This window comes from Amphiprion ocellaris, chromosome 6 (assembly GCF_022539595.1).
Source record: "Amphiprion ocellaris isolate individual 3 ecotype Okinawa chromosome 6, ASM2253959v1, whole genome shotgun sequence".
Lineage (NCBI taxonomy): Eukaryota > Metazoa > Chordata > Actinopteri > Pomacentridae > Amphiprion > Amphiprion ocellaris.
The window spans coordinates 6,979,076-7,041,240 of NC_072771.1; the positions used below are offsets into that span (position 1 = coordinate 6,979,076).

General features: G+C 39.2%; 2 protein-coding genes and 1 long non-coding RNA gene across 4 annotated transcripts; 2 read left to right on the forward strand and 1 right to left on the reverse strand.

Moving 5' to 3' along the window:
- Positions 1-20,708: 20,708 nt before the first annotated feature.
- On the forward strand, positions 20,709-33,042 carry lman2lb (lectin, mannose-binding 2-like b). 2 transcript variants are annotated; one of them, XM_035946478.2, is made up of 9 exons: positions 20,709-20,955; positions 22,707-22,825; positions 23,112-23,229; positions 24,006-24,088; positions 24,382-24,402; positions 26,248-26,409; positions 26,551-26,665; positions 26,873-26,989; positions 28,179-33,042. In XM_035946478.2, exons 1-9 carry the CDS (start codon positions 20,751-20,753, stop codon positions 28,319-28,321), a joined length of 1,083 nt encoding a protein of 360 aa, XP_035802371.2. In that variant the 5' UTR covers positions 20,709-20,750; the 3' UTR covers positions 28,322-33,042. The 2 variants fall into 2 exon arrangements, with proteins under 2 accessions (XP_035802371.2, XP_023122113.2); XM_023266345.3 differs by lacking the exon at positions 24,382-24,402 and having other exon boundaries at positions 20,710-20,955.
- Positions 33,043-34,809: 1,767 nt separating this feature from the next.
- On the forward strand, positions 34,810-44,451 carry LOC111566001 (leukocyte surface antigen CD53-like). The gene is made up of 8 exons (XM_023266346.3): positions 34,810-34,942; positions 35,518-35,609; positions 38,113-38,301; positions 38,391-38,465; positions 41,538-41,648; positions 42,202-42,309; positions 42,964-43,047; positions 43,747-44,451. Exons 2-8 carry the CDS (start codon positions 35,547-35,549, stop codon positions 43,813-43,815), a joined length of 699 nt encoding a protein of 232 aa, XP_023122114.1. The 5' UTR covers positions 34,810-34,942; positions 35,518-35,546; the 3' UTR covers positions 43,816-44,451.
- Positions 44,452-56,691: 12,240 nt separating this feature from the next.
- On the reverse strand, positions 56,692-59,759 carry LOC129349091 (uncharacterized). Its single transcript, XR_008601946.1, has 2 exons — positions 59,718-59,759; positions 56,692-57,097 (listed from the first exon to the last, which is right to left on the reverse strand). It is a non-coding gene; the product is annotated as an uncharacterized LOC129349091 (long non-coding RNA).
- Between the last annotated feature and the right edge of the window lie 2,406 nt (positions 59,760-62,165).

Below are 62,165 nucleotides of genomic sequence, written 5' to 3' on the forward strand. Positions count from 1 at the left end.
TTATTATTTCCAAAATTACACAATTTATATTTATCAGGAACAGAAAATGTAAAAACAGAGAGAACTATGGAATTTTCTACTTTCTAACAGTCTTTGAACTAATCAGGTGTGATGTATGGCTCCTTAAAATTAACCAAATTTAAGCTCAGAGCATGACATTTCATCAAAATCACTTTGTTCCATCTAAAACGTAGTGAGTGAAATCAAGCAGATTTTATCAAAATAAATAAATAAAGAAAGAAAGAAAGAAAGAAAGAATTCTGCCCTCATTGGCACAATTGAGATGCAGTGTTTGACTCATTTGATCAATAAAATAGATGCAGCATTAGTTTAAAAATGGTAAACAAAGGAGCGAGTTGTTGGACAATGCATTCAGCAAGGTGATATATCTGCAGTGAAAATGCTAACTTTGTAGAGGTTGTAAAAATGTTAATAGTTAAACATATGAAGCATGTAGAACCAGCATTTTATCCAGTATTAGTAACGTGTGTGGACACCTGGAAAAACATGTTGATTTAGGCTTTTTAATTTCTGTAAAAATAGATTAAGAAATTCATCTTTGCGTCTTTCTTTTTTTTTTTTTTTTTTTTTTGCTGTGTAATGTAATGAAGCACAGACAAAATTTCATGTTTTCTCTATGGTTCCTTTATATTGCATTGAAAAATGAGGCCACAGTGAGAAAAACTGTGTCAGGAGCAAGAACACTGGAAAAACTGCTCAGGGTTCAGAGGGTTAAATTCAAAGTGTTTGCCTTGGCATCATAGTGAGGATCATGTTTGGGGTCTACTACAAGCCCCATAACTCAGCCTTCACCCCCACACTATCTGACACAGTTATCTTCTTTCTGGACTCAAGTCAAATGCATTCACACTTGGTGGGACTGGGATGCTGTCACCTCACTGAATTGGATGGGCTGCCTTTGGCATGAATCACAGATCATACATGCTGAGATTTTTAAAACAGAAAGTGTTGGAGGTCGTCGACATATTAACAGGAGTATTAACGACTTGCAGCAATGAAATGAGTTCAGTTTCCTCTGACAGTCTCAGAGTTGCATCCACTGGTTTAAGATCAGTGTCAATGGCTGTCAACTTATTTATAGCTTCTTACAGCGTTCAAGTCGTGGCCTTTGGTGAAACAATGGTAAGGGGTAAAAGCATTTTTTTTCTAAAGGCAACACATCGGGGTTTGTATTACAGCAAAGACTTTACTGTGAAATCAGGAAATGCCTCACATTGGACCTTTTGTTACAGCTTCCCAACAGCTCTCTGATCAGATGCCTAAGTAAGCACACGTCTTATTCAGAGGTCATTGAAGATATGCGGCGGGTGGCAGAGCTGTGGACGACCCAATCTTTTTCTGGCAGAGGAGCAGGGGAAAACCCTGCCTGTCCATCAGCCAGCTTCAAAGAGCCAGTCGGTAATCTGAAACAGGCCAGAGAATGATGGCAAACAAGACGCCTGGCTGTTATTTGTGGGTTTGGCCCACAAGCTGCGTGTGAAACCTGTCACTGAGGATAAACCCACAGATCTCCACTGGGTTACTGCCCAGTAACACACTCTGCCCAGTAAAACCTCCATGGTACTGGATGGATTCTTCTGGGTGTCTGTAAGGGAGGAGCAGCTTGGTGAGCTGGAAAGGAAGTTCCATCAGACAAAACTTAGAAAAAGTCCCGGAATGGTAAAAATCTTCAGTACTGTTATTAAACGCACTTCTTCTTCCAAAATCTACATTACCCACAATGCAATGCAACTGATGACGGTTTGGTTGGAGAGTTGGGTGTAAAGGTCGGGTGAAGCCTCGAGCTTCTACAAAGGTCTGATCCGCTCACGTCTTTCATACTTGAACCTCTGAGATGTTTTCTACTGACACTGACTCAGGCGACATCACTTGAAGGCATTTATCACTTCACACACTTCCCTCTGGATGCACTAAGCTCTGATCCCCAAAACCCGGAATCAGTTGAGCTCACCTGCTGATTGTCAGGTGTATCTGAAAAAACGAGGAATGCTGTATGTGCTGTCAAAAAGAAGCCTTACAGAGCTGATTCTCTCTACGAGAACTTCCCAAGGAAACAGCATCACACTGCAGACACTTCAACCTCAGTCAATAATATGGACATCGTGGTGGTGCTAGAGGTAGAACAATCTGTGGAACATCAAATGCATCAGAATTACAGAACCTGGGGTATCTGTTCAGGCTTTGTGCATTAAACAGATGTGGAGAAATGAACACATTCAAATCTTGAGCTGCTGGAAGGAAAAATCAAGTTATCACCAGCATGGCAGGGGACCGTTTATATATGTGGAGTATTTCATGGCAATCTATCCAATAGTAGGTGGCGATTTCTAAATCTCATCAGAAAACATCAGCAAAAAGCAACATCCAGCACCCAACTTAAAAGAAGTGAGGCATGTCTGCAAATACCCAAAGTTATAGTTAGAGTGTAAGATCCCCTCATTTACTTTTGCCTTCAGCTTAACAAAGCAATGCTGTTTGGGGAATATAAATGAATGAATTCCCTACTGAAAGGATTTTAACTTCCAGTTCCCAGATGCTAAAGTTAAAGTTCAGATCTACTTTGGAATATACAGCACTGCAGAAACTAAATTCAGATTGCTACACACAATAACACCATCTGCAGGCGTAGGTTGGTCCCAGATTCACTGTGCAGGAGGACAATGAGCCCAAACATCCAGCCAGAGTCCTAAACAATTATGTTCAGCCTTGAGAGGAACAAGGAGCCCTGCAGCAGATGGTGTGGAACCCACAGAGAACTCTGTGGCTTCTCCTCCTACCATGGAGTCAGACACTGAGGCAGAATGAATCCACAGAGGGACAGTAGAAGGTTCTCCCAGATGCTTGGAGCACCTACCTGCCATGAACATAGAGCAGGAGAACGTTTAAAGACAGGGAGTCCTCACAGGAAATACTGATTTGATTTAGTTTTCTTTCTGCTTTCTCCACTTTCTATGATGTTATTCGATGAATAAACCATAGGATTCTTTTTGAAAGCTCCCTGACCTTACTGTTAGCGCCTGAACTTATGAGGACTTTTGTCCCCATCACTTACACTGAAGACTCATTAGGTATTACTCATCAGGAGCTGCACAGTGGCTCGGTGGTTAGCGCTGTCGCCTCACAGCTAGAAGATCCTCAGTCCCTGTACATGTGTGAGTTTCCTCCCACAGTCCAGAAACATGCTGAGATTAACTGGTGATTCTAAATTGTGCGTAGGTGTGAATGTGAGTGTGATTGTTTGTCTCTATATGTAGCCCTGTATGTGACTTGGAGTTTCAGGTAGCTGTGGACAGGTGAGTAAACATTGGGAGTTGTCCAACATAAGGTCAGAAATGAAGAGAAAGCTTGTATACTACAGAAGATAGTGGGAGTGTCTGGGACACAAAGAGCTGTGTTTTGTAGAAAATATGAAGCGAGCCATTTGGGAAGGAGACAGATGGACATGGACCCAGTTCTAAACTCCATTCATTGCTTCACAATCACGTTTCCACTGAGTGCATGAGGACTTGAGGTCGTCTGATTTTGGCTGCTTGTGTTTTTCCAAAAGATTTCTAGCAATGGTGGCAATATGGGATGTATATCTGCTCCCTGTCATCTGTAAGACAGTTCTTTCCATTCTTACACATCATCACAAAACAAATGAAAGTGCGTCAATAGTTCCTGCCAGACAGTTGTTAAAGGCATCATTACCATAAGGGTGAATGAGGACACAGGCTGATTTAAACACCCCTTATCCTTTTTTTTTTTTTTTTTTTTTTTTTTAATGGAATCTCCATCCAGTGAGTCAGATAAATACATACCAGATCCTAGTAACCAATCCTTTCAAATGCAGGGCGGGGCTTTATGTGTCTCTTCTTTATGACTGGTTCCTAGCTTAACCATGAATCACTGACCTACTTTAATAGTACAACCAGTCATTGTCTAGCATAGAGTAGTTTTAGACTCTACACTCAGTGGAGAAAGATGCAGCAAAGACGTAGATCTGATTATTCCTCAGGAAGCCACAATGTAGACTCACATCTAAGCCATCTGAAGGCAGAGAGGGATCCTTTAAGTGTGAAAATCTTATAAATATGTGACTTTGATACACAGAGATGAATGTTGAGGTGTTTCATCAGTGATCAGAGACGGACTTTAGAAATCCCTGAGATCCTTTTTTTTGCTGTGGGCAGTTTTTAACCCTTTGATGCACAACGTGGGTCAAGAGATACCCATTTTCCATTGAAACTGGGTCACTTTTGACCCATGTTGTGCATCAAAGGGTTAAATGAACTCACTAAGGATATGAATTGGTTTCAAGGGTTTGGCTTTTAGTCTCTATTGGTATTTATTTCAAGTGATCAGACCACTTTACTTTGAGTGTGCTGAGACAGCTGGCAGTAAGAGTGTAAATATGTGGAAATAATGTGTTTGTGTCCGCTGCATTTAGAATACATCAGAAGTTTGCTGTGAACTCGTCGGACTGTTTGTTAATTACAAAATGACTCTTGAAGCCAACGATGCTTCAGCCCAAGACGATATTAAAAGGATGAACCACGCACAGACTAACTTTAGCAAATGTTTCTGTCAGGAAACAAAACTCCAAATTCATGAGGAAGTCAGAGATCCTGCACACAGTCAGCTGAGCGTTAAGCATTGTTTAGTTACAGCCTTTTTGATGAAAATATTCGTTTGCAAGCCAGAGCATCTCTGTTCACGACTACCTGACGGTTTCTTGATAACCTTATGCCCTCTAACTGGAAATCATCTCCACAGGCCAGAGTCAGTGGAACTCTTCCAACCCTCTCTGGCCGTGCTGTCTCCCCTAACACCTCTCCTGTTTGGACAGTTGAACGTTGATGAATGGCCTGATGGTAACAGGTTGGTGCGAGTGAACATTTTTGGGTTTTGGAGGTGGGAGGAATGTAGTTTAACAGCAGAGCGGAGGTGCTAAAAGAGACGGGCCTGAGCTGATATCAAACGCACAGCCGCTGCATGTCTGGAGGTGCGAAGAGGAGCCATGAGAAAGTCAAAATTGAAGCATCCGATTCCCTTTGTGTCCTTTTCAGCCAACAAAGCAATGCAGCTTTCTCTTACAGTGGACCCTTTAAGTATGACTTTTCTTAAAGGACTACAGACATAGTTCTACTATAATAATTGGTATTACTACAAGTATGCGTATTGGAAATGGAGACTAGAGATAAATTAAGACAAAACACAAATAGTGCGTTTCTGGAGAAAATCATTGGAGAGGAGGAACATACAAGTTGTAATCCAGAACACCATAGAGCGATCTGATAATTCCTGGGAGTCTATAAATTTACTTCAGTTTTGACCATTAGTGGAATATGGGACGGGAACCTCCAAACATCAGACAGAAATGCAAAATGCTTTGTTGTTGGAATAGACCGGTGAAGATGTCCAATCAGAGAATCACTAAAAAGATATTTAATTGGGGCGTCTCCAGTGGTCACTCCCGGGCTAATGAGCTAACATCTTTATTTCATTTGAACTACTCATCATTTATTTTTCTTATAAGGTTATTCTGTGATATTGAGAAGATGAAGAGTTATAGGTTTTTTAGGTTTAGAGACAAGTGGTCTGTTGATATTGGGTATAAACCAAAATTACGAACTCACTGTCTTATAAAGGACAGATACAGAGTGGAACCTCATGTGAAGTAGAATTTAAGCAAAAGACAGAGATCCCTGAGTGCACAGTTACACTCAGGAACCATCAGCCTTAGAGACTAGGGGGTTTAAAGCTGCTCCAGAGGACGGACTTTGTTTGCTGTGTAATTTATGTGAAGGTGAGAATGAGGTTCATTTAATGTTTTACTGTCCTGTACATGAAGATATCAGAGAGGTACTCTTCAGTAAAACATCCTTTTTATGTTGATTTCTTTAGGTTGGATGACCATGAAAAGCTAGAGTTATGTTTTAGAAGGAGAACCTTTTTCATGTCAGAATTTCTTTGCCATTCCTTGGATAAAAGGCAACATGTTTAGTATGGGGACTGAGCTGCAGAATAATGTGTGTTGTGGATGTATTGCTGCAGTGCTGGTATATTGGTGTCTTGTAAACCCATGAGAGTTCTGCACGCTTGTGTGCATGACCCAGAAATAAAGAAATTAATCAGTCAAATCATAGTACCTTCATGCTTATATACTTCATCTCCAATTTTGGTCATTAAGAAGTAGAGAATTAAAGATTCCTTATATGATTAATCATAGGAATATGGCTAGATCCTTGATGTGTTGTTCTACTCTTAGATGTACGTCACTTTGGATAAAAACTGTAGAAAGATGTACATTACTACATTATTACATTACTTTTTATGACAGAAAGCAAATAGTTTTCATGTTTGCTATTGCAGCATACAGCATATTACACATTAATATTTCTTTAAAAGTGTTGGGGGAGCACTAATGGATCTACAAAAACCTTGTATGAAGTCTTTTGTGGAGTGCTGGATTATTAAAATGAAGACGACCAAGGGGCCTGAGAAACCTGCAGAGAGCCGATATCATTTGGTTCTACGTAATTTAATTAACCTTTTTAAACTGTAAGTTATTTTGTCGAAACTGAAAACATTCAATCAGTAACACCTCCACTACTGAGAGGTCAGAATGAACAACTTTGACCTACAGATCACAGACATGCTGAATTTATTTTTTAAAAAATGCTGTATTTCTGACAATGCCATATGGGGGAATGAGCAGCCTTGGAGGAGTACTGCATTCTCTGAGTGCTTTTCTTGTTGTATTTGTAGTCTATGTGTGTTGCTGTGGGTTTGGTCATTACAACTATTACAGCCAATATAAAGTGAAATGATAGAAGCCTGAATACAAAATCTGCATCAGTACATGATGATGAACTTCAGTGTTGTATGGGGGCTATGATTTCAGTTGCAGTTGCAAGGAATCAATTTACATTGTGGTTAATGGTAAATGTTAGTGAATAATATTACACCTTACACAGGACATCCAGTTCTCGGTTAATCAGGCTCTTCTCTTCAAATCAGGAGCCCAGAATAAGTCTTATTTTTTAACTGGATATTCACCAGAATTTGTTTCTTTCAGCGACAGAAAACATCAGTGTCAACACTATAAGTCATATTCCATGACGGCTGAAACTACAAGCGGTTCTCAGTAAAGAATGCAGCCCTCAGAGTGAAGCATGTCTGCTGCAGATGTTACTGTAGGACATGGTTCTGCTGGACGTGTGCTCCAGATACCATCCCTGCTCATCCCTCAGATAACCTCTGTCCTGCAGGATGAGTGTGGGGGTTTGAAGCGGAAGATTCACAACGTAACGCTAAGCATTCCTTACATTTCTCAGCTTCTCAGATCCCCCTGAAAGAAGACACACTCAGTTAAAATCAACAACCACATCAGTAATCGTGTCCTCTGAAGATTACAGTAAAATTTTGACTAAAAATATCCTTTTTTTGTGTTCAAATGAGTTACAGTCAATTCAGCCGTAAAGAGGAGGAGTATTTTTCAAGACAAAAATGTAAAAATTCACAGTTTTTTCCTTATTTATGGTGATTTGGTGTTATATAAAACTATTTTAGAGTTGACAGATTTTTACTGTCATGGCTTGACCGTTCTTTACTGTAAAGTGAATTTTTATTTTTTACAGTGCACCAACTCCTGAGAAAAATACTTCTGAGGCTATTTGACTTTAAATGCTGCTGGGTGTGTGTTGGGCAATCTATTTTAAAGCTAGACTGGATATCATTCCAATAAACTATAATTGGTTTCTTTGCCAACATGAACATTTTTTATTTCCACTCATAAGATAATTCAAATTGCAGGTATCCAAAACAGAAAATGACATTAAAATTGAGTCCTGGACATTAGAAACAGATGTCCACTCTAGCTATTTATTGTAAAAAAAAAAAAGAAAAAAAAAAAAGAAAAGAAAAAAGACCATTTACATTTGTTAAGGATTTGTTTTTAGAGATCTTCAGTTTAGTTGTAACAATTACTATTAATGTTACTGATATCTTGAAATAATCAGTCAGACTCAGAAAAACATCAAATTTAGATTTTTTGTTTGCTGCACCAAAAAACCACAAGGAAAACTGTTACATAATACACTGCTGGTTCAAAAAAAAAAAAAACAGTCTCCACCTGGATTTTCATTTCCTAAACAACCATGCTGGAAGACATATCCTGTGGTCATGGAAAGGATGATAATCTGTCTCAGAAGGGTCAAATTATTGGCCTGCATCAAGCAATGAAAACAGCTAAGGAGATGAATCTACTAAAATCAGGTTAAGAACCATCCAACGCATTATTAAATCCTGAAGGATAGTGGAGAACCATCATCTTCTAGGGACAAATGTGGTCAGAACAAACTCTTAGATGATCGTAGGAAACCAACAGTAGAACTCACGGCTGTTTAATAGTGAAAGTAAGAAAATTTCCACATGAAGGGAACTGAGAGGATTGGAACTAAGCAGCTGTAGCTCTAAGAAAATCACTGATCAGTGAGGATAATCAGAAAAAAAGGCTTCAGTTTGCTATGGAGCATAAATATTGGATTCTGGAGCAATGAAAGAAGGTGATGTGGTCTGATGAGTCCAGATTTACCCTGTTCCAGAGTGATGGGGGCATCAGGGTAAGAAGAGAGGCAGATGAAGTGATGTCCTCATCATGGCTAGTGTCTACCAGCCTGTGGGGGTTTGGGTTATGATCTGGGGTTGGTCAGGTTCAGCAACGTTATGTTCCCAAAGAATGAGGTCAGCTGACTACCTGAAGATACTGAATGATCAGGTCTTTCCATCAGTGGAGGTTTTCTTCATGTTCCAAGATGATGATGCCAGGATTCATGGGGCTCACAGTGAGAATGAGTGGATCAGGGAGCATGAGATGGATTGTCAGCCCCACCAAGAATCTTTGGGATGTTCTGGAGCAGATATCATCATCAATAGAAGATCTTGGTAGAAAATGAATGCATCTCTGGACAGAAATAAATGCTGTGACTTTTCAGAAGCTTATCGAAACAATGCCACAGTGAATGCGTGTCATTCTCAGAGCTAAAGGCGCTCCAATGAAATATTAGTGTGTGAGCTAATTTTTTGGACAGGCAGTGTACATAGATGTAACAGAAAAACTAGATCCCAAGTCAAATCAAGTAACTATAAGATGCCTCATCCACCAGTAGCATCTTACAATAGAAACATAATGAACTCTGAGTATTTATCTGTACAGTTTGGTTTATGACTTTCAAGCTTCAGTAGTTTCCGGCTGAGTTGGTTTTTAAATTGTATTCAGTGATGCAGAAGAAATCAGAAGTAAAGTCTGAGCTCCAGTCAAACAAACCCAGATGTAAGAACAAATTATTATATTCTTAGAAAACCTCAATGTGTTTAACCTCATAAAAAAATAAAAAATGCTGCACATCATAATGACTGATGACAGCCATCACCCCGTAAACGACCAAAGATGTCACAACAGTTTATACCAATAACTTATTTATAATAATGCAAGGCTGTCGTCATCTAATACTCTTAAAACAAAAGTGTTTGATGAACTTTTATTCAACAATGTCAAACTGTCTTAGCTGCAGTGATTTTTTTCCAGTTCATTCTGCTCAGACAGCAAACTTCATACAAAACTAAGGTTTGTTTTTTTTTTAAGAAAAAGGCACCAACAAAGCCATAAATCAGCTTTATAGGAAGGTGAGTGAAGAAAGGGGATGAGAAAGAGCTGTGGGAGGAGGAGGAAGAAGGCCCCTAGAAATCAATCTTGACACATTAGAACTATTAGCTTATTGAGAGGTGAAAGATGGATTGAAGGGTGGACGTTAAAGAGAGCTGTAACTGTAAAACTGCTTCTCAGCTGATGAGCTCTTTGGAGAGTGATGCTCTGTGAGGAGCTCCACCCAAACATTTCTCCATCATTACTTTACATCTGGGGGCATAAAGAACAAGGGTCAGTCACTGGAAGATATCACAGTTCATCATATATTTATATATTTCACCTCCTACTTATTTTTGAAGGATAATGGTTGATCTACACTACCAGTCAGAAGTTTGGGGTCACTTAGAAATGTCCTTATTGTTGAAAGAAAACCAGTTTTTTCAATGAAGATAACATGAAATGAATGATAAATCCAGTGTAGACATTGTTAATGTGGTAAATGACTATTCTAGATGGAAACAGCTGATTTTTAATGGAATATCCCCATAGAGGTACAGAGGAACATTTCCAGCAACCATCACTCCTGTGTTCTAATGCTACATTGTGTTAACTAATGATGTTGAAAGGCTCATTGATGATTAGAAAACCCTTGTGCAGTTATGTTAGAACATGAATAAAAGTGTGAGTTTTCATGGAAAACATGGAAAATCTGTTTTCACTACAAACATCTCGATATTAACAATCACCAAACTAAACACGGAAGTCAAATCTTTTGATAAATGATTTAGTCTAGTGCAAGTAAATAATGATGAAAGGTTCCTTCAGTCTTTCCCCATTACTAGAAGTGTTTAAGTGATGGACATCTCTCCCGCTTGTCTTTTCTTTAAGCTTATTCAAGTTCAGAGCAGCTAAACTGAACACCGGTGCACTTTCCAGGATAATTTACAGAAGCTGGCAGACTGTCGCTAATTTTCTGGAGTAGCTTTGACTGGAAGAAGAAGTCAATCTTTTTAGGAAGAAGGAGCATTTAGAAAATTTTCTCAAAACCTCCCACAACTTCTCACTCTTCCTGTCCTACACCAGCAAGCACAGCTCAGTCAAAACCAAGAAAAAGGTTCATTTTTCCTGGCTTTCCAACAAACTCCTAAAAACATAAACAAATCAAGAACCTTTTGTATGAAATTAACCAGCTATATTTAAAAAAAATAAAAAATGCATTTGTACTAGTATCATAAATCAATAATGGCACATAAAATGCATACAGTCACTGAACGTGTCTGGGTAACACATCCTACAGAGAAAATAGTTAGGAAATGAGCGTTTCAATTAAGAAGATGTGTTTTCCTTTTTGTCAGCACAAAGAGCTGGGAGGGATGGAAGTTAAAGTGCATGTGAAATAAGCAGCAGCTATATTTCACTCCTGCTGACTGATGTGACGATATTCTCTCAGGCCAGTTGATTTGAATAGTGTGAATATTTATGTCCAGAGGTGTTTGCCTGTTTTTAATGTCGGCGCTCTTTAAGCAGACAGTTATTGTCTGCCGTAAGTGGTTGTATATTAACTGAGGCATGTCCTGCCAGGGGAAGCATTAAGGTCTCCTCATTATTTAATCATTCGCTGCTTCACACTGTGGGCTCATGGGAGGCTGGACATGCTGGCCTGGTTCTAACGTACACTTAACTCACAGTGTCGCATTTATAATAGAAACCACAGCGTGATCCATTCTAATAATTCCCAGCCATGATGTCATTGTAACGAACCACCAACATGGCTTTAAGTGTGCTTTTTCTTCCAAAAAAATACACAGTACTCAACAAGAAAAGCCCTCAGAGAGCAGTACTCCTCAAAGGCTGCTTAGTCATTGTATCATTTCTGATGGATAAGTCCTGATAAGTCCTCAGCGGTGGATTTGTAGTAGGATCACAATCATGTGATCGTCAGCAGGCAGCTGACGTAGTGTTCACTTGTTGTCATGGTTACAGTGATGCTGTGTATGCTGTGCCGCTATCTCACAATGATACAGAAATCTTTAACAAATCTCCATATTCAGGCAAAATAATTAGAAATTTGTCCAGAACTTGCACAACAAATCCTCTTTTCCTGTTCATAATCTGTCCAAAATGAGTTTAACATCTAGAAGGGGTCCTAAAAATGACAAAAAGCAATAAAGACATGTCCGACATGACTCAAATTTCACCTCATAAAGTTCATAAAATAAGTTTGTTCTCAAAAATTACCCGAAACGTGCAAAATGACTAGAAATTACTCAAATTTGTCCATAACTTGCTTTAAAAATCCTCCTTAAATGTTCAAAATCTGTCCAAAATGTCTAGGATATCTTAGACGGGTTTAAAAAGTTACTAAAAATGGGTCCAAAATGACTTTAAAATGTCTTCAAACTATTAAAATTTTCTTTAAAAAGTAGAAATTATTCACAGTTACAGTTTTAGCAACATGCGTGGTCCTCAGCGGTGCATTTGAAGTAGGATCACAATCATGTGATCGTCAATCAAACCAAATCTTTAACAAATCCGTGGATCCAGACTATAAGCCGCATCACTGCCAAAATCTAATCACTTGGTCCTTGTGTCATTTCTGACCTTCCCTGAAAATTTCATCCAAATCTGTTGGTCTGGTTTTGGGTAACGTTGCTGACAGACAGACAGACAGACAGACAGACAGACAGACAGACAGACAGACACTGATCGTCATATAACTCCGCCACGTTCCATGGTGGAGTAATTATGAGATGAAGGTAACTGCAGAGTCATAATACAGGTCAACTCACTTGGTGATATCCATCTAAATTCTACTAAGAAAATTGCAGGTTGCATATTAAAACTGTACCGTTTACATTTTATGGAGTAATTAATGGTAAATTAGCTTTCCAAGCACGTCTCAGCCTGCCTCAGTCTCCAGTGGTCTTAATAGGACTGTACTATCAAACAAGTTTGACAAATTCAAATACAAAACCTCTAACCCCAGCAGGAGGTAATGAGTGTCACACCAGTGGTTTTCATCTTCACTCAGTAAGCAGGGCTCCTTCATCAGACTCTGAACATGCTTCTATGAAAGAGGGCATTTGGTACGTCATGTGACTCTGCATGCTGCCTGAAGAGACGGATGCTGGTAGAAAACTGTTGATCGTGTAAATGAATATATTTATTTTACCACTCAGTGATTCAGTGCAGCCACTTTGATCACAACAGCTGCACTTCAGAGCTGTTAAACTTTAAACTTCACTCATTTAAACATGATACTCAACAACATTTAGGTCTGACACTGATGTTCCATAATGGAGGAATCATGGGAATCACTTTAGTTTTGGGCAAAATCAAAGTGAAATTAGTGTGATTGATTTTCTTTAAGAATTTTTTTTCTGTTTTTCTTTGAAACCAGTGTTAGAAAACAGCCCCATTCAGCTCATCTAATAATCCAGACTATAGCAGGAACTGCTTCACTCAGAGACAAACAGTTCAGCTTCACTTTAAGACGAGAAGATCAACCAGTCCAGATACTTTCTAATATGTCTTCATTTCTTTCAGTGCAAACCATGAAACTGGCTTGTAAGAGATTTACCCACGGAAAGGAAAAGCTGTAGAGGAGAAGTTCATTTTGAGTCACCAGTGTCACGAATCAACAGCTGACAGCACCTCAGATTAGGGCTCATTTCAGCAGACACACTGACTGCAGCATGGTCTGTTGGGAGCAGACTGTGTGAATCAGGCCTTCATGGTAGAACTGCCGCAGGGACACCTTTACTACAGGGAGACCAAAAAACAAGAAATAAGATCTGTTTGGACCAACAAACACAAGACATACACTTAGACCAGTGGAAATCTGTAATGTTTTATCTGTGTGATGTATTGACTTTTACATTTCCAAGCTTGTATAAAACACACGCACTGAGTTTGTGAAAGCATAAAGCATGCGGCGGTGTGAAAGTGATGCCTTCGCTTCCCCTGGGAAACATTCACTCCCAATTGTTTACACTACAACAGGTGTGGACGGCTTTAATAAAGACGAGCACCGAATCTGACTGTGACCAACGGATATTAAAATATCTCTTGACCTTGCAAACAGGGATTACGCTGCAAGTCTGCCACAGCAGGCAGTGACTGCGACCAGCGCGCCCCGCAAGCCTCCCCACTTAATAAGCTGCTTTAGAATTTATGGTCCCTGCAGACGGCCCCGTGCTGTATGTTTCGGTCTCCGCTCTGGATTATGGGATACACAAATGGTGATGCGTGGGTGTCAGGAGAGGCGCTAGACGCAGATGTTTCAGGTTTCAAGCTTCAGTTCTGCAGCATTCTCAGTGTTAGTGAGTAATATCTTCCCAGGGGACAAATACAGGAAATGCGAAGGGCCCCGTGTCACCGCTGGATAATAAACACCTACATGTTTGCTCTCCTATTCCTGCTCTGTCTTTTTGTCTGTCTCTGAGGAGCAATAGCATCAGCCTGAAGTTGACTGCATTGCTGTAATTCCTCCCAGGATCCTGACTAAAGCCTGGCACTCACCGTCTCATGTCAATACTTGGCTCCATCCATTAATCGAACCGAGCACCAACCATTCTTTTATGAGACACAACAAAGACTCAGCAAAGAGCTGAGTCAAATTTAATCCACTGTTGATCCACACACCATTATTAGATGGATTCTGTGCTGAGATAAATCATGTTAAAATGTGAAAAAAGTGTGCAAAGTAATGAAATTTACAGCAAAACCTGCCCGTCTTCTCTTTGAAACCTGTTTTCAGCAGTAAAAGGAAAGTAAACTAACACACAGCAAAACATGTCAATGGTGAATCAGAATAAAGGGTCAGAAAAAGGAAAATCACGAGTTAAAAAAATATGAGATGAAAGTCAAAATGACTCAATATGAGACGACAAAACAACTAACTCACCACTGATCCACCAATCTCAAAATGGATTCTGTGACAAATCATGAAAATAAAAACAGTAGTGAAGTTTAAGCCATGAAATGACATTACATGTACCAGCCTGTTTCTTTTCAGTCTGTTAAAGTTAATAAAGAAACGACACATTAAAGGGAAAAAATGGTCATGGAAAGTCAATATTTTGCTTTAAATGAAATAAAATGAGATCAAGGAATCAGAGGATAAATAGTAAAATTCTAAGTTTAAAATGGAAAATTGTGAGATATCAAGTGTAAGTTAAATGGATAAAAGGATATGATTTTGAGTTAAAATGTCAAAAATATGTGATTTGAAAATAAAATCTAAATTACGAGTCAAAAGGGCTGCATAGACAGACAGATGTCCAAACAGAAATAGTGACTAAATGAAATGCGAAAGGAATTGCTTGTGATGATAAACCCACAGAGGACTCTGCAGTTCAAACTATTTTGTTTTTAATGGCCCAAATGTAGTATTTTGCAATAATCGAACCAATATAGCTTATTACCTGGCAAACAGCTGCAAAGCTTAACTGTAGATATCATATACACATATACATATATAAATATATGCATTTATACGTAGATACATAGATATCACCAGCTATGAGCACAGGCCTACCTTCCAGTAGTTAAGGACACCACTGCACTGACTTTCCTTTGGACCAAATATTAATCCAACCACTCTCACATCTCTAATGTGGTCCTAATGTCTAGAAGTGAGGCCTGCTGCCAGATGATGGCGCTGTTGTCCACCAAATAACTCCAGAGCTCCCGACAGAGATCAGAGTAAACAACCAGCTTCACTCAGACTCAGGTCATCCAGGGAGTTTGTGCTCTGCTTCAATTGGACTTGTTTACAAGTTTCTCTCTGAGAAATTCCATTTATTTTTTCTGATATGGGTACATTAGTTTGTCGACATTATTTTCATAAAAGTTGAGGTGTTTTCAGGGATTTTATCTGACAATAAAGAATTGATCTATCTATCTATGTTCATCTGCTGAAGTGCATACATTTTCTTTGGAGAGTGCACAGTTAGTTACATTTTGTATGATCAACATTATGTTTTTTAAGTTGTACTAATTCCTTTTTGTTAAAGATGCTGGGGCATCCATCTGGCTTTGAACAAGAGATGGCACCAGAGAAGCACATGAAGATTGAATAAGATCTCTGTCATGAATCCTGATCCAGCCCCTGTTCTTCTCCCTCCTAGTACCTCTTCATCTGTCTGTGTCTGTTTTGACCAGTCTGTCCCTCTGTCTGCCTCTGCATCTGTCTCCTGTCTCTCTCTCTCCTGTCTCTCTCTTTCTCCTGTCTCTCTCTCTCCCGTCTCCCTCTCTCCTGTCTCCCTCTCTCCTGTCTCTCTCTCTCTCCTGTCTCCCTCTCTCCTGTCTCTCTCTCTCCTGTCTCTCTCTCTCCCTTCTCTCTCTCTCCCGTCTCCCTCTCTCCCGTCTCTCTCTCTCCCGTCTCTCTCTCTCCCGTCTCTCTCTCTCCCGTCTCTCCCTCTCTCCTGTCTCTCTCTCTCCTGTCTCTCTCTCTCCCGTCTCTCTCTCTCCCGTCTCTCTCTCTCCCGTCTCTCTCTCTCTCCTGTCTCCCTCTCTCCTGTCTCTCTCTCTCCTGTCTCCCTCTCTCCTGTCTCTCTCTCTCCTGTCTCTCCCTCTCTCCTGTCTCTCTCTCTCCCCTGTCTCTCTCTCTCCTGTCTCTCCCTCTCTCCTGTCTCTCTCTCTCCTGTCTCCCTCTCTCCTGTCTCTCTCTCTCCCGTCTCTCTCTCTCCTGTCTCTCTCTCTCTGCTCCATTGCATCTCCTGCCTGCCTGCAGTCTGGTTGCAGTGATGTGAGTCAGCTGCAGTAATTAGCTCCTTCAGCTCACCTGTTCTCTATTCCGCCTCTTACTATATAAACTGGGATCAGTCATTCTCTCCCTGCCTGACCACGGAGCCCTTTTGGACTCAGGTTTTTCCCCTGGATTCCTGCCATTCCCTGCTTTGTCTCCAGACTGCTTTTTAGTATGCATGTGTTGATCTTGTTAGTTTTTGTAGTTCTGCATATTTTTTATATGAAGTCTGGTTTACTTTCCCCCCTCTTGTTTAGTTCCTGTTTTTCTTGGGGTTAAGTTTGTTTTTGTAAAAGAGTAAATGTCTTAGAACCTTCTGTTTGTCTGACTGATCTGTGTCTGTACTTGGGTTCTCAGATCTGACCCCTTTAACAATCTCACTGGGAAACTGGAAGAACTACTTCATGATGAACTGTTTTAACATTTAATAGCTGAATTCAGAGTTAACATGTCAGATATCAACAACTAGTCATAATTACATCTTTAATGGCCAGAATTATGTTTTTAATCAAATTATTTATAATAGAATTCTGAGCAGTTAAAACCACAGATGTATGCAGAACTCAAGTTCAACTAGTAAGAATATGAGCTGCAGATATCTCATTATAGTTCAGGTTGTTGTTCAGGACACCTCAGCCGAGGCCTCCCATTGGTTATTGGCTCAGGGAGTAACAGCGGCTGCAGTTGTGGAAAACATCATTAGAAAATGCCATGGAATAGTGAGAGCTTATCAGCAATGAGTCTGGAGAACAGAAGCTTTGTTCTGAGACTTGTGATAGAGATTTACTAGAATTTCCACCTCAGGCTGCTCACATGGCAGTTAAAAGGCTCTCATATGCAGTTACCATTACAGTGATATAGTCTCTTTGAACTGATCTGATTCTGCCTTAATGATATGTGTATTTTGACTTAGAATAGCTCCTGTCTATTATTGGTTTTTGGAGGAAGGTACATTCCACTGCATACCTGGTGTGAAGGGTTAGAGTGGCAATAAAGTTGACTTGAAAAGCAAACTGTCCCCACTTACTGTATGTTCTGACATCGCTATATATGTCTACAATGCCATTTCACTAAGTCCAAAATCTAAACTCTGGATATCTGTATTCACAATTTGATTAGATGTCATTTCAGTTCAAGATATCAACAACGTAATTCTGACAAGTTCAGTCTTATTCCAGATATCAGAAAATGACAATATAGATATGTGGAACTGAGGGGAAGTAAAGACATCTTGGAGTAATTTGTGATTAGTTATAATTTATCTATGGATATTTAAAAACAGAATTAGAATTAGTCGTTCAGCTCCAGATATCCACAACGTGAGCTATACGTGGCTCATTCCAGAACTGGAGAAGATTTGGGCTTCAAAATGTTTGAAAAATAAACCTTCTTTTTTCCAGTTTTCTGCTCCGTATTGATCAATAATAGGTATTGATTAGCTCAGCTTACGCTTCAATGGTACCATTTTTATTCCATGTTTTCTGTGTTGTTTGTTAACCCTACTCTAATCACAGTAACAGGGTTGCTAATCCATGCTAATGTGATCTTTTTCTCAGCAGTAGAAGCTAGATATTTAGCTGCTGTTACTGCTGACCAAGAGGACAAACTGACTGATGGAAAACAGTCAAAAGAATTAGTCTGATCCTGATAATATGAGGTAGAGTGAGACATTCAATCAAGGCTGACAATGGGATGAAAAGATGGAAAATATAAGAGAGGACAAAGCTTTGCTCTACCCATTCTTTAGGAAAACTGTTGGATGATGTTAATGACAAAAACAAGATACAATACGACAGAAACGAGACACAAAACAATGGATAAAGCAAAGCACAAAATTACAAAAACAAGACCCAAAACGACAAAAACGAGACAGAAAGCAACAAAATCGAGACACAAAATGACAAAAACATCATCAACAGGTTATGCTAACATGATATGGGACACACATTCCATGTATAATAATTTTTATTTAAAATATTATGTTGATTAAAAAAATATTCCCACAGTTACAAGAGACATCAATGAAAAAAATAAAAAGAAAAGAGATTTAAATTTGATTTTAACAGTTTTATTAGAGATTCAGTTTGGTCATTGGGGGCGTGGGACAAGAGAAAAATGTCACTTTAGGGGGAACTCAAGACTTATTTGGTATTTTAAAATGTTTTCAAACATTCTTTTTTTCCCTGTTTTTTTTTCAGATTTGGTACAAGAACATTTACACAATAGCTGCATGTTTTAATATTTTGGACATGGATAATTGGAAATTTGATGTAAAATGTCCTCCAGTTCTGGACTGACCCACGTATCTGTAATGAAAAGCCTCATACACGTTGGAAGCTATAATCAAGTGTCCAGGCCATTTTGACTTCACATATAATTAATTAGTATGCTGAATATATAATCATAGAAGCTGAAATAAAACAGTGGTGGTAATTATTTAGAAGAGTGAAAACTCTATTTAGAAAATGTATGGAAGCTATTAAAAAAAATCTGTTTTGATCAGTTTCATCTTGTTCCTCACGAATAAATGTTCAGTACATTAAGTGTCAGAGGAAGCTTTGATAAGATTTTTTTTAAACCCTGCTGCGTCACTTTTCCTGCTCTGAAAACATAGTGTAAGGCCACAGTGTTCAGGACGGGAGATAGGCTGAGCAGAGATTGCTGGAGGTTCTCATGAGAACATGATGGGAGAGTTAGGAGATTACGTGACACATGTTGAACCGGGCAAAGAATGCTATTTAACTTAATGCATTTCACGACACATTTTAGCTGACCTTGAGACCAGCTTAGTTTGTTTTCAGGTGAATATTGTTAAAATAGGATACCCTGATGAAAAAAAAATGATTATGAGGTTCACAAAGTACACGCTCTCTAAAAATATGCATTTATCAATTATTTGACCGATAGTAGAGCAGACATCTTGATAGAAATACAGCCAACATTGCACAGGATTCAAGTGATGGGTCTGACAGTAAAGTTTTGATATTGGAGTAAAAGGAAATGAAGTGGCAGGGAAGCAGGAAACCATAAAAAAATATTCACATTGTCTTGGAGGTTAGCTCCAGCAGGACAGAAGGAAAGGACGGTGATTTTACAGGAAGGAGCACTGAATCCCAAACCTCAGAGACATTGAAGTACAGTTTCATAGAAGACAAACAACTAACAGGTCAAGAATCTATCTGCAAGCTACATTAAAGCTGTAACAAAATCTTCATGCTTTAAAGATGACTTCAGAAACTTTTTGTCCAACCAACGTTTAGAAAAAGTCCTTCATGCTTTTATTAGCTGTAGAGAGGACCACTGCAGAACACTCCCTAATAGGACCACTGGATATCTGCAGCTCATTCACAATGCTGCTAATACTGACACCAAAAAGAGGGAACACATTACTCTGACTCTGAGATCTCTGCAATGGCCTCCAGTTAAATCTAGAACTGAATTTAAAGCCCAGAATATATCAGAGATTTGTTTGCTGAAACCTGATAGGTTCCTTCAGATCTGGGCTGTTAGTGGCATCCAGAGTTCAGACCAGACACAGTGAAATAGTGTTGAGTCATTATTCTGATGGAACCAGCTCTCATTAGAACTTAGATTTGTTTCAGGTCCATTTTTAAAAGTAAGCTGAAGACAGTTTCCCCCCACTGCATTTAATAAATCAGTTTGATCTTATAAAGTGTGGTTTAATCTGCCAGTAAGTTTATTAAATGTGTCTGCACTTCTATTCACTTCATTTTAAACTAATTACAATTTGATTATTTTTGTACTTTTCTGCAGTTTTAGTCAATTATTCTGTCAAATTTATGTGGCCTTTAATCAACTCATCTGTCTTGGTGTTTAATTTATTGAAGTCAAAGCAAAGTCAGTCAGCTTTATTGTCAATTCTTCAACATGTACATGACAAACCAAGGATCAAAATTACTTTACTCTCTCTACTAAACACAGTACACAAACGGTTTCTGATTTTATTTATATATATATATATATATATATATATATATATATATATATATATATATATATATATATATATATATATATATATATATATTTATTATTTTTTTAACTCTTTTACTCGATATAATAAGCTTGCTGGCTAATGGACATTGTACAAACCAGCTAGGAGTGAATGTTGTTAAATCATAATATAGTAATTTCATATGGTGGACATGAACGTTTTTAAACTGCTACTGTAAATACAGACGTTGTGATTCACACTCCGACCAGGTGGTGGCGATAAAGCGCTGATCTGTTGTTTGGCAGCAGCCGCTAAACCTCAACAGGAAGCAGCAGTAGCAGAAGAAGAGTGTAGTTTTATTTGTGTGACCGGTTTGAAGGGGGAGTGTAAAGATGGTTGTCGCTGTCATTAAATCTCATCGGACTCGGTTTAGGAGTCTCTGTGTTTTATATCCAATGTTTAACTTGAAAACCAGCCGTCAGTTAATATGTCTGTTAGTCACCGTCTGTGTTTTGACGAGCCAGTCGCTGGCGGAGGACACGGACTTTATGGAGGAGTTTCTGAAACGAGAATATTCTCTGGCGAAGCCGTACCGAGGTAAGTTTACTGTTAGCCCGAGTCAGAGGTTATCTTAGTGTTAGCTAACAGCTGAGATACTAGTTATTATTGACCCACGGTAGAAATTTTCTCTCGTAAATGACCTTAACGCTGAGTTTAGCCCACTGTTGGATAGCTATAGCTGCATTAGCTGCTAGGGATAATAATTAACTCAGAGGAACTTTGGTCCTCTCAGGCTGTTGTGGTTATAAATCTGAGCTAATGTTAAATGATAGCTGCTGTTAGCCCTCAGCCAGTTATACTCTATTGGTTAACAGTGCTATTAAAGTTAGCTAACAGCTAACATTACCATCATAGTATGTCTGTAGATTCTCAGTCGTCCACCTCGCAGTGTTCCTCAAAGCTTCAGGAAGAAACAACTGATCATCTCTTTATATCAATGTCTACTATATTTAAAGGAGACCAAACTAGAGCTTTACAAGCATGCACCAGTACAGCAGTTCACCAGCATCTGCTCCATCAGTGCTGGAGGTCGTCTATATTCACCCTGAACACCCATCTTTAACAGGAGGTTGACTACAACACCAGTTATCAGCTCTAATAACGCAGCTTTGAGATCTTCCCAGAAAATGTTCCCACCATTAATATCCTGAGTCACCCCTGACTTGGCAGTTTCACAACCAGTGTCTAGAGGAGTGTGAGTCATTGGTGGTGAATGGAGCCATGAGTTAAGGTGAAAATATACATCTGAACCCCCCCATCAGTCCGTTACAGCTAAACAAGCCTTCTGGATGAAGGTTCTTCAAGAACCCAAACAGAAGTCTGGTTGCTTTCTAATGACAGTCTTAGGATTAGGTATCTTCTTAGTGACAAGAGCAGCTGTCATGAGGAGCTTAATACGTTAAATACGTGTTAGCACTGCAGTAAAAGTCTTACAACTCCACTGGTTTCATTCTTCTCATACATCCGATATACTAATAAGTATCATTTACAGAAAACTTGACCACCTCCAAGGTCTGGGAAGCAAATAAAAATAGAATTTTTGATGGATGACTTAAATGCTAAATTCAGTCTGATCTAATGTTAAAATAAACCTTTGTACTTGGAGTTTAGTGGATGAGTTTGGTGGCTGTGTTTTGTTCGTGTTAAGGCTGTACCATCCTGTTTATTTACATCTACAGCTGCTTTTATCTGACTCAAACTATCAGAACATGGAAAAACACATAACTTTATACCAAACAGTTATTACCAAATAAATATTTTCCATTTACAGTGTGATCAGGTATAACATTTATTATAGGCAACAGTATAGAATTGTTGCTGAAGTTTAAGCTATGTGTGTTTGGTGTGTCTAATAACCTTATTTATATCTGGAAATCAGACTGTAGTTAACATGATTTACAGATGGGTTTTATCTATGAAATAAAGAGACAGTCTCTTCCTATGAGTCCTAGTGGTTAAAATAGAACTCTTGTGAATGTAATCAGGACATTTTAGTCACTTTTTTTGCTGCCGCTTCTCCTAAAATGTCCCCCTGGTGTTTCAACTAGTATAAAGAAGCTGATTGGTTGTAATCTTGAGCAAAGAACAGGTAAAACAACACAGGGATGGCACAACCCTAGTGAGACAGGATAAGACAAAACCTTTTACCCCAGAAGGTATTCCTGTGAAAGTGAAATAAAATAAAATGTAGTTGTTTTTTTTTTTTTAAGGGCAGTGTGGACATTGAGCTCCGTGCTGAAAGTAGCTGGAGAATGTGGTTGTTAATGTGCGTTATTGCTGTTTTGCAGGACTGGGTTTCTCTAGTTCTTCGCAGTGGGACCTGATGGGCACTGCCATGGTCACACCCGACCAAGTGAGGCTGACTCCAGATCTGCAGAGCAGGCAGGGAGCTGTGTGGAGTCGAATTGTGAGTCAACAATCTGTATCATTATCTGACAAACCACACCTGAACCTCTCACATCCTGCCTAATGCTCAGAAAGTACACATTAGCAGGACAGATGAATACTGATTTGATAGGAAAAGAGATATTTCTAAGGAATGTTATGACTGTAATACGAACAATCTTACATATGTTGAAACTTTAAAGAAGAGTTTCAAACTGTGTGTGTTACTCAGTTCTGTTGACAGATGCATGCTACACATAGCATAGCATGAGAATAACCTGCTTGTCTTCATTTCTGTTGCTTTCTAGCCTCTCGTCTTGCGGGATTGGGAACTCAAGGTGCATTTTAAAATCCACGGTCAGGGAAAGAAGAACTTAAACGGGGATGGACTGGCCATCTGGTTAACCAGAGATCGCATGCTAAATGGTAGGTTAATAATAATAATAATAAGAAGAAGAAGAAGCTTTTCTTAAATCGAACAGCTTGAAGGAATAATCCACTCCCTCACTATCTTCTGTCTTACAGTCAGATCATCCCAGCTCATGTTTATTTCCTGTACAAAGTGACTTGAAATACGAGGTTTTAGTTGCTTGAAGTCGTCCTTTTAAACCACAGTTTTTCAGTTTTCTATTTCTGCGTTTGACAGATGCAGGAAACAATTCCCCATATCAATATCCACAAGATCAGCTGCTGTTTCTAAAGCTTCATTTGTACTAGAGAATTGTTTTTCCAGTGAGGTGGGGTGGTTTCAGTATTAGCTGCATGGGTCAGTGATTTCAGTTCTGTCGTATGTTTGAGGTCATATGTTTGTCATTTTTAAGCCCTTGTCCCCAGTAGAAGTTACAACCCAGATACGTTTTTTGTCACAATCACTAGCAAGAGTGACACTTTAAACTAGAAGTGTTTCTCTCAGCTTTTATACAAAGAGTCTGATAAGCTCAGCGCACAGTGTGACAACTTAAGAAATAAAAACTTTAATGCTTTCCTTTCTATTACTTATTCTTTTGAGTGGCTAGATTTATGTAGGGCTTTGACACCTTTTTGAAATATTTTAAAAAACATGAACAAATCCCATTACTTTTACACAGAGCTTAAAGTAACATATTTAAACAGCTTGCGAAAAGAAACATTGATGGTGTCTAAAGGCCTGAAGCTTGTTCCTCGTGACCCACACCGTGCTCTGCCTCGCTGTCTGTTTGCAGGTCCTGTGTTTGGCAACATGAACCAGTTCACTGGACTTGGAATATTTGTGGACACTTACCCCAACGCTGACAAGACACATGATGTGAGTGCCAGCTGGTAGCTTCCCTTTCAAACTTGTGCTCTGAAAAAACACTTAGCTATACTAAGGGGAATAAACTTGTCAATGTTTAGTATTCCACCCCCTGAAATGATTTTCTAGCAGCAGCAGAATTATTTGTGCACTGCAGTTTGCGACATATATCAGGCCAGCCAAAGCTAATTCTGTGTCGTTCAGTGTAAGGCCTACACTGCCAAGGATCCTCTTCATTTACATAAACTATGTTCCTCTGAAATGTTTGCCATGTTTGTCTTCCTGCCAACCCTTTGAATGTGCAGAAGACACAAGCTGGAACTCAGGTAGCATGAGAAACCGCATGAGACCTTCTGAATATCTACTCATCATCTCACAGGGCTCCAGACTAACTTTTCCACTGGTGGCACCGGTGTGACCAACTTTCTCATTCGGTCACACCTCCCACCTTGTCACAGGCAAAACACATCTGCTTATCGACAGACACTACAATTCACGATGTTCCCTAAACGCCTCATATTGCTGGCTGCTCGGTAGCTGCGGTGCTCAGACAAGTGTGTGACCAAAGGGAACTTGAAGAGTTAAACTAGAGCTTTCTGATGTCAGATTTGTCCCATCTACATGTATATATATCTATATCTACATCTGTATACAGGAGGTCCTCGACTTACATCAGAGATACTTTCTTACGGTGTGACGTAACTTAATTTTCGCCGTAAGTCGGAACTCCTGTAAAAATGTAAACAAAGCCGTTACGTGCATCACGATATCAATTAGTTTATATATTTGTACAACTACAGTAATGACAAGCAGTCATTAGCTCACACTGAAACACAACTTGGTAGGAAAATACCCGCGAAAATGTAAACAAAGCCTAACATGTTCAAGTATCCACTTTTTGTCACCAGTGATCGTCGAGACAGTCCTGCAACTTAGTCCAAGCAACCAGCCGATGTTCGTCTGTGTTTTGCCCTGTTCAAGCCTTTCAGTAGATCTAATTTCACTTCCATGGAGACGGCTTTCCTTTTCTTCGAAGCATCAGAAGAGTCTGACTTCCGCTTGGCAGCCATAATGAAATTAGTGAATGTAGCATAATCCAATGTGGCAGCAAATGTAAACAAAGCCGTCATAAAGCGCCATGTAACTACTGTACATACAGTATTCATCCGCTCCGCTCGCTGTGTGATGACGTATTCATCCGCTCTGCTCGCCAACTAGTTCCACTGAACCAGTTCTGATGTAACAACGAAACACCGTACGTTAAACCGAGGACCGGTCTGTAATCAGTTCTGATGTAATTGCGAAGAGACATAAGTCGAGGACGTCATAAACCGAGGACGTCCTGTTCAAAAGTTTGGGGTCATCCAGGCCATTTCCGGTTTCCCATGAAAACTCCCACTTTTATTCATGTGCTAACATAACTGCCCAAGGCTTTTCTAATCATCAATGAGCCTTTCAACACCATTAACTAACACAATGTAGCATTAGAACACAGGAGTGATGGTTGCTGGAAATGTTCCTCTGTACCCCTATGGAGATATTCCATTAAAAACCGGCCGTTTCCAGCTAGAATAGTCACTTACCACATTAACAATGTCTACACTGGATTTATCATTCATTTAATGTTGTCTTCATTGAAAAAAAATGCTTTTCTTTCACAAATAAGGACATTTGGAAGTGACCCCAAACTTCTGAACTGTAGTGTATATATATATCTATATTTCTGTTTATGTCTACATGCGATCTTTTCTATGAACAGAAAAAACTGTGCAAGTAGTTGTGCTCTACATTTCATGAGACCACCTTTTTCAGTATAAATACTGCAGTACACCAAAGCTATGAAAGTACTACTTTCCACCATTATGGTTAAATCAGTAGCTGCCGGTTAGAGCGACACCAATACCACTGAATAATCAGCATGTCACCAATTGAAATTTTAACTCAATCACTCTCAAAAAAAAGTTTAAAATGTGACCATTTTGGTGGTGGTCTGGAGCCCTGTCTTACCATGTCCATCACATCATCCCGTGTCACGTCCACTACACACATTTATGGTGATTCATCGGTGCTGTCTGCCGTCACTGTGGACTGAAATAACAGAGTAATGGTGTGTAATTGTGGTCCAGCAGAGTGGTGCTTTGTGTTTGACTTGACGCCTCTGCTTTCCTCAGAGGACTTTCCCTTACATATCAATGATGCTGGGGAACGGCACCCTGTCGTATGACCACGATCGTGATGGGCGGCCCACTGAGATTGGAGGATGTACGGCTTTGGCACGCAATTCGGTTCACGACACTTTCCTCCTCGTCAGATACTCCAAAAACAGGCTGACGGTACGACACTCTGATAGATGCTAAAAGTTTTAAGATGTCATTTGTCTTTAAATGCTACATAACGTCACAAAATGAGGCTGGATTCAAGAGTTGGTTTGTCCTTCATCAGTGACTCATACTGACTGTTCCTCTGCCCCTCAGCTGTTGGTTGATGTAGACGGTAAACAGGAATGGAGAGAATGTGCCGACGTTACAGGACTGCGGCTACCTACAGGATACTTCTTAGGTGCCTCATCTGCCACTGGAGACCTGTCAGGTACCAAACCTCAGCTTAGCCACTGCTCAGTGAAGTCAAGGTGGAATGGAACTTAGATATATCTTTAGGGAATTGATCACAAGGACCACCACCAAACAAATCCCGTACGCTTCCCTTCCAAATGCCTGGCTGCTAAGATGACAGAATGCTTTAGGAGGTTGGTGTGAGTTCTTTCTTTAAGTCGTCTCTACGGACGTGTTCGTCCAGATAACCACGACATCATCTCCATGAAGTTGTACCAGCTGACCGTGGAGAGGACTCCAGAGGAGGAGGAAGAGGAGGAGGTCACCATCCCCAGAGTTGACAACATGGAACAGTTCCAAGGTAGATGCAGGATGGCCATTTTCACGGTTGGATAGTCTTCAGAACTGTAGCAGCTTATTATATAATAATATGACTCCTAATTTCCAACCTCATGACCATAGACTGGATATTAAAAAAATGAATGTAGTGAAGTGAAGCCAGTGCAGAAGTGACTTTAACCTGCATTGTTTCTAGCAGCTACAAAATTGCAGCTCCTCAGAATATGTTTGATTGTATCAAAGTCTATGAGAAAATGACTCTAATCTGCCTTCATCTTTTACCTCAGTAAACATTTTCTGAATAAGTCGATGGTCTCAATCACTAATGTCAGGTCTCTTTGTAAATTATGGTTCCTTTAGAATACCATAGATATTTCTAATTGGCTATATCGTCATGCCCAGTGTCATAAGTGTCTGATCCCCCCTTACTTGAACTTTTTTGCTGTTTTTTTTTTTCCTATTCAAAAGAAGTAAGATGGCCACAACCAAATGGCTTGAAAACAGTAGTTCATAAACCAGTGGGTGACGTCGCTGTTTTAATGTCCATCTTTCATATACAGTCTGTCTTTACTGCTGCAATCTTTCTCTCTGGTGTGCAGCTGCAGGCGGGGAGCTGACTGAGCTTAGAAAGAAGAAAAAATACTACTATCACTCAGTAGTTATTTCAGTACTAGAGCAGCTAAATGACATGAGGGGGTTAGAATCAGAGTGGTCTAACCCACAAAAATCCAACCTGAGTTTTATATCATTTCTGTAATATTTAATGGTGTAGATTTTAGTGTCTGAGTGGTCGAACCCACAACCCAAATATAATGTTACAGTGGAGCTTCCAAAGTTAGACCATTCTGGAAAACACAAAACTTTGAACCCATTTTTCTCAAAAACTACAGAAAGTGGGTTAAACCAGTCGGCTCGCATAGTGATGAGATATTGCCTGTATAAGGGTGCTATAATGATAGATTAGTAGGAAAGCTGCTTAGTTCCATGGAAGGAGTCTTTTTATGCTTTTTTACATTGAAGCCATGAGGTGATCAGTTCTGTTTTTAAATGAGATAACCAGTTCATGTTTCTCAGCATTAATTCTCAGGGTGGCATTACTAGCTAGAAGCAAACTCTTGTATTTTAATGTAAAGGAAATCACTATTCATAAAGTCTTGGAACAGAAAGTTGAACTGAATGCCTAACGTGACTCTCATCCTTTTGCTTTGCAGTGGAAGTGGAGGAGGAAGGAATGAGCGGCATCCAGTTCTTCTTCACCCTCCTCTTCTCCATCCTGGGCCTGGGCGTGCTGGGAGTGGTAGGGCTGATGGTCTACGGCCGCTGGAAGGAGAACAAACGCAAGCGCTTCTATTGATCGGAAAGCAGTTGATCCAGCTAGGTTTTCACAATGTGTGTTTCTTAATCGACATACACGACAACAATGCAAAGACTGCCGTAGCTTTACCGAACAACACAAATCAAATGAACAAACGACCTCATGAGCAGATGAGGTGATGAGAACAGACGAGCCAGCTGTAAAATACTCTTTTTGAAGTGTTCTGGAAGATAGATGAGATAAAGCTGCTCTCGTGATTTTATTTTTAAAATTTTTTTTCTTTTAAAATACGCTCATCTCAGCTTACAGCACAGTGAGTCTGTGGTGTCCTTCTGCTCGGTGAGACGCTGCGTCCACCAGCAGGACGAGAGACCAACTCCACAATCAGTAGCAGAATCAAATGCTGTGTGGAGTTTGCTGACCACGTTCCAGGATTCCTGCAGACCAGATCCAGCTCTCAGTGGGTGGGGTAGCTCCTACAGGGAAACAGTAAGAAATGATGTGAAGATGATGGCACCAGTTTGGTGATTATCATTTAAATCAGGGCTGTCAAACTCATTCTAGTCCAGGTTCCACATTCAGCACAATGTGATCTCCAGCGGACTGGACCAGTAAAATCACAGCATAATAACCTATAAATAATCACAACTCCAGAATTTATTCACAGCTATCTGGAACTGAACAATTTAGTATTTTAACGACAAAGTCAGACCCAACATGACAAAAAAACCCCCACCAACAATAAGACAAATTATTACAAAAACAAGACACAAAACAACAAAAACCAGAAACAAAACGATCAAAGAACAATGAACAGTCTAGTATTTTATGATATAAACAACTTGTTGTGGTCTAGAAATTATTTTAAATTTATAGTGTTACTAATTTGCAATCTGCAGTTAATGTCTTCCCTGGAATTTTTACTCTTTGAGGGCCGGATTGGACCTTCTGGATGGCCGATTTTGGGCCGAGGCCCGCATGTTTGACCCCCTGATTTAAATCAACTAGTTAGGAGTTAGTCAACCTACATTCTTCTTTTATCCTGTTGGATTTTAAACTAATTTTAGAATTTTTACATCGGTATTCTCTTTTTGTGAAGTAAAGACATATTTTTGGGGACTTGTCTTCCATTCAGGCTGTTACAGATGGAATCAGATATGATCTGGGTTTACTAGCTAACCTGCCCGTCGTATAAACCAGTGTTAGCTAGTAGGTAGCTAGCAGAGCAGGATCCTAGCAGGAGGTGTTCCTTTCAGCTGGTAGACCTGTGGAAATGAAGGATGCTGTTGAGATGAGTGTGGTGTGTAGAGGCTACAGCTAACGTTAGTCCTCTGCAGCTCCTCTGGCTTCATGCGATAAAACCAAAAAACATACACGGTTTGAATTCTGGCGCCATCCCCAACTCCCAGCACCTCTTCAACGCTTGCACTACTCCCCACAAGTCTCATTATGAAACCGTGTCGAGCACGATCTGCAATAAAATGCTGAATCTCTGAAACTATCCAAACAGCAACCCTGCAGGATTTCATTTAGGGTAAGAAGGAGGTCACAGGGATCTGAATCTAGTAAATAAGTCAGCCACAGAGTAGTGATTGTGTCTGTAGTTACCATGCTCTGACCAGGCACATAGGATCTTGGAGCACCCATGTTTCGCAAAGACACACCGCAAATAATCCCAGAACTTTTTGATTACTCTCCTTATTTGTCTTCACCCGTTTGTTGAGCCATGCCCATTTTTTGGAAATCTGATCACATCTGAAGGATTTCTACCAACTAAACCAGGTCCATATATTCAGTTTCCCTCAGAAGTCCATCAGATGACTGAACATAAAGATGCTACAGATCATATTTTACTCCCTTTCAGCAGAACTGTAAATCCTGCTGTACTGCTTCTCCTCCCATTTGGGAACGTTTCACCCACTAGGAAGTGGCTCCGGTCTGCAGAGAGTAGTGTAGTGTGTAGTTCCCTTTACCTCCACTTTAATCTAACTTGTAGCTGCTGTGAAGACCAGTCAACCTGTGGATCATCGTAGACTTCTTGCTGCACTGATGAAGTCTCACTGTACTGAGCTCCCATGCATTGGGAGCACCTTAAGTCTGGCAAAGCGCTTCCATCAGCTCACATAACGAGTGGATTTATGTTAGCTGACTGTAAACGTACAGTTACTGAAATGTTGAGCTCGATGTTGTACATTAGAAGAACGATTCGAGTGAGCAGTGCTGCTTAAAGTGCCTCGCTAGGAACAATAAAGACGAGCTCCTATTTGATCTTCAGTCTTTTCTGCGGGTTTGAGCTCCCCTTTTATTCACTAGTTGGCATCACGAGTTATTGGGCTTCATTTGACTTCTGAAGTTACCGAGAATTCTTTTAAAATGTTATTCAAAAGCATCATTGTGCACCCGGCATCGTTTCAGGAACAGCTTTTATGTGGGATTGAGTTTCATCAATAGAAACGTTTTTACGTTTCATCAACTAATTTGTTTGCAATAATTTTGCTTTAGACTTGAGTACGCACTGTGAACTAAATAGCCATAAACAGGATTTTGTAGATGTGAGTTTAAACTGATGAGTTTATGTGAGTATGAATGTTTACTGTTGATTTTTTGAACCTGTACTAGGACTGACGCCATCATTTACGTTGGTGCCTTACTGCAGCTGTTCTACTTCTATTACTAGCTTGCATTTTAGCGACATCTTTCCTCTATTATTCTGGTTTTTCTGTAGCGTGGGAAGGAGCGCTGCAGTCTTCCATGTTTTCCTTAAAACTAGCAAATGTCAGCTTCATAAATAGGCTGCAAACATTTTAAAAACATACTTGTAATACGCACAAAACGTTTTAAACAACTTTTTACAATGCTGACGTGTCTGCTCAAGAACAGACGACCGCATCCGCTGGACGCAAGGAAGTTATTCATCATCAGGAGTTACTAATAACAGTAGCAACAGCCGTCTTCTGTTCAGGCATTCCGGTAGGTCAGGACTGTTTCAGGACCCTGATTCTGAACCTATGGCTATGTATAAATGTCGCTAATGAAAAAGGTCGGACCTGCAGTCACTAAAGGGGGAATTCCATGTGAACTTGTGGGTTTTCCTTCTGCAAATGTGCATTTATGGAGTCGGACTGAAGCTATGAGACTTAATTGCTTAATTAAACGAAAGCATCATTGTGATTCAACAATGATTTAGCGTTGCACTTTTGTATTTTAACTGTTAGACAGGTTTTAAATGGTGAAAATCAGTTAAAGAGAATGAAAGATACTCTATTTTCTAATCAACCTGCTGCAGACCCGCAGTGCTAAGGTGTCCTCTAGCCTGAGGGGAGGGTTGGAGTGGTTGTGTTGAGCTAATTAACCCCACAGCTCCAGGTTTCTGTCCCCTTTTAAACTCCTACTGTTCGACATAACCGACTCCTGCGGCCGATGGCATTTGTCAGACTGATGCTGAAGGCTTCATAGAGCTTTCTTTGCATGTTCCCAACACCTGAGAACACACTTTGATATGTAAAATCAGTGGAGTTTTTCTTTTACCTTGAAACAACAACAGTAGCTGTAAAGTCTGAACCCTTACAGAGAGACCTGTGAGTCCAATTCAGCGGTTCTTGTTGTCGTTCTTGTACCTGAATATTTGGTTTTCTGATCATGATTCAAACCAGGTGAGACTCCAGAGATGTTTCAAGCTAAAAGTTCGACCACCACTTCTCTGTCGGTGGGTTTTCTGACTACAGGCTTCTCCTGTGTGACAGTTTGTATTTTTCTTTACAAAATTGAAACAAACAAAAAAAACCTAGTGTCAGGTTTGATCGGTATTTGTCTGTGAAGCATCAAGAATACACAATAAAACTGAGTATTTCATGAAAGTCTCTGACACTAAAGTAAGACCAGCACTCAGGTTATTCATTAGTTATTTGTAGAATGCCATTTTTCAAGACTGTTCCCCAAACAATTGACTTTCAGTCAAGTAAAACACTGTCATAGTGAAATATTTGCAGTAGGAGTTTTCTCAGCAACAGTATGGATGTTATTAGAAATCAGGGAGACCAATAACCCACATTTGGAACCTGTATACATTTTAATGAAAAGAAGAGTTTGGTGAAGTTTAAAATAACACAAACTGCAAAACAGAAGTTAAGTTGTAAATATGTTCTAAAAAGGATCCTTCAGCGTTGAGAGGCTTTTCCTCCTGACAGTGCCGTTAGCAGGACACAGATAAAGAGAAGCAGCTGCATCGGAGTTACAATATCACATTTATAAAGTATTTCATCAGGAATCAGTTGGAAGAACTAAACCGATAACCTGAAAGATGCTAGAAATCCAATCCAGAGCCAATAATGGACTCTGCCAATAATCTGTTATTTTGTAGAAACGCTGGAGAGGATTTCATGTGGTTGTTGTGTATTCTTAAATGCTTTATTGTAGTTCTCAGATTTTGAAGCCATATCAATCAGTAGTCGACTACTTTAAACCTGTTCATGGTTTTGTTTAGAGTTACTTCTGAAAGGTTTACTGTTGTTTCTCTCCTCCTAATGGTTTTAGTAGGTGCTTGTTCTAGTCTTCACTGTGTGTCAAGACATTTGTTCTAATCAGTGCATTTAACATGAGCCATGTCTGTAGCAACCAGCCCCGTAGCTAATCATTAAGTTCACCCAGTCGTGCTAAAAATCCAAACCCTGTTCAGAACAAAGTGTGAGTGGAGAGCAGATGGTTGGTTGTGCTCCTGTGTCAGAATTTGTTTTTCAATAAAAGTTTCTATGGTGATTTTCCTCATGTGGTAATGTCTGTTTTCTGTTTCCTAAACAAGAGTTCAGTTGGAATTATTATTGTGATCATTAGTTATGGAAGAAACTCTCCCTAATAATCAAGATATTTACTCGAGAGGTCTGTTAATTTAAGATTTAAAAAAGTGAAGATTGATGCCACGTTTTACATTAATAACTAACAATAATGATAAAATTAGAAGGACTGAACACTAAATCATCAAAACAAAAACACAAAATGAATGGTTTGTCAGCTGAACATTAGAATCTACTGGAATTTGGGAAAATTAATGGAGGGATTCTGAATATCCTTGTGTACCCTCGGGTGTCCTCTCATGTTGCAGATTTGACTGCAAATAGAGATCCTGAAGGTGATGGATGAAAACTTACCCATTTTCTTTCTTTCCTCATTGTTTAACCCTCATTTCATCCTGCGGGGCAAAATTAACCCGTTTTAAAGTTTGAAAATGTGGAAAAAAAGTATATATTTTCACAGCGAAACTTCTGATGTCCACATTTTCAACATTTTTGGGAAATCTTTGAACATTTTTGGTGGAAAAAAAATTAAAAATTTTCTTTAAGAACATTCACAAAAAAAAAAACAAAATCCAGCGAATTTCACTGGATTTTGGTTGATTTTTTTGTGAATGTTCTTAAAGAAAATATTAGAAGTTTTACTGATATATATATGGGATCGTTTTAGATATTTTTAGAATTTTTTTGGAAGATTTGTACTTATTTTTTGAAAATATGTACAAGAATTTTCTTGGCACATTTGGGGGATTTAAAAAAAAAAAATAGAACTTTTAAGGGAAACTTTTAAGGAATTATTGGAATTTTCTTCCTGAAGGTTTTGCAAATTTTCTGAAATTTGGGAATTATTTTGTTGAATTTTTTTATTTTTTTCAGACAAGGAAATAATATTTTTTGGTGCCCGTAAGTGAGGACAACAGGAGGGTTAAACTCCCATCAGGCGTAACATCATGACCACCTGTCTAATATTGTGTTGGCCCCTTCATGCTGCTAAAACTCCTCTGACCCAGTGGTTCATGGACTCAGGACCTCTGGGGATGTCCTGTGGTGCTGGGATGGTGGCTGTGGATTCTGTGGGTCCTGTGAGTTTCAGGTGGGACCTACCTAGCTCAGGCTGATCCTGGACCATCCCACAAATGCTCAGTAAGATCAGGATCTGGATTTATCCATCAGAAATGATCCAAGGAACAACTGGTTAAATTGCGGGGGTGTTTCTGGGTCCCATCAATTCCTGCCGCCCGCTACATATTTAGGTCATGTGATTTGGTGTCCGTACATAACTTACACATGCATAACACCTGCCTGTGCTCAGCGCAAGGTCATTTTTTATTAAAGATTTCATCCGTCGGAAATGATACAACTGAGCAGCCTTGGAGGAGGACTGTGCTCTCTGAGTGCTTTTCTTTCTTTCTTTCTTTCTTTCTTTCTTTCTTTCTTTCTTTCTTTCTAATGTCATCTTCATTGAAAAAAATGCTTTTCTTTCAAAAATAATGACATTTCTAAGTGAACAGTACTGTATATCGAGCTATCAAGTCTCATTGTCATGTTTTGATTTCAAATTCAGTTTCCACTCTACTGTGAACATAATTTGAAGAGACGTGTAAATTGATTTGTTGACTCTGTCTCCTTATTAAAGTTATTTTCATGTTATTTCATTGATTGCTGCTCGGTGTGGACGCCCCTCCTCTTCCCTGTTGATCCTGTAGACAGTAGCTGGTAGACGGAGGCCCAGTCGCCTTTCCTCCTCCCACTTTATTTTCTCTTCCTCCTCTACCTGTCTGTCGTCAGTGAAAGCTGGGAATGCTGGGAACGACACCAAACTCCTGCTCACTGCATCCGTCACTGGGATACAGCTGGATACAGAGTAGTTGAGGTAAGGCCACAGACATTCAATCAGTTTTATCATCATTTATGTGTCCTTCCTTTCAGTTCCACCATGGATTTATACATGTTTGTATGCAATGTTTTTATGTGATGAAAGTATAAGGAGAAATACTAAGAAAATTAAAAATAAAAGCAGCGTTTTTAAAAAAAATCTATTTTCAAACTTGCAAATTTTATATGAAGTGTATTCAGAAAAACAAATATAGAAAAATAGACATTAACATACAGGTTCAGATATATGATCTATTACTGTGGAAAAAACAGCTACTTTGCTCTAAGCTGCTTTCACAAAGCACATTGTTGGATATTTAAGCACAAACTTGTAATAAATGGTTGATCTGGAGATAAGAGCACATCCTAATGATTAACAGGAGTCTGAACACACAGGTGTCTATTGTGGCTCAGGGCTCAGTGTTGCCACATCAAACAGTGGCGTCCTGTAAACAGCAGCAGCCTCACTGGTTTTTCCTCCTACGTGTTTAAGGACACCTGAAAGTCTGTAATTCCGTTGTTTGTATAAAAGAAAAGGCAGTAAAGATGACTCAAAATGCTGAACTCTTACAGATCTTACGGAGGGCAGACTATCAGGGAGGATGAACCGCTCCACGGTGAGCTGCTTGAAGACTCTGGTGGTGGCGCTCCACTTCCTCTGCTGGGTAGGTGCTTAGAAAACCACTATAATACTGTTCAAAAGGTTTGGGGTCACTTAGAAATGACCATTCTAGCTGGAAACGGCTGATTTTTAATGGAATATCTCCATAGGAGTACAGAGGAACATTTCCAGCAACCATCACTCCTGTGTTCTAATGCTACATTGTGTTAGCTAATGGTGTTGAAAGGCTCATTGATGATTAGAAAACCCTTGTGCAGTTATGTTAGCACATGGATAAAAGTTGAAATCATGAAATTGTCTGGGTGACCCTGAACTTTTGAACGGTAGTGTACACTGCAGGCGTCACACACGCTCAAACCAAATACAGAGATGTCATTTGAAGGTGTAGTACAAGCTTTATTTGGATGAACAAACCGTTTAGACGTCCATATGCCAATGTTTCATGTCACCTTCTGCTGGAGGGTTTAGATAAATGCTCCTGAGAGGAAGAGAATGAAGACCTGAGTCTCCTGTTTTCATTGTTATTCTGAGTTTTCTTTGGCTGCTGTTTTGAAGAAAGTTTTCACTAAAATGAATATAGCACACAGAATCTCTTCCTGTTTTTGTGTAATATTTAGTAAAACACTAGAAACCACAGAGTCAAAATTGACCAAGTTTTAGTTAGTGTAGCACCAACACTAAACTGGATGACCTTACCCAGTAACCATGAGCAGAAAACCACTCAGGGTAGTTGAACCATTGTTGGTGTTTTTGTGAATAAATCATGAAAAATCTGTTGATTCCTTGCATCCATACCAAACTGTTCTCTGCTGGACACATCCACAGAGAGGTTCTGAATGTGTTGTCAGATGTGTTTTCCACTCCCTGCTGCACAGATTTCATCAAATGTCACTGAATGTGCAAGCACCCATAAAACAATGCTGAAGTTTGTTATTATTTCAATATAATAAAGTCAGAGTGAGGCCAGATTAAAATTACTGCATTCCTCACTACCTGAAAAAAAAAAAAACATCTAGGGGTGACCAATGTAACTTACACCTGGTCTGGATATTATGGACGTAGTATGGATCACTGACAGTGGAACAAAAAGGAGTCAGACCCTTAACTGAGGCAGAAATATGGGCAAAACTGGACAACAGTTTATAACATTAAAGCAGTCATTGTTCCTACCCAGTATATGATTTAAGTGCTGACCTGATGAGATGATACGGGTCCTGAAAACTGAGCAACACCTAGTTCTTGGATCAGCTGGCAAAGTGGATGATCAAGGATTCATTCAGGAAGCCTATTAGCGTTTGCTATAATCTTGTTGTACCACAGGGGGGTGGTATTGCACCATTTCTGACATTCCTTATTGTGATCGCATTTATATGACATAGTTTTGCATGATATGCTTCATTTTTATTCTATAAAATGAATCATCCTCTAGTCTTACCACCGGTTTTACTTGAAAGCAACAGTTTTATGAAGGGGCCTAAAGTTTACTAGAGCTGGGATGTTCATGCAGTGGAGTTAAAGTAGAATATTTCTCTCTGACATTCAAGAAACTGGAAGTATAAAGTAGCCTCATTTCATATGTGAGTGTAAGTAGCTACCTAATGTGGTGTTATTTCCTGAAAATTGGCTGATATTTCACAAATTTCATATTTTCAGTCAGATTAGAGCTTTAAAGAAGAAAGGAAATAATCCATAGATTTATGGCAGATTATTATTATTATTATTGTAATAATAGTGTGTTTCAAGAGCCACATTAAAAGAATATCTAAAACAGTGAAATTCAACTGGAATAATTGTTCATAACATTTGGTGCTGTTAGAATGTTCCATGATATTATCACACATTCAATACTTAATAACATGTTGGTGGCTGACAGGTGGAAATACATGCAGAATCATAGAATCACTATATAAAAAACCCTTTAAGGTCTTCAATAGAAAAGCAATGTCATATCATGTCTGTAATATCTTAGAGAAGTACAACTTATTGAGCTTTGAGAATTTAAAAAAATTGAAATGTGCTTGTTTGATCTCCAAGCTGTTCCATGGACTCACCCCACCCCCCATCTGTGACTTTCTTTAAAGAAGGCCTCACAGTGGTCTGAGGACCAGGACCTCCTTTAGAGGGGGCTGTGAGGTCCCACACAGAAAAACAGCCTTCAGACTAAATGTTCCTTCTGTAAGATCCGGATCAGTCTTCCACTCTCCATAAGGGAGTGCCTCACGTTAGCAACAGTCAAAACTCCCCTTAAACAGTGAAAGTCAACCAGTCTGGTGACCTTTAACTTCTTTGTGTACTTTTTGTGATGTGCTTTTATTGTAATCTGTTGTCCTTTTATTGTGACTTATTGTCCTGTGTTTCACTGTTACGCTTTTTTTTTTTTTTTTTTTGTAACCTGCCTAGAGACTGTGGATGTAAATTAGCTTTGCTCCTGTAATCCGGCATATTTACGTCTGTTGCTGCCTAAATGTGCACTGTCCCTATCAAATGAATAAATAAATAATAATCCTTCAGAACGCTAACATGAAGTGTCTGTGTGTGTGTTGGAGCTGTGTGGTGCCTTCGTGGTGGCCTTCGGGGAGTTCCAGATGATACACTCTAAATTCGCCTCTCTGGTCACCACCTTCTGGCCCGTCTACCCCGCCAACACCCTGGTGGTCACCGGCGCCATCGTCACCTGTGTGTGTTACCTGGGAGTGCTGGGAGGCATGAAGGAGAACCGCTGCATGCTCATTACGGTGAGCGTGGAACATGACCGAATACCACATTGATTCGCTCAGATCATGAAAACTCACTCACGTTTGAATACAATGTGTACTTGTTGCAGTTTTTCGTCCTGCTGTTCATCCTGATGCTGGTGGAGCTGGCCATGGCCTGTGTGTTCCTGGTCTACAGCAGAGAGGTGGGAGACTTTCTGTGTTTTTACCCGTACAAGATTAGAAACAGGTTTCTATATTGGTGAATATATCAGTTTCATGAGTGGAGTCAAAACTTTTCCAAGCATGTGTGTGTCCCATGTTCGATTAATGCAGACGTCCTTCTAAATATTTCTGTGTATGAATCGGTACAAAACAATGCTGTGAGACAGTGTTTTAGTGCATCGAGGACTTGGAAGAGCAATCTTGTAAGCAAAACAATTTCTATTTGAGAAAATGAGCAAATAATATGTAGGGTTAGATGTGACAATAGTTGTCAGTTTTCTATGAGATGATTATGGGACTCGTTTCAGCTCCATTTGTCTTTACTGTTGGGTAGTTTAAGCCAACATTGCTTCCCCGTGTAGATCCTGATGAGTGGCAACTATAATTATATATTCAATTCTAAATTCTGCTGGCAGCCAACTATGAGAGTCCGACACAGGAGTAAAGTGCTCCCACAGGTTTGAGACATGAGTATAATGAGTTACAACTGTGAGCTGGAAGGTTAGAAAAGCATCAATGTATTTCTCAGCATTTTAGAATAATCCCGATCTTTGAAATGTTTAGTAGCTGGTGTTCTGCTTTATATTTGAGGTTAAAATTTCTTTCAGTACCATTGATAAGAACCTGTTTTCTCCTCAGCTTCTCATGTAAGACCTTTAAATTATACAGTTTACTGAGATTGTGATGGTTTGATATATTTATTTATATAGCTGTTCTCTACACAGCTGTTCTTGTCCACCTTAAATTAAAGCAACAAATTGAAATGCCCAGCGGAGACACACAGAGACGAAAATGAGGCCAAGAACAAATCCATCAAGAAACAGACAGCAGCACCTTCCTACATATAATTACCAGCCATCACAAAACTGTCTGACAGCTGTTATATAAAGCAGCTAAGATTAGAACCAGATAGACCAGGTTAGTGTTATTGCCTGTCAGTGAGAATCCCATGATCCTGACCTGTGATCCAGTAACACTATGAAGCTCTGTTATACAGTCAGTTCCTTGATAAGGAAGAAAGACTGACCAGACAGAGTATTTCACTGTATTTCACATATTACTGCTGCTTGTATACGCTGTTATGTTCTGCTATAATTTCTGCTTCACCTTCCTTTAGTCTTGGGCTCAGAATTACTGGTTACAGAACTGTAACGATCTCACATACATAACAGCACCATAATTACACTGATGCATCAAAATGCATAATGAATTCCCTGGCCACTTTATTAGCTACACCTTGCTAATAAAAAGTTGGACCCCTTTTTCCTTCAGAACTGCCTTAATTCTTGGTGTCATACTTTCAACAAGCTGCTGGAAACATTCCTCAGGGATTTTGGTCCATATTGACATGACAGCATCACACAGTTGCTGCAGATTTGTCGGCTAAACATCCATGATGTGAATCTCCCATTCCACCACATCCCAAAGGTTCTATTGGATTGAGATCTGGTGACTGTGGAGGCCGGTGGAGTACAGAGAACTCATCGTCATGTTCAAGAAACCAGTTTGAGATGATTTGAGCTTTGTGACGTGGAGCATTATCCTGCTGGAAGTAGCATCAGAAGATGGTCCACTGGTCGTTATGGGATGGAGATGGTTAGCAACAATACTCAGGTAGACTGTGGAGTTTAAACGATGCTCAGTTGGTACTAAGGGGCCCAAAGTGTGAGAAAAAAAAATATCCCCCACACCATTACACCTCCAGCAGCAGCCTGAACCGTCGATACAAGGTGGGATGGATCCATGCTTTCATGTTGTTTACTCCAAATTCTGACCCTACATCTGAATGTTGCAGCTGAAATGGAGACTCATCAGACCAGCAACATTTTTCCAATCTTCTATTGTCCAGTTTTGGTGAGTCTGTGTGAATTGTAGCCTCAGTTTCCTGTTCTTAGCTGAGGAGTGGCACCTGGTGTGGTCTTCTGCTGCTGTAGAACATCTCCTTCAAGGTTCTACGTCTTGTGTTTCAGAGATGGTATTCTGCATTCTTTGGTTGTAACCAGTGGTTATTTGAGTTACTGTTTCCTTTCTATCATCTCCAACCAGTCTGTCCATTCTCCTCTGACCTCTCACATCAACAAGATGTTTTGGTCCAACCAACTGATCACTGCTTATTTCTCTTTTTCAGACCATTCTCTGTAAACTCTAGAGATGGTTGTGTGTGAAAATGCCAGCAGATCAGCAGTTTCTGAAATACTCAGACCAACAAAGAACAACCATGCCACATTCAAACTTCCTTAAAGCCCCTTTCTTCCCCATTCTGATGCTCGATTTGAGCTTCAGAAAGATGTCTCGACCACGTATACATGAATAAATGCATTGAGTTGCAGCCATGTGATTTTCTGATTAGTTATTTGTGTTAACAAGCAGTTAAACAAGTGTACCTAATAAAGTGTCCAGTGAGGGTGTATTTGTGTCCCCAGCTGAGGTTGGCTATTTTGCCACTTACTCTTGAAACTGATGCTTTTCCAAGCTGGTGGAATAGAAATCATTAATTAATCACGCACCTGTTTAACTGACATGACTGCCTGTTTCAGATGTTTTCAGCCTATATAATGGACATTATTATCATGGATCATTCCTACATATATGGGCCAGTAGGGACTTCCTTTGCTTTCCAGTTGGCTCAGTACGCCCTTTGCACCTCATTGAATGGAGATGCCACTTTGCACAAGACGAACAATAGTCTGCATTTGGATGCTGCAGCTGTGTGTGTGTATATATACACACACACACACACACACACACACACACACATATATATATGACATATATATATATTACATATGAGACTGCTCTGTGATTTTAAGAGTCATTGAATGGACTGAGAATGTCTGAATCGGGTGATGTAACTAACTACAGGTGGAGATCATTCATCAACATGGTTTTCCAGGTAAACCAGGTAAAACTGTGTTAAGAATCCTGGTCTAATTACTACCAGCTTTCCACATACTGCTCTCAGCACAACCTGCCATTAATCTAAAGGCCACAGTCTCTAATGTCCTTTTGGCTCAGTATATTTCAGCTGTGTGGTCTGTCTTTCTGTTGTGCAGATTGACACGTACTTTGAAAGAGATCTGATGGGAAGCTTGGAGATCTACAGAGATTCCAGTCCAGAAGGCAATAAGACCATCAAGGATGACTTCGATGCTGTTCAGTACCTGGTAAATGTGAAACTACATCCTTGCTTTACTAACTTTACCTTTTTATTCAGCAGCCGTTGTGGTTTATCATTCCTCTTCTCATGTTCTTACATCATGAAACTGTTATTTAATAGCTTCGATTGGAGAAGACACTTGTGTCTGTGTAAGTAAAAATCATTTAATTATATTTACATCATTCAATTACAATATATGTAAATGATTTCTTGGTAATGAAAGAAAATGCTTTTAAAAGACCTGAGAGACAACGGGTGCTCAGATGGAATACGTATAGGACATTTTGAAACATAGTCTTATGCATATTATAACCTATTCATTTCATGTGTTTGTAGCTTACAAATTACTAGTACTGTTGGCAATGATTTGTATGACACACACTTTAGTTTTTCTTGGTAAGTAGTCTGGGTTATGTGTTAAACAGTAGACGCCAGGCAGCACATCGCTGTTAGAGTGAAACCAGTTGATCTTTGTTACTGTCATATTATTCCATGTCATTTGCTTTCTCCTCCTTTAATAGCATCCTTCCAGTAAAGCGGGTGCTTGTTTTTTTGTACAGTTCAGGTGCTGTGGAGTTCATGGTGTGGCAGACTGGGAGGGGAAAGTTCCAATCTCCTGCTGTACTAAGGACCCCTGTAACACCCCCAACCAACCCAACTGGGAAGAGGTCAGTTCTGTTATAACTGCATAAATCACTGGTTTCAAAGAGAAAACAAACTAATATCACTCATTGATTCTGACCAGTGATTCCTCTAAGAGTGTTTGTTTTTTAAATCTTCATTTTATCAGTGTACCTGTTCACTGCTGATGATGTTCCTATGGTCTTACACCTACCTGCAGCAGTCAGGTAGGTGTAAGACCTACCTGACGACACCCTTCAACTTTGGGACACATAAATATTCCACTTAGACACTGGCTCATGCAGTCCCTCTGTATTCAGATGGAGATAGCAATGACTTTAACCCTGTAATCAGTAGTCAGTGCTAAGCTAGGAAATACTGCTAACTTAGCCTTTAAGTCCTCACCAGTCTGGTTTCAGAGCCAATCACAAGCTGGCTTCAACTCAACACTTAAGCTTCATTTATACACAATTACACTTTGGATCAATGTAGGTGGCCACTGGTGGATCTAGTTTCAGTGTATCTGACTTGTTCATAATGCAAACACTTCAAGCTTCAAAAACTGTTCGTTAGTTGTCATCTTTTCACTGCCTCTCCATCGTAATCATTGTGTTTTATTCTGCTCTGCTACTAACACTATCTCCATTTTAGCTCTTTATCTCTACTGTAAACAGGATAAACATACACGTTTTGCTTTTCAGGGTTGCCTTGAGAAACTGAGGGACTGGTTTGCCAGAAATTACCTCAGCACAGGGGCAGGAGTGGTCACAATGTTTATCATACAGGTACAGTACATTCAGCTTTGCTCATTACACATCTCAGTAATGTCCCAGCAGATGATGTCCATCAGCTGTCACACACCTGAAGACCTGCTGTAGCTTCACTGACTGGACAAAACAGCTTTAAGTTTAAACCCATAGAGAGCAATATCCACCCTACTTTCTGATGTTCTAGCTATGGCAGTCATTTTGGAAGCCATCAACTAGAGCTACAAACAGCTAAACATCTGTTCAAACACATGGCATGATTATTATCTGGTTTTGTATGACAACTATTTATTTTAGGCTCCTCACTATCCCCTCAGTCAACCATTACTGTTCTTTGTAATGGACTTTTTGACTAGTTTTGGGCAGTAAAAGAGGCTGTAAACAAAAATCTAACTCATCCCACATTTAAATGTAATATAGAAAATGTTTTAGCAGCTGAAACATAAGCCTGTATTTGAAGCTGGGCTAATCTATGTTGATTTTTCATTGTATTTTTAGCTGTTTTGTCCCCTCCAAGCATCTGTCTCTGTTATGTCCACCAGCTAGTTCCTAACTCCGTCTGCTATTTTGAACTTGACGTCACATAAATTGTGGGTTTTTCAAACATTACACAAAGTAATCTGACCCATTTTCCTGGTTTATGCTGAGGAGATGTCACATTTGCAAAACAGTTTCATTCTAGTGAAATAATATTGTTCTCATTTCCTTTGTTTGCAGTTTGTTTGCCTGTCTGTCACCATCCCTCTCTTTTGCCACTTCAGTCGACAAGGACTGGGTTACCAGTAAAAAGAATCAACAAAATGGTTTCTGAAAGTTACAGCTCTCCCTCAACTCTCCACGTTAACGGGAGGCGTTTCCTCCTGTCAAATATTTATTAATCTGTTCTGAATAGCCAAAGTCCCGCTGCCATTAGCAGCCATTAAGAAAAGAGTGAAGGGAGTAAAATGTGAGGGTGACTCATTATTACTGTTAATGATGTCTGTAGGTGACAGATGTGAAGACATTTCATTGGTAGATAAGTCATGACATGATCATGTAGGACCTACAGTAATTCACAAAGACCCCAAACTATGGTCCCCTAAAGAGTGCTAAACAAGATTATATTCATTACTTTAAGACATCGGCTATTCCCAATACACTCAGGTGATTATAATCATCTCCTCCTCCCCAGTAATAACTATAGCCTAAATCTGCTCCTGTTTTTCTACTTGCTGCTCCTTCTGTTATTCAAACCCTGTCCGACAGTCTGTCCTTGTATTTCTACAGTAAATCTCTGAGATTTTATTTCCTTTGTCCTGTATTTTATCAGCTCTGTGTGAAGTTTCCCAGTTTGATTGAAGAATGTTCAGACCATGTAGGAACAAATCTAGTAACGGATCTGACACAGAAACAGATTAAAACTGAGAAGGGATCTGCACCTCAGACTGGCTGATGTAATTTATCTACTGCTATGTTTTTGAGCCCTGTTTTAACCAAAGGTTCCATTAAAAGTGTGGTGAATTATCCAGTAGCAGTTCCAGCTTGTCATGTATCCCTGCATCTACAGATGGCTGTTACTGGATTGCTTTAAAAATGAAGAAAACCTATCCGATAGATAGATAGATAGATAGATAGATAGATAGATAGATAGATAGATAGATAGATAGATAGATAGATAGATAGATAGATTGATTATTTATTTTTAGACTGAATGTTTGTTGTATTTCCAAAATGGTTTAGTGCTCTCTTCTGAAGTTCTTTTACATATGGATATTTCCTCCTACGCACCTGTCTACAAGACATTATGAGCCTTTACTATGGAAGCAAATCAGACTCATCAGATTCTGAATTTTAAAAGCTGCTGAATTTCTTACTTTGAATTTTTTTGCATCAAAATTACGTATGTGAATTTTTTATGCCTGAATTTAGCTCATCAAAATTCTAAAAACCAGTTAAAAATTCAATGTCTTCAAAATTCGCCATCAAAAAAATCTGATGTCTTCAAAATTCACCATCAAAAAATTCAATGTTCAAAATTCGCCATCAAAAAATTCAATGTCAAAAAATTCGCTGTCAAAAAAATTTGATGTTCACATCCGGGGGACTCAGGCGTAAAAAATCGATCCTGGCCAAAATCGAACCAACGCCCAGCCAATCACGTGGCGCTCCTCCGGTCATGTGACGCAGACGGTTCTCCTCACAAGACCGGGGTCAACCAGGGCTACCAGCATGAACGACGGCGCTTCAGTGAGTGTATTAATCCTTTTTGTCCTGTATGTGGTTTGTTTTTGTGAGAGTCAGTAAGCTGTAATGCATGCCGTTAGCTGCGCTAGCACAGCGTTAGCCGCGCTAATACAGCGCTAGCACAGCGTTAGCCGCGCTAATACAACGCTAGCACAGCGCTATCACAGCGTTAGCCGCGCTAATACAACGCTAGCACAGCGCTATCACAGCGTTAGCCGCGCTAATACAGCGCTAGCGACGCTAATACGGCGCTAGCCGCGCTAATACAGCGCTAGCCGCGCTAATACAGCGCTAGCCGCGCTAGCACAGTAATAAGGTCATACAGACAGCACGTTCTGCAGCTGGGTAGTTGAGTAACAATTTTATAAACGCACAAATGGGTGGAAGTGTGATTTATGCGCCCAAAAATGCAGTTAAGTCACAGAGCAGTGTAAAGAAACTGGTCACCTAGCAAACTGAATTAGTCTAGGTAACACTTTGTTTATTATGTGTGTTTTCTGCTCAAGTTAATGTCCTGGTTTGATTCATTTTAAATTATTCCTGATCTTGAAAGGTTTTAAACTGTGCAGTCAAAGTAGTTACAACTGTGAGCGAATAGCTTGAAATGAACTGCCCTAGACTGCCCTGTTCATAACCCACCATTCTTTCACAGCTGTATCAAGAGTTATTGTCCAATGATAGTGATAAATGCAGCCCATTTTTTCAACTGTTTCCTGTTTAGTATGCGTACCCTACATTGTTTTTGATCATTTGTTGTAGCCATTTATTTAATCAATTTTAATCCACTCCATAGCAACACCGTCTGAACTGACCAGTCTGGTGAAATTCTGGACTGGATGGGAGACTCGACCAAGAACTCTCTCCTCAGAAGTAGTGAATGGCAGATACCTGACAGCCTCCACCTGCTATGAGACCTTACATTCCCAGGACATTACAAGGTATACACATCATTTAAGACTGACATCCTGGCCTGTATTTGCACTTGCCAGTCAAGATATGTTAGGTGTTGGTCTCTAGTTAGTTTTACTTGACCGACAAAACTAAGTGCACTTTTGGATTCCCTCCCCTACCTGTTCTCCCAACTCACCTGACAGGTTATCTGGCTCAAGTATGCGTGTTTCTGCCATACATTTAAAGTATCTGAAGTTAAGAATATTTCTGGTGAACAATACATGCAATCACAGCATTAAAGCAGGAGTTAAAAATGAACTGGACTGTACTGACTTTATTTTCTCACTGGTGAATGGGATGAAAATCCGTTGCAATATTACAAAACAGCAGCCTATAAATATATATATATATATATATATATATATATATATATATATATATATATATATATATATATATATATAGTATGCCAAATACTGTCAGAGCAAAAAATATTTATAAATTGCCCGTCACTGTCAACCTACTTCAACAGGCATTTTTTTGCACATTGAAATTTGAGGTTGTTTGAATGACACTATCTCAGAACAATGATGAAGAATGTATAATACCGAACAAGTAGATCAATAATCTCAGATTATGGGTGAGTTGAAATATGAAAAAAATGAAGTGGTCTATGAAAAGTCCAATCTTTCAAACCTGACATGTTGTTTTGTGTAGTTTCTTTGTAAATTAGCCCTGCATCCAATCATTACCATGACATTGGCATAATGGAACCATGACCACATATATCCTTCTGAATATAGTGGCATTTTTCCAATGGCAAATTTTCATGCTTTGACAGATACAGTGGTGGAAAAAAGTTTTCAGGCACCTTGAAAATTTTCCACAATCTCAAATATTATCGTGAAATATTTGTTGGAAAGTCTTTTGTGTTTCAAAAGGTGTGACTGCATTAGACAGACACAAATGATGCTTTTTTTGTTTATTGTTTACATGACTAACAAAACTAAATTCTACCAAAATGACCCAATACTCAAAATTTCTAATTTTCAAGGAACCAATCAATTTCAAGTTTTTATTGACTTTTTTAGGATTTGTTTAGTATTATGGCTGTGACTGAACTAATAGAAATTGCATGTGAAGACCTCAGAGGGATTCTTAATGCAATATTTCACAAATGTATGAGGTGTCCAAAAACTTTTTTCCACCGCTGTATTTAATCGCAGTCGGATATGCTTATGTTAGCAAGACAAATAAATGAAAACTTCAGGCTTTTATCTTGAATTATTCTTGAGATCTTACATATATATTATATATATAGCCTCAAATTTGAATGTGAGAAAAAAAAATACTGAAACTAGGTCTATGGTCCACTTAAAAATATTTCAGCTAATATTTCACAGATACCATTATCTATAAATGGGACAGACATATTAAGTTCCAGTAAGTTGTAAAGGTGCTCTGGGGATGTGACCATTCTTTGCTGCCCAGCTGCTCGTCTCTCTGAGTGCACAGTTGCAATGTACTGATTCCTGTTTTCTTTTTCTGAGCTGTTAAGATGGTGTAGCTGTGTCAGTGCATTTAAAATAGCTGGGCAAACTTCTACTTGGTTAGATAAAGCATTTAAAAATACAAGTTCTTGTGTGCAAGTGAACTCTAAGAAGTCCAGTTCCAGAGGCATGCGTCTGAGAATATGCTCCAAACGAGAACAAAGTCTCACATAAAGATGATTTAACAATAGTTCCTAGAACAGAGAAAAACAAAGCTATATAATGCAAACCACCAATGGGAAAAATGACTTAACCTGACTGAAAGACTAGACTGCCTCATTAGACATTTCTTTTAGAACAAATTAAGAGGAGGTTACACATACTGAACAGGAAACGGTTGAAAAATGGGCTGCATTTATCTATCATTGCACAGTAACTCTTGATACAGCTGTGAAAGAATGGTGGGCTATGAACAGGGCAGTCTAGGGCAGTTCATTTCAAGCTATTCGCTCACAGTTGTAACTACTTTGACTGCACAGTTTAAAACCTTTCAAGATCAGGAGTAATTTGAAATGAATCAAACCAGGACATTAACTTGAGCAGAAAACACACATAATAAACAAAGTGTTACCTAGACTAATTCAGGTTGCTAGGTAACCAGTTTCTTTACACTGCTCTGTAGGGTTGCCACCCGTCCCTTAAAATACGGAAACGTCCTTTATTTGACAATTAATTGTTGCGTCCCGTATTGAATCAATACGGGACGCAAGTTGTTCCGTATTTTCATAAATGCCCCATACACGTCTGTCACACACTCATCAAAACTGCATAATGAATAAAATAAAACACAGGAAATATTAAGGGCAGCCAATTTCATCTTCGTAGGACCTTTGTAGCGAGGACCCGATGCCAGGTCCAGTGGACAGACTTCAGACGTCTCTGCATGTCCGGTCCTGTCCGGTCCTGTCTCTGGTTGCCTGGTTACAGACGCTGCTGCACCCGCACGTTTAAAGATAAAGATAAAGATAAAGTTCTTTATTTCTCCCCACTCCAGGGGAAATTTACATTGTTACAGCAGCTTTATTTACAATATATACAAGGGTGGCAAAATTTTTTAACAGAAAAAATAAAAATAAAAATAAAGTTTAAAAGTGCAGAGATGTGCAGTGCAAAAATGTCTACACCTGAAACTCCACCACGTCTAAAGAAGCAAAAACGTTTGCAAATGTACAGACTGGAGTGGGAAGAGTGGAACCCTGGCAATGGATACAAGGCAAACTGTGTTTTCTGTTGCTCATGGACTGGCTGAAGTAAGGCAGCATCAGGAGACAAACATGGAGGAAATATGAGAACAGAGAGAACCCAACCAGCAGGTCACAGTTTATCATCATCTAATCATCTCCTGAAGTCCATATGGTAAGTGGACATCATGATGAGATCAGCTAGATTTCCTACAGTATATGACTGTGAATTTACCAGAGGATGCTTATAATAATGCTGATGTGGCTGTAGACGCTACACTATTTTAGTGACTCAGTAAATGCCTAAGTTGGTTATTATTTTTTAATGCTTTTTAGTTTTTAATAAACATTTATTTAATAGCCTATATTTAATCAAACATGGGCTTTGCCAAAAAAGAATATTTCATTGCACAAGTAAAAGTATAGTAATTAAAACTGTTCAGTTTATTATATGTTGCTAAAAAACACAAAAAACACATCATAGTAATATGTCAATTAAAAAAGCCTATAGTATAGCATGTTCCCAACAAACGTCATAGTATAGCATGTCGCCCAACAAACGTCATAGTATGGCCTTTGGTCCAGAAAATGTCCATAGTATAGCATGTTGCCCAACAAACGTCATAGTATAGCATATCGCTCAAAAAATGTCATAGCCTTTGGTCCAGAAAATGTCCATAGTATAGCATGTCGCCCAACAAACGTCATAGTATAGCATGTCCCTCTGAAATTGTCATAGTTTAGCATGTTGCTCTTAAAACGTCATAGTATAGCATGTCACTCAAAAAATGTCAGAGTGTAGCCTTTGGTCTAAAAATGTCATACTATAGCCTGTCGCTCCAAAAACGTCAGAGTATAGTCTTTGGTCCAACAAACGTCATAGTATAGCATGTCGTTCAGAAAACGTCATAGTATAGCATGTCGCTCTAAAAATATCAAAGTGTAGCATGTCGCTCTATAAACGTCATAGTATAGCATGTCGTCCAAAAAATGTCATAGTATAGCCTTTGGTCCAACAAACGTCATAGTATAACATGTCGCCCAAAAAACGTCATATTATAGCCTTTGGTCTAAAAACATCATAGTATAGCATGTCGCTCAGAAAACGTTATAGTATAGCATGTCGCTCTAAAAACGTCATAGAAAATCCTTTAGTCCACAAAACGTTGTTATGTCTCGGCTGTCTGAAGTAGGTGACGAGCAACACAAAAACAGTACAAACGCTGGTTTCCAGAGGGTTTGATGAGTATTTATTTGAAAGACTAAGTTTACAACAACACAACATGTGAGGGGGTTAAAAGCAAATGGGTGTTAGTAAAATAAAAATAAATAAACAGAACTAAAAGTGAACTTCATGTTGACATTGATGGGCATTCCAACCAGGAACAAAGTAAAAGATAATCAATACCAAAAAAAACTCTTCCTGTTCACCTCTTAAAACCCAAAAACACACCGCAGTAGCACCCGAAACTAAAACTACCAGTGGGTTCCCTGTTTTCCTTTCTGAACAATTCAAAGGTCCCTCTCTATCTCCCCACACATCCACCAACCACTGGAACACATCTCCAAAGTTCTGTCGGGCCAGCTCAGCTTCCCCTCAGAAGAAGTTCCACCACCTGCCAGATGAAGGAGCCTTTTGAGAGGCAGCTGGCATCGTGATTGGACTGTACTTTGGTCTGTTCCAATCCAGCTTCAGCTCCAGAGACGGCAGGCGGGACGAGTCAACGGAGGCCTGGTGGACGAAGGCATGAAGCTGAGTACAATCCAGAAAACAACAGAGGAGGAGTGCAGCAGCCCAGAGCCAGAACAACCACAGTAGCATCGTATGTCTCTTAGAAAACATCATAGTAGAGCCTTTGGTATGAAAAAACGCCATCATATACATCGTATATTGTACAAATAACAAGTCAAAGCAAAGAGACATACATTGTAGAATTGTAGTAATTGTGGGCTGACTGATTTACTGATTATCAGTATTTTATTTTTTTCACTGATTTATGGTAATAAATACATTTAAAAATGGCACTACTTTTGCTCTGAACCTTTATCTACCTGTGGTCGCTCTGTCTTCTGGAGTGATTTGATTGGTTATCCGTCACAAATAAAACTCCTTTAACTTAACATCTGTAAACAAAACAAAAACGTATCAACAAAGTTTTCTGTTAGAGTTTGTGTTCTTCTGAGTTTAACTCCAAGATTTTAAATATTTTCATTGACTACAAATGAATATCTACTCCAAATGCCTCACTAATAATCATTATCAGCCTTAAAAAGCCCACAAAACACCCCTCTATGCTCGACCACACTTAGTACAGTCCGGTTCCCCCTTCTATAAATCTGCTTGGAATCTTCCACTTCCTGTTTGTCAAAGTGGCCTTCTACCTGGACAGGTTTTGTTGGAGCTCATACAACAAACATTTTGGGTAACTGCACTTTAATATGGATGGATGACACTGAATTAGAGTCTGTTTTAATGAGACTGAGTTAAGATGTGTAGCTCTGTCATTAAATAGTAAATTATTTCTCAGAATTCACAGAGAAAAGTCTGAAATGTTTGCTAGGTTAGCGTCCCACATGTTCTTTGGCTTTAGCTAAAGCTAACTCTCTCCAACTTCTGGATCTTTTGAGTTGCTTGTTGTTAAAATATCTTGCTAGAGGTGCTGAAGCTCAGAAAGTCTGAGATGTTTGTTCAAAATCAGCTCATTCTCAAGTCTGATCTGAACTGTCCTCTTTTGTTTGAACTTTCCCTAAACTTAGGAGTTCATGACAGAGCAGCACATCCAGACTCAGTCTCATTTATGTAGAGATTAAACTTCAGTGTCATTCATTGATGTTAAAGTGCAGTTTTTCAAATGTTTGTTGCACATGCTCCTGACCAAACCAGTCCAGGTGGAAGACGATGTGAAGAGAAAGCTCCAGAGGATGAATATCACACATTTACATTGGAAATAAATGTCCTTTAATTAGACATTGTCATGCAAAAGTTGGATTTCCCTTTAATGATGTTCAAATCTTTGTTGACTGTTTCGTGGATGTTGGTTTCTAAATGTTTTTTGACACTCGGCCTCAAAGATTAAAACCTTTTACGGCTCACAAGCTGCAGCAATTCACACATTATCAACTATCCTTCTGACTAAACTAAGACAAAAGTAAAAAACTGCCTAATTCCTGCATCATGAATGTAAATCTTTTTGGTTTTTATGACAGTAAACTGAATATATTTGGGTTTGACATTTTATAAACCAAAACAAGAAATGAATTACTGGAGAAAACAATCAACATATTAATGGTCAAAGAAAATGTGTTTTCCAACATATATGGCTGAATTACGCCAACATTACAAGATACATACAATTTTAATTCAATTTTATTTATATAACGCCAATTACAGGTCAAATTGTCTCAAGACACTTTATTTTTCCATTTTTTGTCATATTTAAAATATGACAAAGTAAGAAATTTAAACCTCTTGACTAATCCAATTTATTATTTCGTTTTTAAGAGACTAATCGACAACTAAAATAACTTTCTCCACTAAAACGAATAAACATGAGGTCAAATAGAAGGAAATGTTTTAAATACTGCAGTCCCACGATGACAAGAATAAAGTTTCTCAACAAAAACTAAATCTGCTGGTGGATTCCGTTAAAGTCCTAATAAATGATAATAAAGTGTGATACTAAAGGTTTGTGGTGCTAAAAATGTCAAAGTAAAGATATTAAGTTGAACATCTGGATGGAGGTTGATAAAAGTTGACCTTCCTTCATTTCTCTGGAGAGACGCCGTGGATTTTATGGATGCTGGTTAAAGACCTGCTCTTCTAGTGGTCTTCCTTCTAGTCGCTGTAAAAAGTCAGTCCATCCTGGCCGACCTCAACACCTCTTCATGACAACTTGTTCTGCCTCCGACCTGGTGGAAACTCCAGAAACTCGGGAAAACCCATGGAGACTCGAAGAACTCGTGGAGACTCGAAGAACTCGTCGGGCGGGGGAAGGTGTGGTGGGTGGTGGGGGAGTAGAGGGGGGAGGCCGCCACCCACCTCCCCGCCTACTCTCCGCCCAGACTCCACCCAGACTCCGCCTCAGCTCCACCCATGTGGTCACTTCGGAAACTACGATGCCAAAGGGACGACGAATTTATTTCTTTGTATCTGATCTGTAGCTCAGTGAGTTAAGGATTTGCCTATGGAGCTGCAGGTCGCTGGTTCAAGACCAGACCCTTCTTAAGTTTTATCAAAATCCTGACAAAGACAAAGAAAGAAAAGTGCCGGTGGCGGGTCTCGAACCTGCGACCTACCAGTTGGTAGTCTTCTTCTTATCCTCCTGAGCTACTCGCTCAGATACTAATTCTTCTTTTTTTTGCGCATTTATCATCTATTTTTTGTCGTTTTCAAGTTTTTTTTTTAACTCGAGTCTCGACTCGACCATTTTTCTCAGGAGGTTGGACTTTTGCCTTTGTGCTGGAGGGTGGAACCCTCAGTTCCAAGACTTTCCAAAGCCTCCACACCTCCCGAGTCCTCAGGACCTGAGCTTTCACACAGTCTGAGGGCTGAAATTTTCTAAGTCCCACAGTAGGTCTCTGTTAGATTGAACTTTCAGACAGTCCAAGGACTGATATCTTCTAAGTTCCTGAGTAGTTCTCAGTTAGTTTGAACCTTCAGACAGTCTGAGGACTGAAATCTTGAAAGTTCCTGAGTAGTTCTCTGTTAGTTTGAACCTTCAGACAGTCTGAGGACTGATATCTTCTAAGTTCCTGAGTAGTTCTCTGTTAGTTTGAACATTTCGACAGTCTGAGGACTGAAATTTTAAAAGTTTCTCAGTACTTCTCTGTTAGTTTGAACTTTATGGTTAACAGAAGCCTTAAAACTTGTGACCATGAGTCTTGATTTCACATTTAGATCATCCATCTGAGTTCTTCTCAGACCTTCACCTGTGGGTTTTTTAGAAATCCTCAACAAACTTTGATTCTCTTCACTGAACAGTAAAGTTTGTGGAGATCAGAAGGTAACATTAGTTTGATCAATGCCTTCAACTACTAGTAGACTTTATCTGGAAGCAGTTTTCTGAAATGAGTTCTTAGTAAATCTTTCCACAATCAAACCAAGAACATAGAAAGAGGAAACATTTGAAAAAACAACTTGATGTTTTCATTTCAGACGAGAAAACACTTTAAGAACTTTATCTGTTTTTGCTCTTTTGATCATTTTATTGCTTCTTCTGTTTAATTTGATCTTCTAAAGTTTAACTGGTGACTTTTCAAATGTTTTGTCTTTAGTTTGATTCTTAAATGTTTAGTTTTGCTCTTTTCTCACCTTTTATTCTTTTCTAATGTCTGATTTGATTTCCAAATGTTTTGTCTTTTTAATGTTTGTTTTTTCAAATGTTTTATCGGCTTGTTTGAAAAATTTCCTTTTCTTTCCCCGTGTTTAATTTTTTGATTAAATCTTTAAGGTTTTTCTTTTTAAATGTTTTACCATCTTTCAATGTTTAATTTTCTTTTTAAATGCTTCATTGTATTTTCTGTTTAATTCCTATTTAAAGTTTTATTGTCTATAAGATTTAGTTTTCCAATTAAACATTTAATTTTTAATTCAATGTTTTGTATTTTTAAAGGTTTAATAATCTAATTTAATGTTTTGTATTTTTAAAAAAAATGTTTAATATTCTTAATTTTATTTTTTAAATGTTTAATTATCTAAAGTATTTAATCTTTAATACTTCATATTTTTGTTTAATAAATTTTGTTTAATTTCTTAATTACATGTTTTGTATCTTCGGTTTAATTATTTAATTATTTTGTCTGTTTAATATAATTTAATTATATATAATGTTTAATTTTCTTTTTAAAAGTTTTGTTGTATTAAATGCTTTTTTCCTTTGATTCAATTGCTTTTTTAAAATGTAGTTTATTTCTTTAATCTTTTTTTTCTGTCAAGACTTTAACCTCAACCTTAGAAATTAAATAAACCCTTAAATCACAATGAAAATACAATCATGAGTTAGTCAATTATTCAGTTTATCAATCCAACTTTATTTGTTTAGCACCTTTCACACAGATGACAAAACTAAACAAGCAAAGAGAAAAAACTATGCTAAAACTATGATTAAAACAAAAAACATATTTTTAAAAAAAAGATTTTACATCGTAATAAAATATGTTGTGTCCAGGGGATGGAGGGAGTTTATTGAAGTCTTCTTGGGCTCACATGGCAAATCATTTAAAATATAAACTTTATATTCAGTCTAAGAAAACTGCAGAGTGACAGAAGAACCAACAATATCTCCCGTTTTCTCCTTTAATGAGTCGATTCTTGTGCTTTCAGACTAAAGAACTACAGATTCTTCACAACCTGCTCAAACTCTTGGTACAGGATCTCACCACACAGGTCAAGAAGGTTTCCATCTCATTTCTACTCTGAAGCTCACCTTCTCCTGCTCAAACTGCTGACAAATGTTTCTGCTGCTCTAAAGTCTGGTCTCCAGAACTTCCTAAAAACTCTCAAAGTCTCTTCTGCTGCAGGTTGCTTTGTAGAACTGTTCCAGAAAACCTCACTAAACCACATGGAGGAGCTTCAAGATAGTCATCCAAATGAAACCATACAAAAACCAAACTAGCACAACCCAAACACTAAAGTCTCCTGCAGCCTACCAGAGAACCTCTGAGAACAGAGAATCAGGACAGGAACTCTTACCTTCTGGACAACCAACACTGGTTCTCAAACAAGAATACAGAATGTGTCTGACCAAAAACCTCTGAAGACTCACTACAGCCAAGATAAAGACACAACTCAGCTGCACCAAATCCACTAATCACTGCACACATTAGCACCATGTGCTAACTGTGGCTAAAGAACCACATTTACCAAGACAACTATCCAGTACAAAGCCCTAAAACACACCAAGAAACACATTAAAGATGATTTTACTGCTGGAAGCTGCAAGCCAACGCCTAAAGAACAGACTAAAGCAACAGAGCCAAACCCGGTTCACTGGTGAAGAGAAGCAGAGGAAATGTTTGTCTACAGCTAAATAAAGCAGGAAGACACTGAGCTGCTCAGGTGTTCCTGATAACACCAAGCAGCCACCTGGACAGCCAATAGGAACACAGCTTACTGGGAGTCCAGAGGGTTGGGTTAGTGAAGGAAATTTAGTTTAAAGTTGAGGCAGAAAGTTAACAAATAAAGTTGAAAACCACCTTCTGATACCTGAAATCTCTGAGTTTTCACACAAAGAATGCCTGAACATGTCAAACTGGTTCCATAGTAGAACCGTCATTGTAAAAACTTCATAGTATGGTGTGTTGCTCAAAAAACATTAGGACCCGGCTGTCTAGGGTCGCCGAGGAGCAACACAAAAACAGGTGGTATATTCCACCCAACATCCTTGAACATAAACTTAAAAAGTTCGTTCAAAGGAATATTCCACCCAAAATTCTTCAATGTACTCAGCACTCAAACACCCACAGACAGGAGGCCTGCTGGACCGAGGCTCGGCGGCGTCCTCAGACCCACGAGTCGGGAAGTCGCTGAACTTGTTGGTCCGGTTTGAAGGCCTCTGTGTGGTCCAGTAGAAGTCCACGTAGTCGGTGTTGGCTTTGAACCGCAGCGACTGGCCTCCATCAGGTGGACCGGCTCATCCTCGTAGGACTCCTCCTGTAGCCTTGAGGGAACCACAGGAACATTCAGTAGCTGTTGGAGTTCTTCCTGTCAGGCTCATGGTAGAACGGCTCTGAACAATCTTGTACTTGTCTTATCTGGAACAATCTTAACAGCCTAAACTGTTAACAGCGGTGTAAAGAAGCAAACACACAAGCATTGATTAGGACACAAACTAGATTTATTTTAGAAAACAAATCAGCTTAGAGGCATTTGTTCACACACGTGGCTGAATAGGAGGCCGTCCAATCAGATTGGAGGTCTTCACTCTGTAGGTTGTTTGTTGGGTGAGACTCTTGGACCTCCATCAGCTGACGTGGACGTTTGATGGTCTTCCTCTCTAGTGCCAGATGATTCATCCATGAATTCAGCAGCTACAGACTGAAATGAAGCTCATGCTGCCGTTATTGAATTCCTGTTCCAGATCAAATGTTCAGAGCTCACCTTGAATGCATGCCGTCTGCTGTCTGATAGTTTTTCTCATTGTAGTCTTCAATAAAGTCTTTTTCCTCATGTCAGGATGTGGTGAGACCCTTTCTCAGTCGCTGCAGACGTCCCTCATTGTGCATCTCCAGAGAAGAAACAGAAAAACTGGTCACTGCTTCAGCATCACAAACGCTCTCCAGCATTTAGTGTTTTAGGAATTCATTCATTGTGTTGTGAACTTTGAAGGAGCAGAAACTTTACAGCTGCCAAAGATATGAGCTCCAATTCTGGATGTTTTAGGAAATGAAGTTCATCAAATGAACACTTGATTTTTGCTGATAACTCTCATTAAATTACTGAAGAAATCTAACATAAAAACCTGTAAACTCTCAGGCAGCTTTTGTTAAAGTTTGTCTATAATTCTATCATCATGTTCTGGAACCAGGATTCTGCAGAAGTTCCTTCAATCAGATACTTGTGTGTTTCTATTTAAGGCCTCAGGTTTGAACGTACAGCAGAGGATTAGAAAGGAGTGATTTATTGTTTAAATCAGTCCAGTAAATGTTTGGAGTAAAAATGATTAAAATTTTGATTTAGATAGATTTGTGTCAAAGAATATTGTAGAGTCTCACTTAACTATATCCAAATGAGTTCAGTGTATTTACATTTTATAGAATATTTGATTTCTTAATCTTAATACTGTAGAGTCTGACCCTAAATATTATAATGATGTAAATCTAAATAATCAATAATATTGCAGTGCAGAGTCATAAACTTTAATTAGTTAAACTTAAATAATAAATATCACTGTACAATCTTAACCTCAACATTCATATTACTGAGGTAAATTTACATAAATCATGATATTCTAGTCTTAACTGGAATATGTCTAACATGAATCTTTTTGTATTGTGCTGATAAACAACAATAACCCGACTTTCAGTTATTTATTAACTGTGTATTGGGTAGTACAGAAGTATTAGTACAGAATATTATTTCTTGCTTTATGTGTGATAATTGGCAGTAAACATTTTAAGAAGTGGAAATTGACAGGGTTGTAATAGTGCTGTTCTTGCACAATATTTGTCACTTAATTGCCCTCAGGATGCTGTCGTTGAGCTACCAGTTTTACAGAACAGGCAGATGTTGCAGCTAATGATGTTGTAATTCACATAAACAAGGAAACAAGTCCATCATAATTTGAATGTTAACAGTCCAAAATGAAAAGGTCATATACAGCTTTCCTATTGGGTTAAAGAGCCAAAAAAAACCCCATGAAAAATACTTTGTAAAAGCGAGAGGTCGGTAGCAGCTTTAATTTTTTCTGACAACCCCCCCCCCCCCCAAAATATCTGTTGTACCCCACTGTGCCCCCTGCCCCCCACTAAAATTGATCTGGATCCGCCCCTGTCTGACATGAAAGCTCGGATCGTTCTGCAGTTACTGTCCTCAACGAGCAGCAGGTGGCGCTGTGAGCTCCTCCCCTTCCCAAAGCACAGCCGGTCAGTCTCGTGACCTGCAGCATCCCACTGTCTGATTAGAGGAGACCCACATCACTCCATGTCCAGACGGCAGATGAATCAAAGTCTCTGCAGATCCCATCCTGCTTACAGAGCGGGATGGAAATGAAAATGTTTCTTCACTGTCACACTAAAATAAATCACTGCATTTAGCCTCTAGTTCAGAAACATATTTTGGGTATTTTAAACTCACTTTTTGTCTCTCCCACAATGTTGATTACAATTACATGCAAACGGGAAATTATGCAAATTAGGCGATGACATCATTTAGCGACTTCGAGTGACTTTTAGGACAGCCAATAGCTACTTTCCTTCCTGAGGAGTTGAGAACACTGGTCAAAACATAAACGATACCTCTTTCCCACCGTTGTAAGGTAGACAATGTGCTACAAGCCCAGTTTTATCAACAGTAGCTGTCTTTCAAGCTGCATGAATAACATTGATGTCTATGGAGTGAACAGGGACTGTGTGCAAATTGCAAAACTGCTGCAACAGCAAAGAGAGACACAAATATTCAATAGCTTCTCTCTGATACACTGTAGTGTCACCAAAATCACTGCAGCCTTCAACTGGCTCCTGTTGACACCAATGTTATTTCTGCAGCTTGAAAGACAGCTACTGTTGATAAAACTAGGCTTGTAGCACATTGTCTACCTTACAGCGATGGAAAAGAGGCATCGTTTATAATGAGTTATTGATGGTGGAATTCTGAATCTGTGAATATTTTCCGATTTTCCTGAACTGTCGCCCCAAGGAGCCGTGGTGGGCGTCCTTTATTTTCATTTCTGAAAGGTGGCAACCCTACTGCTCTGTGACTTAACTGCATTTTCGGGCGCATAAATCACACTTCCCCCCTTTTGTGTGTTTATAAAATTGTTACTCAACTACCCAGCTGCAGAACGTGCTCTCTGTGTGACCTTATTACTGTGCTAGCGCGGCTAACGCTGTATTTGCGCGGCTAGCGCTGTTTCAGCGCGGCTAACGCTGTGATAGCGCTGTGCTAGCGTTGTATTAGCGCGGCTAACGCTGTGATAGCGCTGTGCTAGCGTTGTATTAGCGCGGCTAACGCTGTGCTAGCGCTGTGCTAGCGTTGTATTAGCGCGGCTAACGCTGGGATAGCGCTGTGCTAGCGTTGTATTAGCGCGGCTAACTCTGTGCTAGCGCAGCTAACGGCATGCATTACAGCTAACTGACTCTCACAAACACAAACCACATACAGGACAAAAAGGATTAATACACTCACTGAAGCGCCGTCGTTCATGCTGGTAGCCCTGGTTGATCCCTGTCTTGTTAAGTGAACCGTCTGCGTCACATGACCGGAGGAGCGCCACGTGATTGGCTGGGCGTTGGTTCGATTTTGGCCAGGATCGATTTTTTACGCCTGAGTCCCCCGGATGTGAACAGCGAATTTTTTGACAGCGAATTTTTTAACATTGAATTTTTTGATGGTGAATTTTGAACATTGAATTTTTTGATGGCGAATTTTGAACACTGAATTTTTTGATGGTGAATTTTGAACACATCGAATTTTTTTGATGGCAAATTTTGAAGACATTGAATTTTTTTGATGGCGAATTTTGAAGACATTGGATTTTTAATTGGTTTTTAGAATTTTGATGAGCTAAATTCAGGCATAAAAAATTCACATACGTAATTTTGATGCAAAAAAATTCAAGGTAAGAAATTCAGCAGCTTTTAAAATTCAGAATCTGATGAGTCTGATTTGCTTCCATACTTTACAGTCTACTTTTCATTAACATGAGAATACATTATTAGTACATCACTAGTAATGGTCCTTCAGTGCAGCAGAGCAATATGAGCTGTCACTGTATAACACGCTATAAATCTGTAAACATAAATAAGTTATGTAATAAAGTCATTTGAGGTTTGTCTTCTGTGAGTCCAATATGAAACTGATGGAGGATATAGAGGTGCTGATGGAGGCTCTGCTCTACTTTGGTAGTCAATTCAATTCAAGTCACATTTACATAATATTATTAATAAACCATTTTTATCAGACAGATTCCCTTCAAAGCGTTCTACATGACAGAGTGAACCACATGGACTTAAACAAGAGGTTAAACCCTGAACAAATACAATACGGGATTTAATGTGTTTAAATCCTGGCACAGGAAACAACTGAGTCCTTTGTGGCTAAGAAATAGTTTTTTGAAGCTGGACACAGATTGGATAGCTGTTTCCAGTCTTTCTGCTAAGCTAAGCTCAGCTAACCTGCTGCTTACAACAGCTCTATACCTGGCATACTGACATTAAAGTGACCTTTTCATCTCGCTCTTGAAAGTGAACTATGCTACACTAACCAGCTGCTGGTTACCGGGTCATTAATATTTATTTATTTAGCTCACTCTTGGCAAGAAAGTGAATAGCACTGTTTAATGGTTAACTGTTTCCTGCTTTTTAAAGCTAAGCTATGATTCATAAAATAGGACACACCATGCTCTTTTGAATCAGCCTTTTTGCAAGCATTGTTGTGTTATATACTCTGTATGCTAAATAAATGCTGCACAATCATTGTCTAAATGTTTTCATCATTTGTACACCTAACAAAAAGGTCCCTGGCTGCATTCCATGACAGGGTTTACAAGTAATGCACAGCTCTTAACTCAGCTCTTATTATTATTGATATAAATTATGACTCTTGTTTAAATCACTGCTGTTCTACTGAGAGCTAGTTAGCCACATGTTGTCACAGCAAGCCACAACAGAGCAGCTTCACACTGAGAAACCCCACCATGAGAAGGTGATCGAGTAGAAGGTTGATCCAGACCTTCACTATGCTCAACGCCAGAGAGAAACGATTTGCTTCAAACTACTCAATCTAAATGTTAGTTCTTGGTGTCACACAGTGTTTAAGTGTCATTTTCGATCTTCATTCAACACCGGTTGTACATAGTAAAATATCCATCCATTATCTACACACCACTTAATCCTCATCAGGGTCATGGGGGGTGGAGTCTATCCCAGCTGACTGAGGGTGAAGGCAGGGGACACCTGCACAGGTAACAGTCTATCACAGGGCTACACACAGAGACAAACAATCACATTCACATTCATGGAGACTCCATGCAGGAAGATCCCAGGAAGGCCGGGACATGAAGCGGAGATCTTCTAGCTGTGAGGTGACAGTACTAACCACTGAGTCACTGTCAGCCCCACAGTAAAATATGTTTGTTAGAATTAGTCTGAGCTCAGATTGGTTGCTTACTAGCCAAGATAGTGAAGCTGTCTATAATATGGATGAATAAAGTAGTTGCGTTGATACAAATACCTCAAGACAACACAACTGACGGACTCATAAAGAAAGCCAGAAATTCCACCAGTTGACCTTTGATGAGGCTCACGTGTTAACTGGAAACCATTCCAGGTGATGACCTCAAGAAGCTGATAAAGATATTGGCAGCAATGTGTGAAGCTGTTGTCAAGACAAACACTGGTTATTTAGAGGAACTTAAAATATTTAAAATATGAAATGTGGCTTGGTTTAATACTTACTTTGCTCACCACATAATCCCATATTTGATACTTCAGGATTTTGCTGACTTAAGTTTTGTTCTAGAATTTTGAAAACATAAAAATTAAAGAAAAGCCCTCGAGTGAGAAGTTGTGTCCAAAAACAATTAATGGATAAATAAGACATGTAGGATCCCTCTTCATACCACTGAGTCTGTTG

Bases quoted from the DNA above. Each gene is read 5' to 3' on its own strand.
- LOC111566001 (XM_023266346.3), top strand. From the start codon at position 35,547: ATGAACCGCTCCACGGTGAGCTGCTTGAAGACTCTGGTGGTGGCGCTC. The intron at 38,466-41,537 runs GTGGGAGACTTT...TCTGTTGTGCAG, and splicing joins TCCTGGTCTACAGCAGAGAG to ATTGACACGTACTTTGAAAG. The intron at 41,649-42,201 runs GTAAATGTGAAA...TTTTTTGTACAG, and splicing joins TCGATGCTGTTCAGTACCTG to TTCAGGTGCTGTGGAGTTCA.
- lman2lb (XM_035946478.2), top strand. From the start codon at position 20,751: ATGGTTGTCGCTGTCATTAAATCTCATCGGACTCGGTTTAGGAGTCTC. The intron at 22,826-23,111 runs GTGAGTCAACAA...GTTGCTTTCTAG, and splicing joins GAGCTGTGTGGAGTCGAATT to CCTCTCGTCTTGCGGGATTG. The intron at 26,666-26,872 runs GTACCAAACCTC...GTGTTCGTCCAG, and splicing joins TGCCACTGGAGACCTGTCAG to ATAACCACGACATCATCTCC.